Source organism: Astyanax mexicanus, chromosome 9 (genome assembly GCF_023375975.1).
Source record: "Astyanax mexicanus isolate ESR-SI-001 chromosome 9, AstMex3_surface, whole genome shotgun sequence".
Lineage (NCBI taxonomy): Eukaryota > Metazoa > Chordata > Actinopteri > Characiformes > Acestrorhamphidae > Astyanax > Astyanax mexicanus.
Window position 1 is genome coordinate 23,405,295 of NC_064416.1, and position 56,549 is coordinate 23,461,843.

At 39.3% G+C, this 56,549-nt stretch overlaps 3 protein-coding genes across 7 annotated transcripts; 1 reads left to right on the forward strand and 2 right to left on the reverse strand.

Annotated features, from left to right (window-relative positions):
- Positions 1 to 2,796: 2,796 nt before the first annotated feature.
- st3gal2 (ST3 beta-galactoside alpha-2,3-sialyltransferase 2) lies at positions 2,797 to 29,310 on the forward strand. Its single transcript, XM_007249175.4, has 6 exons — positions 2,797 to 3,485; positions 8,663 to 8,856; positions 21,258 to 21,437; positions 21,764 to 21,809; positions 22,381 to 22,500; positions 23,617 to 29,310. Exons 1-6 carry the CDS (start codon positions 3,141 to 3,143, stop codon positions 23,788 to 23,790), a joined length of 1,059 nt encoding a protein of 352 aa, XP_007249237.1. The 5' UTR covers positions 2,797 to 3,140; the 3' UTR covers positions 23,791 to 29,310.
- Positions 29,311 to 29,424: 114 nt separating this feature from the next.
- Positions 29,425 to 39,988, reverse strand: aars1 (alanyl-tRNA synthetase 1). 5 transcript variants are annotated; one of them, XM_007249172.4, is made up of 22 exons: positions 39,884 to 39,960; positions 39,140 to 39,203; positions 37,669 to 37,836; positions 37,254 to 37,442; positions 36,858 to 37,003; positions 35,422 to 35,613; positions 35,187 to 35,331; positions 34,956 to 35,101; positions 34,746 to 34,854; positions 34,373 to 34,523; positions 34,086 to 34,210; positions 33,493 to 33,637; positions 33,224 to 33,402; positions 33,001 to 33,114; positions 32,556 to 32,762; positions 32,283 to 32,467; positions 31,857 to 31,965; positions 31,505 to 31,618; positions 31,274 to 31,393; positions 31,066 to 31,152; positions 30,639 to 30,752; positions 29,425 to 30,357 (listed from the first exon to the last, which is right to left on the reverse strand). In XM_007249172.4, exons 2-22 carry the CDS (start codon positions 39,191 to 39,193, stop codon positions 30,178 to 30,180), a joined length of 2,979 nt encoding a protein of 992 aa, XP_007249234.2. In that variant the 5' UTR covers positions 39,194 to 39,203; positions 39,884 to 39,960; the 3' UTR covers positions 29,425 to 30,177. The 5 variants fall into 5 exon arrangements, with proteins under 5 accessions (XP_007249234.2, XP_007249235.2, XP_007249236.2 ...); XM_007249173.4 differs by having other exon boundaries at positions 39,901 to 39,920; XM_007249174.4 differs by lacking the exon at positions 39,140 to 39,203 and having other exon boundaries at positions 39,884 to 39,988.
- A 2,255-nt stretch (positions 39,989 to 42,243) lies between these two features.
- tgm2l (transglutaminase 2, like) lies at positions 42,244 to 55,237 on the reverse strand. The gene is made up of 13 exons (XM_007249171.4): positions 55,079 to 55,237; positions 52,993 to 53,169; positions 51,986 to 52,216; positions 50,097 to 50,215; positions 49,329 to 49,457; positions 48,158 to 48,335; positions 47,902 to 48,040; positions 47,701 to 47,804; positions 46,880 to 47,122; positions 46,527 to 46,793; positions 45,979 to 46,139; positions 43,423 to 43,559; positions 42,244 to 42,782 (listed from the first exon to the last, which is right to left on the reverse strand). The coding sequence occupies exons 1-13, from the start codon at positions 55,092 to 55,094 to the stop codon at positions 42,629 to 42,631; spliced, it is 2,055 nt and encodes a 684-aa protein (XP_007249233.3). The 5' UTR covers positions 55,095 to 55,237; the 3' UTR covers positions 42,244 to 42,628.
- Between the last annotated feature and the right edge of the window lie 1,312 nt (positions 55,238 to 56,549).

Genomic DNA, 56,549 nt, shown 5'->3' on the forward strand with positions numbered 1-56,549 from the left:
TCTACACTCTCTCACACACACACACACACAGACACATCCACTCTCTCTCACATTCTCTCACTCACACACACTTACACACATGCTCGGAGAGAGTGTGCACAGAGCGTGTGGATGACAGGCTTTGCTCGGCCGGCACTGAAATGTCAAAAGCGCTGAGGGGTATTTCCTACAGCCGCTGCTGCAGGGAGAATCAGACAGGCAGCACAAAGCACACTGACTGACTGGGTTTTGTAACCAGCCGGACAGGTGTGTGTGTGTGTGTGTTTGAGCAGAGCCGGATGCAGAGCGGAGGATGAGAGGAAGGTGCTTCTGAGGTGAGTGTGAGAAAATACTTCCACTTTTTCTTTGTGTAGCACTTTTCGTCTTTTGTACTGTCAGAAAGTAGCAACAATAACTTAGCTGCAGTTCTAAACTGATGGTGAAACTACTGGACATACATTTAGGAAATTTTGTGTTTTACGATGAAAAAAAAATCTGTGTCTCTAATTTTCATGCCTCTGCATTTTGTGAGAATGTGTCATTCCTGCTAATAGATTTACCCTATAGTTTCGTTCAAGCTCATTTAAGAACGACACACTGTAGTGCATTTTTGGATTTTTAAGAGATACAGAACCATCTCTGAAAATAAAAGAATCATGCAGTCCATAGCAATTGAGTAATATTACTTAAACTCATAATATTAAAGTTATATTTAGACAAATATAACCGGAGTTATGCAGCTTTACGCAGTTCCCAGGAATGCTATGATGTCCAGTTTACCATAGTGCTGAGCCAGATGTAGCCACAATTTTTAAAAGTGTGCTATATGTTATTGCATGAAATAATATATAATTAACATATCTTTCACAATTAGTTTAATTAAAAAATGTTTTGTGGGTTACATGCACTTCATGTGCTGTACTTTAGTTTTATTGTAGATGACTTTATTTTAATTTCTTAATTTTTTTATATTATTATTTAATAATAAAAAAAATCCATGTCTTGGTATGTTAATGTTTATAGATTTTTTATTCTACTGAATTTATGAATATATATTTGTACAAAATAAAACTTTAATGTTTGTTGCAGTAATATATGTCTAAAATAAATTTTAAAAATGTCAGTGTTTTGTCATATCGCCAAGAATATCATTATCGTAAAAATACCCTAAAATATTGTAATATTATTTTAGGGGCAATATCGCCCAAACCTTGCCACAATATAGACACTATTTTCCCAGTACAGAGATTCTGAAGCTGTTATTTGTAACGCTGGGATGAGACGGGAGGCGGATTTAAATGCGGGTAAGAACAAGACTTTAATGAATAATAAGTAAACAAGTAAACAAACAGGGGAATAACGAATATATATATATACATAAACAAACAGGGAAAACAAACAAAGAGCTAAACTAAACAGATAAGTACAAAACAGGGCTAGGGATATATACAGAGTTAAATAAGTGAATAATATACAAAACAAATAAATAACGTGACTAAGAAAGTGACCTGACAAATAACAGACTAGAAATAAACAATAACGTGTAAATACAAGAACATAGAAAGAGCAATAACGTGACGTAGTAAACAATAGCAAGCGTGGCGAGACAAACGACAGAGGAAGGTGCAAAGACCGACGGAGGACAAGGTGGCAGAGGAGAGCTATTTATAGTAACATGAAACACTGAACACCTGGGGAAACAGGTAACGAGGGGCGGAGCTACAAATTACACACACGTGATGGAAAAGTACTAGAGAAACACACTAGGAAACGGGGAAAACACAGGAAAACATAGCGAGGGCGTAACATGATAAGCGTAAGATGTTGATTAATAGAAATGACCATTTTGGTCTAAACCAAGCAAAATAAAACATTTGAACATGTTTTACATTACATCTTCAACATTTTTACATTATTTTTATTCTCTTTGTCTGTTAAGATGAAGCAGATTGATATTTATTACAGCCAGTCAACGATTATAAAGCTAAGGGTCATAGTGATCTGTATGAGTGAATACACTAGGGTCTATCTGACCTATCTGTGTTTAAAAGTTGCTGAGTTTGTCTCCGTAAGTTTCCAATGTGAACCTTGTGACAAGACCAAGATCAACATGTGCTTTTTCTATGGCTTTATGCAAATCATGTGACCTAAGGGTATAAAACCTCATGCAACAGAATAAATGAGGCGTTGGCTTAAACTCCGAAATAAGTTTCGCCTGATATGTTTGTTAGATTTGAAGCTAAATACAAAATTGTTAAAAAATCACAATGCAGTGAGAAAAGTACAATTTACATTTAAATACTTAAATATGTATTGAAAACTGAATATTTTAGCATTCCAGCAGACAGACCAACAAAGCACAGTTTTTGGCCAAAAATTCTGGTTGCCAAATATATGGTACATTATTTTCAGGCTAGCTGTGGTCTTTACAGTGAGTTCTGAAGGCACTCAGACCAATAACACACTAAAACAGCTGTACAAACATCAAATAAAGCATAGCATTACACTGACACAGTGTAGTGGGAGCTTGTGAAACCAGAGCTGCTCTGGGTATCTAAACAAATTGCCTGTGAAACTATTGTAAAGTGTCTGTAATAACAATACTGTGTGTGTTTTGGATATTGTTTTCTATATGCGTAGTTATAGAATGTTGGCTATATGTATCTGTTCAGTAATAAATGAATGCACATTTTTGTCTTGCTGTAGATTTCTGGACCAGAGCTGGAGCTGGATCCCTGCTGGAGAGAAAAAGAGAAAGTGTTAGAGAGAGAGAGAGAGACAGTCAGAGGGCAGAAGAGAATAAGAGAGGGAGGTAGAGGGTGGGCAATCAGCAGTGGAAGTTTGACACTGTTAGTGTGAACAACAGACCACAGAAAGAGAGAGCACTGCTACCTGCCCCCAAGCTGTTTGTGTGCGTGTGTGTGACTGCTGGCTCCAAGGGCACGGTGGCAGGGGCCGGTGCATGGCAGTGGGGGGGCCGAGCGGCGTCCGCTCCTCAGCAGAGGACAGGCTGGGGGTCGGCCTGGGGACTGGGGCTGGGCCTGGGCTTGGGCTGGACCGCCTGGGCCAGGACGCAGAGAGTAGGAGAACCGAGACCCTGGGGGCCAGTTGGCATTGGAATCGGGGTAGGAGATCGGGGGTCCCGGACAGGCCCGGGGGGCATGCGTTGCTCTCTGCGCGTGTGGGTGCTGCTGGGGTCACTGGCTCTCCTCTTCCTCACCTCGCTGCTCTTCTCGCTCTCTTTGAGAGGGGGTCCCGGCCTGCCCTACCTGGACCCAGGGAACGGCTGGGAAGAGTCACGCAGGGTGAAGCTGGTTCCCAACTATGCCGGATCCCACAAGCCGGTTCCAGCTGAGGGCAGCCAGCCGAAAACATGTGCCTGCGTTCGGTGTGTGGGCGACCCGGGCGTGTCCGACTGGTTTGATGAGAATTATGACCCGGACATCTCGCCTGTCTGGACAAGGGACAACATCCAGCTGCCTTCAGACGTCTACTACTGGTGGGTGGTAAGTAAGCCAGCTGTATGAGTTTTTTCAGTGAGTTCAGAAGAAGCGTGGTCTAACTATGCTGTGGGCTTGCTTGTTTAATTTTATTCCATTCCATTCCGAATAATGAGTAATACATGTAGAATTCCATTTGTTCCAGTCTTGTGAATGTATTGTTTGATACTCCTGCAGATTGAATTGACACAGTGGTGTATTGGTAGGTGTTATATCAACTTTGGGGGTGGGGTGGAATGCCAGTATAGCCAGAACAGAGTTTCCCAAAAGCATCTTAGCACATGGTAGAGCGAGCAGCACACTGAACACTTTCTATACCAGTACACTACAAAGTTTAAAACTGGACTCATCTTCAACCTGGCAACCCCAGTCGGACACGTGTAGGTGTTACAAAGGCACAGAAATATAAACTACAGGCTACAGTGGAGAGCTACAGCTTGCAGCAGGCGACAAACTGACACATTGAGTCTCACATTATCACAGTAGCTGCTCAGCTTATGCAACTTTTACAAATCTTTGTCATACGGTTTGTGCTACTTTTCCCATGAGCCTGTATGTTTGGAATGATTTACAGTAGGTACATTGAGGCCATATTTAATAACTAAAGCAATAAAAACACTCTGTTAAAAAGAAATGTCTGGGTGTTACTGGGAGGACAGTTACTGTAAAGGACAGGTAACCACAACCAACCCCCCTACAAGGGAACTATAACTGTAATTTGAGAGGCTTGTATTGAAAATTACAATATAATCTGATGTTTTATTGCACAGCCTTCCCCAAAAAATCTGAAAAAAAAAAACAGAGATCCAAAAGATGAATTCAACTTCATCAACATGCTGGGTCTCACTTGTACTAGATGTAATAGATGTCATATATAACTTAGGGGTGTGCTAATCTGATACTTATTATTGGTATCATCCAATACAGACCAAAATCAATGGATCATATATGAGAAAAAAAAAATATATATAATCTGATTTGTTTTATTCATTATCCCACATTATCAAATAAACGCTTAACACTTTTCTTAACAAGCAAAATAACCTTTTGAACCTTAGATTCAAGAATCTATGATTTTAATCTACTTATTAATCATAATACACAGGGCGCCAAGTGGTCCAGCAGTCTAAAGCACTACCACTATTATTGGGAGATCACTGGTTTGAATCCCGGTCATGTTGCTTGCCATCAGCTGCCGGAGCCCTGAGAAAGCAAAACTTGCCTTGCTCTTTCTGGGTGGGTAGATGGCGCTCTTTTCCCTCACCACTCTTAGGGTGATGTCAGTCAGCACGAAGCATCTGTAAGCTGATGTATTATGTGGAGTGCCACAGGGTTCTATTCATTTTGAGAGAATTGCAATAATGATGGTGGAGAACTGAAGTGTGGGCCTTTGTGCAAAAGTCATAGCAAAAATGTGCTTTTGCATGGTGCTTATTTTATTCTTCCCACTCCATAACTGTTCAAAAGAACATAATGCACAAATCTTGCTTAAAATATAGAACAGAAAGTTTTAGTTTTAACTTTATATCCTTCGTAAATCAGTTCATCTTCTACTCTCGGAACTATATAAAGTAGCAGAACTTTTTGAGCAGAACTTTTTGGGCAGAACTTTTTGGGCAGAACTTTTTGAGCAGAGGTGCTCTAACATTTGCATTCTGCAGTTTGACTACCTTCTCTATACATAAAACATTTTCTTAATTAAGGAAAGTGCCCGTGTACATTTTATGATGCATTATGATCAAACGTGGGAAACTCTAGGAAGCTCAGCTTGGAGATGAACTTTTGCACCACAGAATATCAGTAGTTGCTACCCGTGATTTTAAAGTCTTTGAATTAGTTTGAGGTGTTTCTGCTCTTAAAGCTGGGAAGAGCTGTACTCTGGAATTGTGCTTATGCAGCGTGACTAGGAGACAGAGAGCCAAAGGGGCAGTTTTATTAAAGAGAACATGAGTAATGTCTGAAAATGAAAAGGAGCACGCCAGCCGAACAGCAGGGAAGTCTGTAATGAGGCCCTGGAACGAATTGGCGCCGGGAGAGACGCCTGGCTGATTTAAGCTGGAGGCTGTAACAGATGAGAGAGGAGAAGGTGGTTTTACTTACAAAGCAAGCGGAGGGGAAACGCACTTTCTTCTCCTTTGCCTCTGAGTGTTTGGTGAGGATGCAGGGTGACTCAAGGCTGCAGTGAGTCGTGGATCTGTTTGGGCCCCTGGCTGATGTTCTTCATTGTGCCACTGCATCCTTGGGGTCATTTTTTCCCATGGTGTCTGTGTGCATAGGTCGGTTGTGTGGAATACAGTATGTGAACCAGATGATGGTAAATAATGTACAACATGTGCTGAAATGTGTGAGAGAGGGTTATAAACTCTTTAGTTTTGCAAAACTCCTAATTTTTCTTTTTCTTTTTCATACTTCACAATTCAAAACAACATACTGCAAAAATCTTGCTTAAAATACTGAAGAGACAGTTTTAGCTTTAAAGTTATTAGTTCGTCTTATACTCACTGAACTGTTTAAAGTAGCAGAACATTTTGGGCAGAGGTGCCTTAACATTTGCATTTTGCAGTATATCCACCTTGTCTATGCATAAAACCTGTTCATATTTATGGAAAGTGGCCATGTATACTTTATGATGCACTATGATCAAACAACTAATGAACAGTCTGAACTAGCAACACTATCCAATAATTTTTGTTAGTTCTTAGCACTACAATCATTTTTAACCAGCCAATCAGAGCAGAGACTGTCAAACTATTCTTGAGCAGAAAAAAAGGATGAACAACTTGTTTTATTCTAGGGTCAAATTACAATGCGTATGGATGCACAGGGGCTTTGTTCCACCCTGAGACATACACTAGTCACATACACTATATCACCAAATGTTTGTGGACACCCCTTTTAGATAAACACATTGATCTACTTGAAGTTGCACCCACATATGACACAGAAGGGCTGGAGGGTATAAAGCTCTCCCGAACTGACCTAAGGTGCAGTAGAACAGTTTTCTCAGGGATTTTGGTGCTCCATCCAATACTTTTGTGTTGAGTTGGGGAGTTGGAAATGAGGTGGGGTGGCAATCATCCAACATTCTGGCTTCCTGACTCATGCTCTTGTTGCCAAAAAATACCAGATCCTTACAATGCTTCAGAAACTAATGGAAAGCCTTTATTGGACAGTTACTTCAACAAACGCAATAAATTAGCTGGTAGGCTAGTACAAAGTATATGTTACAGGGGGTGTGAAAATATCACTATATCAAAGTATTACCATTCTTTGTTTTGCAATACTGTATCGGTTATCAAGAAGACAGCATTGATTTTTAATTAACCATACACAAAATATTTGTGGTGGTTTTGTATTATGTTTAATACAAAACTAAACTTTTCTGATCTTACTGTTCTGATTGGATACTCTGATTTTTTATGTGTTTTTTATATACTCATAAAAGAACACACCCCAGCATTGCTGCAAAACTCGACATGCAGTCATGCCTCAGGCAGATATGTTAATAAGAACAGGTGTGGTGTGATTAGACACTGGGTCTTGCCACAAAAGGGTATTAAAAGGCTTCCCCCGCTGCCCCTCAGAGGCTTCTTTTGGGTAGTGTACCTCTTGGTGAAATATTGTTGACTGCTAGACATGCCTCTACAATATACTCAGTCATTTTGTGCAGCTGACGGGCTCTGAGAAAAGGTGAATCATTGCATCATCTTGCCTCCAGCATCTTACACTTATACAGAATCATAGACCTGTATTGTGGTATGGTTCTAGTTCTAGGTAGCAGTTCTTGCCTACACAAAGCCCTAATAGATTATAGGTGTTGGTTCCAGAGAGGATTGGGAATTGACAGAGTAAACACTACAAAAGTGGTGAGTGATGGAGTGGAGGAAGCTGTGGGGAGATTGTGGGAAGTGACGAGTGACGAGCTGTAGGTGAAGGTCATCCCCTTGGAGGGACTGCACAGGATTTTCGCAACTTTCCTGTTGTGCTTGTTTGTTGTGTCACTGGAGTGTCGCGTATAGAGTAACGCTCTGGAGACGTGCATGTACACTCTTTCACTAGCCTCTCTCTGCTGGCCTTAGCAGGGCTCAGAATAAAATCACAGGCTGGCATCGGTGTCCAGAGAACATCTGCCAAGAATTATTGGGCCGACTGGAGAGCCGATGGGCTCGGCCAGCCATTGGCACAGGAGAGAGATAGAGAGATATGGAGAGATTCAGAGAGAGTGAAAAAGAGGCTGACAGGAGAAAGCAGAGCAGTTCAGAAACAAAAAAATGTGGAATAGTTAATGCTGGAACATTTGTTCGAGTTTGAATATGAACATTTCTGAAGTCCATGGCAGTAGACAGCTTTAGCGCTGTGTGTTTGTGTGTGTGCGCGTGCACGCACACATGGATAGGTACGCAGATGGCCTGAACGCGGACAAGACAAAGCAAGCCTAAAGCAAAGCTGGCCTAGCTGGACCACAGTCCCTGCTAGCTCCATTCAATCCTGCTAATCCCAGCTAGCTGCAAATTCTGATCTCCAGAGCTGGCTCAGTAATGCTGGAGGAGATCAGCATTCTTGGATTTTGATCCATCTGTAACTAGCTCTGCATGACTGTGGCACTAATGAGGGAATTGTTGGTAGCTCTTCATGCCTACTGATTTGTCCAGCACAAAAACTACCCCTCTACACGAATCGTAGAATGCATATATTCAGTATTGTAAGTTTTCATGTGTCTACATAGAAGATACATTTATTGTTCTTTCTGAAAGCAAGGGTGTTAAAAGAGTTTATTCTGCTTTTGTTTAAGTAACTGACTCTATTGTCCACAGCCCAAGACTTTCTACTTGATTATTTAACTTGGATATTAGGATTTTATTGCATTCAGAAAAAATAACGTTACTGAGGTCAAGATGATGGATGATCATCTCCTCATCTCATCTCCATCTGCCAAGCTCATGCCAACACAGTTCCTACACTACTTCAATACACTACTAAATCACTAAATGTGGATTTTGTTAGTTAGCTGCTGTAATGCTATTACAGAAAGTAGAACAAAGTGTAACAACATAAACTTTCATTAATCAACTATGTTAAAGAAAATACAGTTTAAAATTATACAGCAGCATCGTTAACATGTCTCTCTTTCTCTATCTCTCTCCCTCTCTCTCTCTCCATCTATCTCCCTGATCCCTGTGCAGATGCTGCAGCCTCAGTTTAAGCCCCACAGCATCCAGCAGGTGCTCCTGAGGCTGTTCCAGGTTATCCCAGGCCGCTCGCCGTATGGCTCGTGGGACCCCGCCCGCTGCCTGCGCTGTGCTGTTGTTGGCAACTCAGGCAACCTCCGGGGGACTGGCTATGGGCCAGTGATTGACGGCCACAACTACATCATGAGGTGAGATGACATGGAGTGAAACAATGAATGAAACAATCTTTAAACCCATCATATAGACATAACAAAACCACAGCATTACTTATTGTCTGTGACAACAAGGAAGCATCTTTGTTCCAGTGAGACTGTAAAACTGTAGTAGTTTGTGAGGAGTACAGGTAGTATAAGTAGCATATAGCTTATATCCAGCGTCTTCCAAAGTAGAGAAGCTATGTCTGTGGTTGAAGGCACTAAATTTAAAACATCCATGTAAACATTCATACACTTTTACCATTTACTTAGGCTAAGTTTAACCTGGCAGACTGTCAAAGAACCAACTGTCAAAGGTTCCTAACCAAGTTAACCCTTCACTGTATGGTAAGAGCACACGTATGGACATTTAGCTGATGAGGTATTGGAGTTATTATCTTGTGAGTTAGCTTGTGAGTTGAACAATGGCTAAAGCATGCTCTTGGCAAGGTGATGTGAATTATTGGAGTTGGGGAGTGTGGTCTGATAGGGAATCCAATGTTCCTTAATTCACAGTGTTACATGGTGTACAGTGTACTGGAAATATGCCATGGAAGGCATTTCCATCCACAGTGGGCAGTGGATAGTGCAGTGGGTGGTAATGATCATTGACTAAATTGCCAATGCAAACAGACAAATAACAGTGCTTCTTGGCAATAAATCATATACAGCTGGAAAGGCTGTTCATTTCTCTTTTTAAATGGTGCCAAATTTTCTAAGAAACATATTTGTGGGATGAGCAGTAGAGCTGAATATGTGGGTTTGCCATTGCCAAACTGCTTAATTTTAACTCCCATTTTGAGACAAGCCGCAAGGTGGGTGTCCCAAGAAGATGACACCCCAATGTCAATGGCAGAATAAGCTGTTAGACATTGTCACAGAGGATTTGGCAAACCCAAGAAGCATTGTTCCAACAAAGAAATAATCTACCAAACACGAAATTACAGTCTTTTGTGCTATGTTAATATGGCGTCTCACAGAGCTAACTTATTTAGCTAGGCTCTAAATAACACAAGGGTGAAAGAAGCAAACTCGTAAAAGTGGGCGTGGCAAAATAAGACAAATAATGCCCTGTTTATACTTGATATGAAGCAAAAGCCTCAACTTCCAGCTCAACAACAACCTCTGAGCAAAAGCTCAGTGCGTAGGTCAATAAAAGTGGAAGAAACTTGAAAATTGGGTGTGGCAATAAGATAAATGAAGCAAGGTTTATACCAAATGTGATGTGAAAGCTACAAACATTTTAGCTGACACCTAAAATTATGTTACACATAGAGAAATGTCCCTGCTTAAAAGCTCTGCATGTAGATCAGTTTTTTTACTATGCAGCAGTGCCTACACAGACTTTAAAGCGAGGTTGGTGGCAGAAATTGAGAAAAACCTTTGATAAGTGTCGCAAGTAGGCATAAACACATCTTCATTGCAATGATTGCATGCCCCTTCCATCTTCATTCAGCACAGCAGAAGGTATAATCTAGCCTAACATCCTGACTAATTCTACATAGAAAAGCAGCTCTTTAGTCAGTTGTGTATACCTGAGCCAGATGCAGTGGATTGGCATTTCAAGAGATCTCGGCCTTCAGAAGAGAGAAGATTGAGGTTGTACACAATGTGTTTATTTGAAGAGATAATGGAGGAGGGGTGTGAAATGTTGCCCTTGGGGAGGTGTGGAGGAGTGGTAGATGTTCCAGAGTGAACAGAGACAGAGGAGAGAGATGGCAGGAGGCCGAGGAGAGAAGGCGAGCAAGATGAATGCATAAATTGAGGCACTATTTTGGTAAAGTCCTTATTGATTCCGCTTTGAGCTCTCAAATGAGTCCTGCATTGCTCCCCATATTCATCTCTTTCCTCCCTGCAGCGCTCCTGCCTCTCTCCATTCATTTGGAACTGCTGTCACCGCTTGCTCAGCCACCTTATAAGCGACAGGCAGTGCAGGCTGTTTGTGCCTTTCAGTTGGGAGTGAAATTGGTTTGATGTTGCTGTTTTTTGATGCCAACCTGGTTTATTCCAGTAATGTTGCATTTTAGAGAACAGTGTAATGTTGATAGTTATCATTTATTGAAAACATGACAATTGACAACTGTTGATATATGTTTTTATTATCTGTTTTATCTACATTGGTTACAGAGGGCATCTCTGTGTATTTTTACATGAAATTGTTTTAGACTTTACCAGAATCACAAGTATCTATAGACATCAGATCTGTAGAAGGATCATGCACGAATATGTTTATCAATTTATTCTGATGTAATAAAGCTTACATATTGTGAGTGATGTTAAAGGGATTAAAAACATGAAAAGCCCAAATGACATTACTAATAATTGGAAAAGCATTATGCTCTAGTTGCAGTTTAGAATGAAAAAGCTTAATGTCATGTTGGTTTAATATGGTCTCATATATTTAATAATTGTACATAATAAATAATAAAGTAGATAAGCTATAACCCTGGAAAAACAGGCAAATAAAGTGGTGCTTGAAAGTTATGTTTTCTGTATATGTTTCTGCATTTCAGTATAAATTTGACCTTAGATTTCACCAGATTTTCACACAAGCGCCAAAAGTAAATAATGAGAACAAAGTCAAACAAATGTAAATATATATTATGAGACCCCTGCTATTTTATTTATTTAGGTAAATGTTCCAAATTCTATATTCCTATGACAATTTGTTTAAACCTTTAGTATAAGAAGATAATTCAAAGGTGAAATTAGAGACAGGTGTTTTCAGTCAATGGAATGACAATCAGGTGTGAGTATGAAGAGTCTTGTTTTATTTAAATATGCAGTGGATCTATGAAAAACAGATAATTTCAGTACATGTAACTTGTAACATGTAACTTTAACAGTAGCATAATTTAGGATAAATTATATAGGATAATTTCCCTCAATAAATAAATGACCGAGTCTAATATTTTTGTCTAGTTGGTTCAGTTTGCTTCTCCTTAACTACCTTTAGGACTAGGACAAATCTGATGAAGTTTTAAGTCAAATGCGTGCAGAAAAGGGTTCACAAACTTAAAAAAAACACCACTGTATGAATAATATCACCTGTAAAGTATAAAAAGGAAAGATCAAAGTGCGTAATGCAAAAGAGAGAGAATGTTAGAGAGGTTTTCTCCACTCCGGGATTCTCTTTGTGATGCTCTTTTGTAATGAGAGAATATTATCTTTTAAACAAGCATTTGAGTGACCACCCACTCTTGGGGCATGCTAGACACCTAGAGGAGGCTAAAGGAGGAGGCTGGATAAAGCAGAAGGTCAGAATTCATATATTTAAAATAAAATATAAAAACATATGTCCCAAATAATATATCTTTACAATAAATTTAAACAAAGTTAAAAATATGTTGACTTTCTGCTGTAACATGAACATTTTAAAGATACCTGTTCCTTTGGACTGCGGCAATACCAGCCAGCCGGAGTCTCATAAATCTATCAGTACTGGCAAGAATCCCACTAAAACTGCACCCTTATCTAGTGACTTAATTTATAAATGAACATAAACAGAATCTTCTTAGACAAAAACAAAACATTCATTGTATACAGACTGTAAAGCTGCCAGCCACCACCTGCTCAGATCTACAGTATTACAACAGTACAGGATACATTTCAACATAATACCGCATAAATCATATTTAAAATGAAACTAATAGATCATATGAAATGTGAGAGCTAACAGAAAACAGATAAGCTGTGAATTATTCTCCTAAGCTTTGCACTTTTAAATTAGGCATGCAATGATATAAATCTAGTTAAGAGCTGATACTCAGCGATAACTGCTAATGCTAGTGATAGTAGTATTATTGATGATTTTGTAAATTGTAGAAATTGATACCATAAAAACCTGGATATAGCATAAAACACAACTATATTTTATTCATTTGATGAGTTACAGTGTGATGCATTAAAATTGAGTTACTGATTCTGTACTGTAGAGTGTCAACATTTTTTGTAGCATTTTTACATTAAATTAACAGCTTTAAAATCATGTTGATTCTCCATTGAGAACAGCATTGCTACTCCGAGCTCAGCGTGCGATGCTAATGCACTGTTTAACTTTGGTGAAGTAGGGCGACGTTCATGAGAAATGTGTAACCACTGTCGTAATTGTGTAAAATCCTGAAATATTACTGTACTGTCTCAGGCCACAAGCTTCTTTCATTTTCAGTGAACTGTAGTCGGAGTCCAGTAAAAGTCTAATGAAGTTTTAGGCCAAATTTGTTACGGTTTAAGGGTTCACAAACTTTCATGCACCATTGTATGAATACTAAATATAAACAGCTAAGATTAGCAGTGCAACAGTTACAGTTTATAGATAAATGTATTGGGACACCTGCTCATCCATTTCAGTTGACAGTTCAATAATCAAGGATATAATAAGAGTATTAGTGATGTCAGGATGTTGGATGATCACCATCCTATCTAATTCCCAACAGCTCATTCTGAAAGTATTGGTGGATGGAGCACTACTGTTCTAGAGAACACTGTTCTATTGCTCCACAGCTCAATGCCTAATGCCAAGCGTGGTGCCAATTGGTTCATTGTTTATCTGCTCCAAAGTTTCCCATTGTTCTGTTGGGATTGGTATTGGTCTGTACTGCACATCCTCGTCAGTTATGGGTGCAGCTTAACCCTTTCAGACCTGAAAATAGTCTTTTGTGCAACAAAACATTTAAAAATGAAGAAAATACATGATGTTCATTGTAATGAATGCAGGGTCTGAAAGGGTTAAACTAGCACTCTTCTAGAATATAGTAGTACCAGTAAAACAGGCATAGATAACACTATATATCACAAGTTACACACTTTTCATATCAGTCAGGATCGGATAAATGTATCTATCTTAACGGTAGTGAAGAGGACAGTCTAGTGAAGTCTTCCCTGCTTCTGTAAGTGCTGCAAAGATCACTTGTTTCTGTAGTAGAAAGTAAGCATTGGAAGGCAGGCTGGGGGCATTGGACAGCTCAGTGTTTGAACAAAGACTGTTGGCAGATGAGCTCTCGACAAACTAGTACTTTCACTCCAGCTGGCACTTTGGACCCTAGTCAGTTGTACCTGTCTCAAATGGCTGGTATTGGCCCTATAAATAAGTGAATCTGTTGGTGCGCCACCCTCTGTTCCAAGCTGGAACAACATCAAAGAGCTGCTGCTCCCGCTCCCACACCGCAGCACAGCCAGGTCTTTCAGAAATCTGTGAAATAAATCTTTCATAGAGTAGACACAAAAAAACCTGTGTTCAGGCAAGCTCTGTCAGTGGGCGTGAGGGTTTGGAAGCATCCAGGGGAATCAAACAGGCGGAACCGAGAACAGGGAAGCGTGTTTTTTTTTGTTGTTTTTTTGTGTTGTGTTTTTTCTTTTGTGCAGCTGAGTTCACTCTTCATGCCATGATGCTTGGTTTTATCTGTTTTTTTTTACTTTCATTATTTATAATATTATATAATAAATGTATATAGTTTTCTAAATGTATTCTTTTTTTTATTTTTCATTTATTCTTATTCTTCTGCCAGACTTTAGCTGCGTAACTCATTCCACAGTTTTCATTATATTGAAACAGTTCCAGTTGTCTTGTTCAGGCTCTGTTCAGGCTTGTGTACAGAGAAAAGGTAATTATGTCATGCAATAATGTTAGTACCCCTTGTATCACTACTAGAAGTGACCTACTGTGGAATGCTATCACACAAGCAGTTGGAACAGTATGTCGCTCCACAGCCAAGGCAGGATTGAAGCGCTCACCACAGTGTCACGCATTCTGAATTTAGCGCTTAAAGATGAGACAATTTCAGTCCATAGCAGTCCAGTATTTGTGGAGGGCGGCTGGTGGATGGTCTAAATGGCAAGCAATTTAAAATTACCATCTTGGTTCTAATCAGTCTAGTGATTTACCCATTCTGAAAGTGTGATCTCTCACCAGGGGGTACACTTTTAATAGGGCAGTGATGGAAGCACTTTAATGCGCTTCAGTGGACAAAGACTTTGTCTAATCAGACAACTAATCAAACAACTCATTTTTGACGTACACTACTGGTCTAAAATTTTAGAACGCCCCTATTGTTTAGTAGTGCAGTAGCAAAGCTGTATTGCCCAGACAAGCTGTTTTTTTTTCATGTTATCAATGGCCTTTATAACTGCACTTCACCTGTCAGACCTCTGATTCTTCTCTTCACTGCTGAAACTAAGACTTAGTCCAGTGTTAAGCTGAGTTAAATATGCTGTTGCTATGTGGGTCAGCCAGACATTACTCCTCCTGTACCAGTTTTCTCCAGTTTCCAGAATATTTTGAATGTGTAGGAAACAGTACTCACCGCTTTCTGACTTAATCTGTAATTTCTTTAAAGAGAAGGCGTGTACTGGTAATAGTTAAGAGTTATGTGTGTTCTGTGGGGTTCTTTTTCATTATTATGATTATTAAGTGTGAATGTGCTGTGTGTTGTGTAAATGCTGCTTTACTACCGATAAAGGCTTTGTACATTATTTTTTTATCCATTTTTTTACAATAATAAAATTTCCTTTTTTTGTTCACTGTATTGACTGGACCCAAAGAGATTAAATGGCCAAAACAAAGGGGAAAAAATGGAGGTGTATAATTTGAGTTAATGAGTGTAACTAATATCTAATCCATTAAAAAATATTTCTGGATTGATCCTGATCCACTGGATCAGATGGACACATCACATTAGTGGGAAAGCCTACATCTGGGCCTTTTACAATAAACATTAAAGAAGGAAACGTGTCTCATGGAAAGATTCTATACAGGCTTAAAAAGGTGCCCCAGTTCATGAATAAAAAGCAATTCTCCTGAGGTTTACTGTTAAAAGGATCAAGATGGAGGAATATATAGATTATTGCCAAAGATCAGGTTGTCAGAAGCTGTTGCAGCGCATAAAAACCTCAGCTAATTTCTAAAGCTCTTCACATCGGGGGGGGGGGGGAGCCCTTCTTTTAGAGTCATGCAGTCAGTCACAGGAAAATGGAGAGCGTAGGCAAGGTGGCTTACGTTCAGCAAAAACATGGAATAAAGAGAGCATACCGGAGAACACATCGATCTGCAGCTTGTTGTTGAGGGGTGAAAAGCAAGCTGAAGGAAGAGAGAGACAAAAGACGAGGACGTGGATGAATTGAATCTCTCCACAGAGACGTAGCTGTCAGTCGTAGCTCTTTGTCTGTCTGTCTGTCACTCTCTCTCTATCTCTCTGCTTCTTTATCTGTCCTTCTCTCTTATAAATCAAGGGGCCACTTTAATAGAAACACCTTACGTATACATTCATTTGCCGTTCTATTCTAAAAACCTCTAGTATGATATCCAGCAAAGCAACCATCTGGGATACCATATAAATCTACTTAACCATAGCAACCATCTAGCAAGACCATCACAACCACCTACAAACAACTTAGCAGCTATATAGCAACCACCCAGGATACCGTAGCAACTACCTGCCAACACCACCTGTTCCTATCTCTTATATACATAAAGTGGCCACTTTATTAGAAACACCTTACTTGTACACTTATTGCCAATTTGATCATAAACACCCCTGGGGCTGCCATAGCAACCACCTATAAACAACGTAGCAAACACATAGCAACTACTTACAAACAGCATAGCAGCTATCACAACCACTTACAAACTACATAGCTGCCACTTAGCAACCACCTATGATACTACAGCAACCATCTGCCAACACCACCTGTTCCTATCTCTTATATACATAAAGTGGCCACTTTATTAGAAACACCTTACTTGTACACTTATTGACCATTTTATCATAAACATATAGCGACCACTGGGTATGCCATAGCGACCGCATACAAACATCATAGCAAAATACAAAACATATAGCAACCACTTGCCTACATTATAACAACCACCTCACAACAACTTGGCAACAGCGTAGCAACCACTTGGCAACCGCCAATCGTTTGGCAACAGCAAAGCAACCAGTTCTTCTCTTACACGGCAAGTGGCCACTTTTTATTAGAAACACCTTGCTTACACACGGATTTGATATTTTATTGTAATGAAAGCCCTCTTGTCTGCACTGTGTAGGTGTGCAGTTTCTGTTTGTGTCTGGATTGTTGCAGCACTGTTTGACAGCACCCCTCTGTCCTGTCCATTATCACCTCAGGGCCACTGCTGACCGATTATTATATGAGTGGTGGAGCTCTCTCAGCACAGCAGTGTCACAGGCATGGAAGTGGCATCAGATGCAGTAGCAGTGCTGTGTTTTTATACACCTCAGTGGAATCTCTGGGTTGAGAATAGTATAGTATCCAGCATAGTGGTCAGAAAGCAGGACTAACACAATATAACCTGCTCTCACGATTAAAAGTTTAGAAGTACAGTTTGTTTTACAGTTGGTTTAATCTCTTGCTGGCTGTAATATGATACCATTTGAAAGAATATAAACAGCTTGCTGGCAGGGCTGCAATAATTACTCAACATAATTGACAAAATCAGTCTTAAAAATTGTATTACGATTCATCTTATAGTTGCAGTTGAAATGCACTACATTGGGTTGTGCTGGGTATAGAAACTCAGTAGGGTCTAAACACAGAAGATTATTACATTACATTACATTACATTACATTTGGCAGACGCTTTTGTCCAAAGCGACTTACAATAGTCAAGTACAATGTAAAATAAGTTTAAAGGTAAAACATCTTTGGATAGGGATAAAAGGAGGTCAAAGGGGAATAATAGGATAGAGGAGTGAAGGAGGGGAAGAAGGAAATGAGGTTAGAAGTAGTTAGTTTGTTAGAGGTGTTAGGAGAGTAAGTGCTCTTTGAAGAGCTCTGTCTTCAGGAGTTTCTTAAAGATAGCGAGAGATTCTCCTGATCTGGTAGTGGAAGGTAGTTTGTTCCACCATTGGGGAACTCTGTATGAGAACAGTCTGGATTGCTTTGTGTGAATGTTTGGCAAAGCGAGGCGACGTTCATTGGAGGAGCGCAGCGGCCGGGAGGTGGCGTAAGCCTTCAGGAGTGAGTGCAGGTAGGAAGGAGCTGTTCTGTCATCACCTTGTAGGCGATAGTAAGAGCTTTGAATTTGATGCGAGCATCAACTGGTAGCCAATGGAGCTCAATGAGCAGCGGGGTGACATGTGCCCGTTTTGGCTGGTTGAAGACCAGACGTGCTGCTGCGTTCTGGATCATCTGGAGTGGTTTTACTACACAGGCCGGGAGGCCAGTTAGCAGGGCATTGCAGTAGTCGAGGCGTGAGATGATGACTGCTTGCACCAGGAGTTGGGTGGCCTGTTGTGTCAAGAACGGTCTAATTTTTCGGATGTTATAGAGCGCAAAGCGGCAGGACCGAGCAACTGAGGCCACATGGTGCGTGAAGGAGAGTTGGTCATCAACCAGAACACCCAGGTTCCTAGCAACCTTTGTCGGTGAGAGAGAGAGAGAGTCGATACTTATAGAGAAGTTGTGTTGAAAAGATGGTTTTGCTGGTATAACCAGAAGTTAAGTCTTTGAGAGATTTAATTGAAGGTGATGCTCCTTCATCCATGAGGATATGTCAGAGAGACACTGCGATATCCGTGCAGAGATTGAGTGATCTTCAGGTGAGAACGACAGGTATAGCTGGGTGTCATCCGCAAAGCAATGGTAGGAAAATTCGTGTGAGCGGACAACCTGACCAAGAGAGGTAGTGTATATGGAGAAGAGAAGGGGTCCCAGTACCGAACCTTGGGGAACCCCAGTGGATAAGGAGCGGGCTGAGGACAGCTGTCCTTGCCACGACACCTTGAACGAGCGCCCAGTGAGGTACGATCTGAACCATGACAGCACATTGTCTGCGATCCCCATGTTTGAGAGTATAGTTAGGAGAAAGTCATGGTTGACTGTGTCAAATGCGGCCGAGAGGTCCAGCAGAATGAGCACTGAGGACTGATCTGCAGCTCTGGCAGTTTTCAACGCTTCAGTCACAGACAACAGAGCCGTCTCGGTAGAGTGTCCTTTTTTGAACCCAGATTGATTCTGGTCCAGAAGGTCATTCTGGGAGAGGAAGCCAGAGACCTGATTTAGAACTGCTCTTTCTAGTGTTTTAGAGAGAAAGGGTAGCAGTGAGACCGGTCTGTAGTTGTCAACCTGGGCGGGGTTGAGAGAAGGCTTTTTAAGCAGTGGTGTCACATGTGCTTGTTTGAAAGCAGTCGGGAATACACCAGAAGTTAAAGAGGCATTGATCGTGTGAGTGATAGCCGGAATGATTGCAGGTGCGATAGTTTGCAGTAGGTTTGAAGGAATTGGGTCAAGCGGACACGTAGTAGGACGGCTACGTGTTAGGAGAGCCAGTGTCTCGTTCTCAGTGAGAGGAGTGAACGAGGAGAAAGCAATGCCTTCGGTGGAGGGACACCGGGCAGTAGAAGATGTAGTAGGACTGCTACATTGTGCATCAGTAAACTGGTTGCTGATGGCCGCCACTTTGCCAGTAAAGAATGAGGCAAGTGTTTCAGCCGTAAGGCATGTAGCCGGAGGAGGAGGAGGCGGAGGGTTGAGTAGTGATTTAAATGTAGCAAATAGTTTCCGGGAGTCTGTGAGAGAGCAGAATTTATTGTGATAAAATTCAGCTTTAGCAGTAGTGAGGTTGGCTGAAAAAGAAGCCAGGAGCAGTTGGTTATTATATAGCTACTCACTAAATGTATTTTTTTATATTAACTTTTAGATGTCTTCTTGGCTTTTTTTTAATCAAACGTGTTGCTGCTTATGCTGTTTTAAAGTAATTGAGAAAGCAGAGAGCTTTGAGGTTATGTTTAAAGTTATGTTAAGGCGGAGACTGACAACAGGGTACAAATGCATTGTAACTGAAGATGGAGGGCATAACAATTGTTGTCTAATTGTTGTTGTCAAGAATTGTTGACTAATCGATTTATTATGTGCTGCGTTGTCACTTGTTACAATTATAAGAATGTTAAAAATCACTGGATTTGATGAAAATGCTTATCACTGAGTGAATCAAATGATCAAGGTGTCACCTGTGTATACAGTAATAGTATACAGTAAATTGCCCTGTTTGAATAATGTTTTAATCCATATTATGGCAAGATCTACTCAACTATGTAAAGAAAAAATGCTTTAAGAAGTGAAGGTCAGTCAACCCAAAACATTTTGTGAACTTTGAAAGTATCCTGAAGTGCAGTTGCAAAGACCATCAAAAGCATTATGATGAAACTGGCTCTCATCCGGATCGCCCTAGGAAAGGAAGATGTAGAGTTACCTCTGTTGCACAGAATAGGTTCATCAGTTACCAGAGTTACCCGCCTTAGAAACCCCAAATTATCAGCACCTCAGGTAAGAGCGTCTAAATGCTTAACAGAGTATTTTTGGCTTGTTTAACACTTAAGTTACGACATGATTCCCTATGTGTTCCTTCATAGTCTGAATAACCTCAGTATTAATTTACAATGTAAATAAACATTGAATGAGAAGGTGTCTCCGAAATGACTGGTACTGTATAATTTCTTATGGAAACAAAACTGATTTTCTATGGCTCCACCTTTATGTTTAAGAGTGTAGATATCAAGAAACTTTCATGGATCAAGCAACAACAACAAAAAAAAAAAACGTAAAAGATAAAATGTTCAGTTCTTAAATCTAACAGTAGTTATTTATAATGTGTCAAAAATGAATAAAGAATAAATCCATAAAAATGCTACAGAATTGGTTGGAATAGTTTTTATACAGTGACTTAATAATAGGGCAGTTTTTTTCTAATAAAGTGTCCCTCTTTAAATGGCATATTAAATCTCAGAATAAAGTTGGTGGATGTAATAAACGGGTAATTCAGGGCACTGTCTTTTTTTTTCTCTTTTTTTCCTCATTGTCTCTTCATCTCTGTTGAGTCACTACATCTCTGTCTTTTCCTCTGTTCATCCGGCTATCCCTCATGTGAGTGTGGACTGAAAGTGGAGGCTGTTGGTCTCTGCGTCTCACTCGGCATAATTTAGGTTGATTTATGGAGCTCGTGCCAGTGATTTCCTGGCTTTTCCTTGAACACTGAAGGCGTCCTCTTTAGGCTCTGCTATATTTATAGCGCTGTTGAAGTGCAGAGGCTCGACCCACGGACTGCAGCACTATTCTGGTCATGATCCAATCACACTTTGTCAAGCTTCTGTGGAGAGTGAACCTTTTTTATACCTGTTCGCTGTCATGCACACCAGCCAGCTGCTCTAAATGAGCCTTCTACATTGTGGGCATTTGAGTCATTTTGGTCACGCAATCCTTCAGACTGATGTCAGTATGAGAATGGTAATTCAGGCCAGTTCTTTCTGTTCATTTACTCCCGGCTTACTTGAAGGAAACCCAGCAGGGCAGGCTAATAGAATTTCGGCCAATAAAAATGTATGAGCTGCGCTTTAGAAGTGTCTGCGCTGAGTGAATAACTGTTGGCTTTGGCTTTTCAGGATAAACCTGGCTCCCACAGTGGGGTACGAGGAGGACGTGGGCAGCCACACCACCCACCACTTCATGTACCCGGAAAGTGCCAAGAACCTGGCTACCAATGTCAGCTTTGTTCTAGTGCCCTTCAAGACTCTGGACCTGCTCTGGATCACCAGCGCCCTCTCCACCGGCCAGATTCGCTTGTAAGAGAACTCGCACACTCAGCATACACTTCAGCATCTTACTGGTCTAGATAAAGATACATACACACACACAGGACACTCAAGTACCAGACAAGTATGCAGTCTCTCAGCTGAGCAACTGTGAAACACCCACACATTCTACTCATGAGTTCATAGTGGTCTCCAGTCTCACACCTTCCCTTTCTTTCCATCTCTCTCTTACTCACACACACAAGCTTACACTCTTACACATGCTAGGTCAGAACAGACAATTAGCAGAGAGCCTTTATTCTGTCTTTTCCCTCCTTTTCTAATTTTCACTCTCTGTCTCTCTCTCTCTTTCTCAGTACCTATGCCCCAGTGAAGCAGTTTTTGCGTGTGGACAAGGATAAGGTAATCTAATTTACACTCGTTGGCAAAAAAAACAAACAAACAAACATTATTTTTGGAATGAAATTGAAACTGTGTGAGTATAGTGTGAATGTAATGATGATATACAGCTCTGAAAAAAATAAGAGACCACTATTGCTATTTATAAGTTATATGTTTGAGTAAAATTTACATTGTTGTTTTATTCTATAAACTACGGACATTTCTCACAAATTCCAAATAAAAATGTTATTTAGAGCATTTCTGTATGAGTCTGTAATATCCTCAGTGTGTAAATTGTAAATGACAATCTGTAGCTCTGTAACTTTCATTTGCAGAATTCCAGTTCAGGTTGTCCTGACAGTAATGTAATAACACAGTCTTGTAGCAGACACAGCCATGCTCTTATTAAACGTCACCCATGACACTAATCCAGCTCCAACAGCACTTAACACTAAACGTCCTCCTCTTGCTGTGGACCTCTGGGGAAGTGGACAGGCCGTGTAATTTGGTTTTCCTCAGCAGCCACCTTTCATTCTAAACCTGCTCCCATTCTGACTGCCAGGTTGTGAATTTCTCTTCTGCTGTCTGCCAGGTTCAGATCTTCAATCCTGCGTTCTTCAAGTACATCCACGACCGCTGGACAAGGCACCATGGACGCTACCCTTCCACAGGCATGCTGGTCCTCTTCTTTGCCCTACATGTGTGTGACGAGGTAAAGAATGCATGTAAACCTACTCACACACACACCTTGCATACACACACCTTGCATACAGACAAATGATTTATTTGTTTGGAAATTAAGTAGAGAGTCTTGGATGTGAAGATCTTGATTACAGCCAAAATTGCTGAATCAGATATACAAGAAAAAACATAGCCTAAAATATTGCCTGTATGACAAACAATAGAAATCGGTGACATGGGGAAATGATAAATAGGGAATATAGATATTTTCATTAAAACATAGGCATTCACACTCCGATTTGACATAAGTTACTGCTCCATTACTTCACGTGGTGGCACTAATCAGAATTATAGTGTAAACCAGCGGTAAAGAATTTTGGTTGTCAAATTCTTTGAATCTGACTGATAGATATTAACCAATTATAACATGGAAATTGTGGATACACCAGAATGTTAATTGTGAGCCCATGCTGATATCTGATTCCATATAGATATCTACCATGCGCTCATACATTCACGAAAAAGCAATTAAATGCAGATATTTTATTGCAGAATACAACAATTATCTACATACTGATAGGATATCAAAGTGAAAAAGTGTTGTTTGACCCAGAACCCTTTTTGGTGCTATATAAAACAATATTAAAGTGGATTTAAAACATATATATATATATATATATATATATATATATATATAATATTTAAACTTTTTATTTACCTTTGAAACTGCAGCCATGTCCTGCTGTGGCCACATTTATCCACTTCTTCAGAAATTTCTTCTTTCAAATATGGAGCTGTTACAACATGAGCTTACTAATTTTAATTGAACAGGGACCCCAAAATATTTATGAGGCGTGTTACCTTATTATCCTGCCTCTGAAAATCTTCCTAATGTCTGTTGACCATTTTTCCTTCTACGAATATAGCGCATATTAAGTGGGATTAACATGACAATGACTCTGATATGGTTGTTTACCACACATTTGCCAGTTTCACATTTTGGATTTGGGGCACTTTACCTGCTTTATATAGTCTTAGAGTAAAAGCAAATAGCTTTTTTGGATACTTGTCACATTCATTTCAAAGTTCTTACTGCTATAACAAAACATGAAGGCTATGAATAAAGAGTATTTGTCTCTTGGTCTAGGTGAATGTATTTGGCTTTGGAGCAGACAGCCGAGGCAACTGGCACCACTACTGGGAGCAGAACCGCTACTCAGGAGAGTTTCGTAAAACAGGCGTCCACGATGCAGATTACGAGGCCCAGATCATAGACCGGCTTGCCAAGGCTGGCAAAATCACCGTCTTTCCTGGAAAATGAAATCCTAGAGAAGGTGTGAAGGGGGGGTTGAACTCAACAACCTTTCAGTCCCAGCTCCAGCTGACTTTGTTTTACGTTTGTGTACTATCTACTAGTGCTTTCTGATTGGAAACAGTCCTGACGAATGATTCGGGACTACTCCTCACGGATGGCCAATCCTGATTGGTCAGGATATAAGCCCTCCTCCTTTTTACTGGCGGTGTCGTGAGAAGGCAGTTATAACCGTTCCTTTCAGGCCTACCTCAACCAGGACAATGAATCGCTGATGGAGGAACACTGATGGCGTCCTCCCTTCTTAAACCAGCGGGTTGGGTTTCAGCGTTAGGGGCTGGTAAAGCCAGCTCACGTTCACCAGAAGGACTGCACAGAGAAAGCTAGCACAGAAAACACCACAGTATGTAATCAAACTTAATGCTTGTCAATCATCCAAGCCATGCCTGCCTCTCGTGTGCTGAGCCAGTGAAGCAGGAAGATGAAGTGGAGGGTGTGATCAACCAATAGTGACCGCTGTGCTAGTGCTACAGTCTTCAGTGGTTCAGGCGGGAATGGGCAGTCACAACCCGCTCGCCATCCACACTGTGCTGCATTGCAGCAGGTAGAGACCTTGTGTCAACAGGGGGTGCACTTAAGCAAGTGGAAGTTTACAAGAAGTGTTTTAAGTTTGTAGTTTTAAACATTTTACCAGTATGTTTTATCGTGTTAAAGGGTCAGTGTGACCCCACATCACTGTGCTCTGAAACCCGTTGGACAGATGTTAGCCATTACTATGTTTGTTGAATTATTATAACGGGTCTTGCCACACAGTATTAAGTCATTTGATCGATCATTTTGAGGGGAACTGAAGTTCACACTTACACTCACTAGTGCAGGCTTAACAGAAACCACTTAAGTAGTCCAGTGTGCTCACATACACAGTCTGTGTTTAGACGTACAATGAAGTCAAGCAGTATTACTCACTCAGAATTTGTTTACTGTCTTCTGAGGTAGAGCTGAAATATCACTGAGCCAGTGTGTTTTACTGACAAAGATAATGGAGTACCATCTGCTGCCACCTCGTGTCCACTGAGGGACACTACCTTGCTAAGGAGCATGAACAAAAACATTTTTCAGTGGTAAATCCAGGGTTGGAATTCCAAAGATGTTTGGAAAAATCCATGTATTTAGTGCTTTGCTGTGAAATGCTTCATCACAGAGAAATCTAATGACTCCTGATTTCTTTACAGTGGGGTGGGATAGGAACCAAAGGTCAACAAACTAAATCAAATGCCATGCATCTGCACAAGTATAACTATTATACTTGCTGTCAAAAAAACACCAGTCAATAAAACAACACATGTCCTGAGTTCTTTTTCTGTATACACATTTGATCATGGTAAAATTTTTTATATATGGGCATTGTTTTGCCTAGCAAGTCCCCTGCATGTTCTTTTCCACACTACAAAAATGCATCAAAACAGTGTTTCAAGCATCAGACACTGTATTGTAGCCCTTATATGTATCAATTTTATAAAAAGGAACTTTTAGAGGCATTACATATCTGGCTTTGGACATCTAGTTCCAATCACCCCGCTGTGAACAATTCTGACTGGTAGAATTCTCTAAGAACTAAGCATTTCACATCAACCCACTCAGAATCACTTTGGCTGTGTCCCAATTGTGTACTATACACTAATACTATATGGTAAATACTATATACTAATCTTAATAGTGTGAGATCGGCATCTTAATACATGCTACCCTGTTTTGTACCAACAAAATAAAAAAAGCTATTGCTGCTAAACTTGTTACACGTTGTTATCCGCGTCCAAAAGCCTAGGCTGCATTTCTCAGCTACTGTGTATTATTTAAAGGCTGTCCTACAGTAAAGGATCCTTGGTATACAGCTGAGAAATGCAGCTGATTTTCAGAGCCTTTTCGTTGAACAATTCTCTGTGCACATAAACACAAAGAAAAGGAAAAAGGTACCACAAAAACTGAATAAAAAAGAAGCAGTTTGTTTTAAAATGTTTTTTTTATTAGAATAATTAATGAAAAATTGAAAATGTATGCAAGTTTTGCACCCAAAAGGCCTTGTTACTGAGTGTTTATTGGACAGTCCTACCAAGGGTCCGCCCTACCTCAACTGCATCCTAGGCTTTGTAACGCAGCTATTGTTCCAGATGTAAGTATTGCCAATGTTTCAGTGTAGTATTGCTTGTCAGATCTTTAATATTGTGGATATTTGAGTACTGAGTATTTAACTTTGACACTCTAATCCATACTACACACTTCATATTCAAAACTTGTTAGTATTAGCAATTTGTATGCCACTGGGACACACCCATTTTGTATATCCTAACTGTTAATTTATGTAATTGGATTAATATGTTAAAATCTATGGAATTTCCCCTTTAATTGTACTTTGAAAAGCTCACACTGCTCCACATTGAGGAGATTTGGAGACTGGCAGCATCACTATGTGGTCTCCTGTCACATTTCTTACATTTCTCGTAACATTACTGTGACAGATAGCTTAGACTCAGACTTTGTGCAGCATGTCAGAGTGTAGCATTAAACTGTGTGTCAGTGCCATTTGGTATTTAGGAAAGATTCATAGCTGCATTTGGAATCAATGCGATGATTCAATTTGTGACGGTTATTTGTTTTATTTTTGACAATGGGGTTCATCTCCCTGAATCTGCCACAGCTTTTGCTTCTTTAGAGACTCTGAGACAACAAAAAATTCTGGACTGATTTAGGCAGTAGTTAAGCAGTCTTATGGAAAAGTTTAGAGTGTATAGAATTTGTTCGCTTAGTTTCATTTAGAAAATCAGCAAAGTGTGCCATTGGACTAGTGGTGCCCATACTTTTGCTTAAGAAAACATGTCCAGTGAAGCCTGACGTCGTGGGCAGCCCTGGTCAGATTTTATGTTTCTGTGAACAAAGCAAGTAAAATATAATTTGAATTGAGTTAAGAAAGAAATGTGTTTTACACTTTAAGCAAGAACACTTTTTTTTTTTCCTTTGACAAATTCAAAATAAAAGGATAAGGTTTAGGCATCCTTGCGTATTTGAGCTGGTGGTGCTAATCTAAAGGTAAAACAAAGAGTTTAGCTAAGTGAGGAAACTAATATTTGCATCCAATTTTATCCTAACTGGACAATTCAGCCAAGTGGTCACACAGAGGCAACAAAGATATATATTGTTATAATTCTGCCAATCAACAAAAAATTATTTATATTATTACTTTTAGAGGTAACAGGAAATTTGAGAATTTTAATTGTATTTTTTTTCAGTCTAAAAATTTTCAAAACAAGATTAATAGATCAATCTATTTGACAGCAGTTGATTTTTTGTGCACGCACCTATTCACAGTAACAGGAATTTTGACAAGGAGTACCCAAACTACTATTTCATGCCACTGTGGATATATCTATATTATTTTAACCATCACTTATGTTTTATTTGTTTTCTATTTAAGTACGTAGAGCAGTGTTGTGTGGAAGGGAAGAGGGTGGCAGGGAGGTACATGCTTTCTGCTTTGGCATAGTCCATGTTTTCAGGTGCAGTAGAACCTGTTTTGTAACGTAGACATATCAGCTGTTTCCAGTAGTGTGGAAAACATGCGCAGATACACACGCACACACTTTCTCACATATGCTTGCGTGCCTTGTCCTGGCTATGGCCACATCCTCCCTGCAGTGCAACAGAAACCTCATGTTCAGTGTAGGCACATAGTTCTTTAAGCCATGTTCTCGTTCTCACACACGATTGGTGGTCAGATGTTCTCCAAGGTTCCATCCCAGTTCTCAAGCAGGGCAAAATTTGCGCAAAAGATCAAACACACACACACACACTCCTCTGTGAGGATTTCGTTAATATTGCGCTTCACATTAGGCGTGTCCTCCCCTCCTTAAAGCTTGTGCAACTCTCATCCATCACTGCTGAGCACTGTGCCTTCAGGACCAGGGTGAAATCCCTCCCACCCTGTCCTCTCACCTCTTCCCTTTTCATTCACTTGCAAGAAACCCATCATGGCCGCACAAATCTAACCTCTGTTGATTCTTCATTCACAATCCATATCTGAGGAGAAAGAAGTATAGTTGGGATGTATGGTGAGATCAAAGAACCTGTGAGATGTTGGGAAGACTAAACTGCAGTCCATCACCAAAGAATCCCATTATCTATACCTTTTAATTTGATACCTTCTTATTAATCTGGTTTTATAAAGATAAACAACTTTACTAGTATGAAAAAAAGACAAGGGAAAAAAAATCTTGTTTTTGAGAGTGCAAAGAAGATCCAAATACACAGATTGTCAAAAAAATAGTTGCACCTCGATAGAATAGACCAATAGGAAGCAAACTGGTGAGTAGTTGTGCCAGTTATGACAGCATAAAGTGACTCCGAATGTGGAGGTACTGTGATCAGTTCTATGATCAATGGTTTGCTGTCACTCATCCAGATAGCCTGGGGTCTTGATGTTGGATGCAATTTCGTACAATACCAGTTCTGCTTTGGTCACAATTAGGCACCTTGACAGTCCAATTTAACATTAAAAAGGTCCTGCAACAAATGGCTCTACTTTTCTCATTGCACACTCCGGTATGCATTTTCAACAGGACAATGCTCATCCACATACAGCTGCTGTCTCAAGAGCTTGCCTTGGCCAGCATCATTACATGCGAGGACGTCTGGCACGTCACACTACACATGCATTACACCCTACTTCTGTATGTGTAGATTAAAAAATATGACCCAGGATGCTCATATCCATCTACATTTATAAATCACTTATTGTTCCTGGTAATCTTTATCTTAAATCCAAATAGCATTGCAATCAAGCACGTCCTTTCTGGGTGCAACTATTTCTTTGACAATTAGTGTAAAAAGCGAGGAGAACCAAATTGATGTTTTTCCTCTAAAAAAAAATGTAATAAAGCAGGGCTGCTGTGATTGGGTGACAAGGCTGGAACACAGTCCATTTCACCAATGGCACATCAAAATCACTTTGACCCGTCTTTAAGTACTGACGTCCACCTGCACTGTTGGTGATATTCCTATCTCACGCTTTAATATTCTTCACATCAGGGGCCTACAGATCTGTGCCTGACTCCTTCCAAGAGGGGAAAAGCACTTTTCTCTCTTTCCTTTTTATCGACAGGGTTGCAGTAGGCCAGTAGTTTGGAAGGTTAATGGAAGCATGACTGATGTTTTCACTTATGGATCGTTGTGTTTTTTTTTTGTTGAGGGAAAAGCTCTGACCGATTCCACCACCCACATCTTTGACACAGAGGGCCTCTCTTTCAGCTCTAGAGGTCCACAAGCAAACCAGTTATCCACCGACAACACAGACTGTACATATTCTCCTGGTATTTTACTGCGCTTCTAAACAAAACTCCTCCTCATTAGTGGTGTAGTGACCATCGATGGGTCAGTGCTCTTTTTCCTTCATTTTCCAATTTCAATCTCTGTGTGTAATTATGGACTGTTTTTATCTTATGCTATTGTAAGAAATAAATGCAAATTTAAAAAAAGGCATTCAATCTTTGGGTGTGATGCTTGCCGGGTGTAGACATTTCCTCTTGAATGCTGTTTCACTAAGAGCAGCCTTTAAAAATACGTTAATAAACTCTTCTTGTAAAGCAAAGTGGATAAGTGATCTCATATCCCTTTTATTCCAGTATGCAAAGTTTCTTCTCTTTCTACAGTTTATGCAAAACCTTTTGCAACCAAAACAAGTCATTCAATTCCACAGAACAACAAACATAAATTAGTTGCTTGTCTATTTTAATTCACTATTGTGTATTATGTATTCAGTTTAATGAATGAGTGGTTTAACAGAATTCATTAAAGATGATGATGGCTCAATTCCTTGCACAGAATTGTTAGTTCAGTTTCTGTAGCTGCATACGGCTATGAAGCTCTTCTCATCACCAGCTGAACCATTACAGTAACTCTGCATTATCAGATCAGACAGAACCTCACAGGGATGACACAGACATAATGGCAAAAAGACACAGATCATGATTGCTATCAATTTACATGAGAAATGGACTGCAGCTGAACTAAAGGGTCACAGAAGTGGGGTTAACGCTGACCGACACAGTCAATCAGTACATAATTGTTAATCAGACCCTTTTTGTGCATTTGAAGCTATGCTAGAGACTGGACGGTGTGATGGATCAAGCTGTGGACTTGCAGCTTGCCCTCAGTCGTACTTCTTCCCTTACGCACAGAGAGAGAAAAAGAGGGTGCCAACAGCTTCCCTTTCTAATCACAATGACAAATGAGACTCTCTACATTTTTCTGTCTGGAATGTCCAGTTTGGGTTTCAGCAGGCAGCGCCGGATCACTCCAGTTAGATGAGAGGCAATTCAATGCCCCCTCACTAAAAGTCTTGTTCTCCTAGTTCTCACCCAATTTGAGACGAGCAAACTCATTGGCCAGCTGTAGTGCCTCCTGTATGCAGTGCGTGTTTCTGCCGGTGGCCTGAGCAGACATATCCTTGCCTCCTCCTTTTCCATCCAGCAGAGGACACACTTCCTGTACCCACTCGTTGGCCTTAAGGCCCCGATTTGCAACCTCCTGTACAGACAAATAAAACGCAGTGAATTAATAATACTGCCAATTTAAACATGTAAAAGAACCATGCTCCAAGTTTTTAGTACATAATAAGGAAGAGTATAATAATTAAATTATATATATAGAATATTATCTGAAGCTGAAAGGGTTCTGGAAAAGTGGGCCTGATTCTACAACAGTGCTTTTATTGTACAGTGTAAGCTTTACTGTCACCAAAGATGTCATTACAAAGATCATCTGTGAATAAATCCTGTGACTCAGTGAAGCAGTGTAGTTTGTTTTACCTGTGGTACTTGGCAGAGGCAGATGATCTTGCCAGCATCATTGTCCACAGTGAAGAGCATAGCAGCAGTCTGAGGGGAGTTTGTCTTCAACAGTTTCAGAGACTCATTCAGAGCCTGGGACGTAGAGGAACAGAGTTAACACTCCAATAGCCTTTTCATGAGTTGGTATTTACATGGAAATTACATTAATGTCATTCAAGCTATTGGATAAGACTGTAATGCTCATGTGTGGAAATTATATTAAGATCACAACAATACTGATCATTACAACAAATCTGAAGACATTAATCTAAATGTATATTATCATGCAATCTTTTACTCCATTCTATTAAACCACTGAAACAGATCTATCCCAAATAGTGTACAGCTTGACTGCACAAATAATCAAGCTATGCTGTTCAAGTTGAATCACAGGAAAGACTGGTACCTTAGCAGAAGCTCCACTCTCCATCTCCATAACGATAAGTGGTTGGTTGGGGTTGCCATCAATTATCTCCTTTGTCTTATCGAGAACCTAGAATGAGGCATTAAGATTATTTTATTATGCTCCATATTCTGAAACTAAACTGGGTTTTATTCTTTATTATTATTATTATTATTATTATTATTATTATATTCATGAATTTGTCCCTCACTCTCTTCTGCACATCAGCTTTGCTAGCACGGTCCAAGTCATCCATGACCTTCTTCAGACCCTTCAGAGACTCCCTCATCTCATCCTTCTGCCACTGAGAGATAACAGCAGTGCCCAAGCTCTGGAATAGAACACAAACAAACATGTTAACATTTACAAAGGAAAACGCTGTGCATAATGTCTAATCTTGTGGGAAAGCCCCGTAAATATTTGAGCTAACTGTGAGGAGTACCTCAGTCAGATCAGCAATCTCCTTCTGGATGTCTTTATTGGGGGCGGTCTGAGCCTTCACCTTCTCATCCATGGCAGACAGGGCCTGCCGCAAAGCATCAGCTTTCCTCTGAGCCTGTTAACACACACGCATTAGTCACCATCACCCACTCAAAACAACTGATACGATACTAGCCTTTTTCTGGCCGTTTTTTTTTTTTAAAGATAACTGCTGAATGTTTAACTCCTTTAATGTTTAATATTTATACACTAATATTTAAACTGTGGTCACTGTGGTGGGTAATCTTGATGGACCTTCACTTATCCAGTTAAAAATGAAAATGAATGTGTGAACAAATGTGTGAGCTAATCACCTTCTGAGCTTCTGCTCCAGTTACAGCCACAATTCTCCTAATTCCCTTAGCAATGGCTTCTTCTGACACAATCACAAATGGGGCAGCGTGACTTGAATTCTGCAGGTGTCTGAAATAACAAGCATGGGTCAAAGTTTTGCACACTCTGCTTCACAGTACGCCTACACAACTCCAGCAAATACGGTCATAAGCTGGTCAGAATGACCTTGTCCCTGGCCTGGGTTAGTCATGCAGCTTTGTGATAGCATTCATTTTTTTTTTAGATATGGCCTCTACTTTACCTGTTACAAAACTTGCTACACATATTTGTTGACTCACTTGTCGGGGTTATATAAAGTACTAGACTCACAGAGCTGCACTTTTCTCAGGTCTCCATGAAACCTTTTTAAATCTTCCATAACTGATAAAACACTGCGTAAAACTTACGTTCCACCACAGAACTCGATGGAGGTAAGGGAGCCTGAAGGGCTATTGGGGTCAGACAGCAGCTCCTCCACAGGGACACCAATGGAGACCACTCTCACAGGGTCTGGGTATGTCTCATCAAAGACGGCACGCAGCCCTTGAATGGCCTTGGCAGCAGCAAGGGGGGCTTCCATAGCATAGACTTGCTGGAGAGGGAACAAAAAAAGTTTAAATTAAACAGAACAGATTTAGATTTGTGTGCAAAGTAAATAAAGTTACAATCAGTTGTGTTACCTTGGAATCTGCAATCATGGCACAGGCCATCTCCTCAGTGCGGTGCACCTCCTTCGTACTCATGGCTCCTTTAGCAGTGAAGTCAAAGCGCAGGCGGTCTGGAGCAACCAGAGAGCCGCGCTGATCTGCCTCCCCAAGGACTCCTCTCAGGGCAAAATTCAATATGTGTGTGGCGGTGTGGTTACTCATGATGGGTCTTCGGCGTGCCTAACAGAGCCCAAGAGGGGAAAAATAGTTTAGTTTATAGAACTAACACATTAACACATAATTTCCTATAATTTTTTTCTTCAAATGGAAGCTAAATAATTTGGATGTGATTTCTTCCAGAGTTTCTTGTCGGTCTAGCCAAATGCAGGTTTTATACATCATGAGAAGTTTACATCGTGATATCCCTTGACTTTTGGCATATATAAGTGCATTACAAAAAATAAACATAACTGTCTACCTCATCAATATGCAGAGTCACACGGTCTCCCACTTTCAGGGTGCCATATACAGTTCCAACATGCAGCACATAGCCTCCACGCACTTGGGTGTTCTTGACCGTAAACTCCATCCTCTGTTAACAATTAAGACATAACATTTAGTTTAATGCAGTGTTACAGGGTTTATTGCTTTTTCTCTTCTACTTTTTAAAATCTGCCCCACATCTCTCCCATTCTACTTACATCCTCTGTGGAGTCATTCTCCCTGAGCATGTATCCCTCGTCAAAAGTCTGGCCTCCCTGTTCAGCATAGAATGAAGTCTGATCCAGAAGCACACCACACTCCTGCCCTGTGGTTACTTCATCAACAAATGTTCGCTCCCGCCTCAGGGCCAGCACCGTGCCGACTACCTCCTCAAATCCTTTAGGAGACAAAAACATACTTTGTCAAAACATAAATGCCCACGAAAACAATACTGCTCTACAAATTCTATTTGGTTAGTGCGAATTACCGTAGCTGCCGTTGTCGTCGGAGGTGTAGCGATACTTGGGGCTGTCGTCGGTGGCAGGGATGCCTTTGTTCCTCAGCTCCTCAATGGCATAGATGTCCAGCATGATGTGATCCTCATCTCCAGATCCTTTGCCCTGAGACTTCAGCTGAAAGAACACACATGGGAAAGGTTCAGAGGCTCTGTATACTTTCATTTCGAAAACCTTAGCTGTGTACAATTTAGCTTTTTTTTTTTACTTTGCATTGTATGTACTGCATTGTAGAAGCATGGCTAAGTCAAGAGATTTCTCCAAAAAGTGCAAAGAAGAGATCCCGGCCTTCATAAACACGGGAAAGGATACAAGATAAGGTTACTAAAGAGTTGTGATGCACTGAAAATTCAGCAAATGTCTGACAAAAACCTGCACACACTGCAGTTTTTGAAGTTGTAGACACAACTTTTTATTAGTTGTGTTGAGGTATTTATTTTGCTTGGCTTATTGCAAACAAAGGTTTGTACATTTTGATAATAAACTTAATTTGCTAAACATTTTCTTTTTTGATATCCTTTCCCCATTATTCATGCATTATAATTATATACTTTAGCTCTCCAACCTGAGCAGCTTTCTTCTCCTCCTCAAATGCAGCCATGTCCACTCCCATGCCCCTTTCCTCTGCGATGAGGGCAGTCAGGTCCAGAGGGAAACCATAGGTGTCGTACAGCAGCCAGGCAGTGTCTCCTACAGAGAAGTAAACACACAAGAAATGTCACAAAGGTAAACAATTGCATTGTTTGTATTAGAATCTCAAACTCAAATTTCTCTGAACTTTCTCTCTCAATAACTTTATTTTCTTTTACTGATTAATGAATGTGCAATTCTGAAAAGAAAAAAGAAACTAACCTGGAATGGTTTTGCTGTCTCCCAGGCTTTGGATTTTACGGTCCAAGATTCGTCGCCCTCTGCTGAGGGTTTTAAGGAACTGAGCCTCCTCTTCATTAATGATATCTTTTACCATGTCAGGGTCCTTCCTCAGTTCTGGGAAAGCATCACCCTGTATGCAGTAATTTAGACTATATTAACTTCTCAAACTAATAAACAACAACAAAAAAGCTTTAATTTAAGGACAACAAAAATTAGATAATTGTCTTTATACATTACAAGGTTATGAGGATCAAAAAACTATAACCATTCATGAAAGAAATAATACATTTAACAATATTTATATTAAGGACTGCACTCATTTTAAATACGGGTGCAAAAGATGCATTCTCACCAGTGACTCCACCACAACATCTACTAGAGTAGCAAAGAAGCCCTTCTGAGCACCCAGTTTCTCATGTGAGTAACGTACAGCACGTCGCAGGATCCTCCTCAACACGTAACTACACAACACACGTAAAAATGCACACATTAGGAGAGTTAAAACATACAACCAAAACCTATGCAATACATCCTATACTTAACATGAGCACAATAATCTCACCCTCTCCCAGTGTTGTCAGGTCTACCCCCATCTGACAGAGCAATAGTGATAGTACGGGCGTGGTCAGCCAGGACACGATAAGCCATATCAATGCCGTCTGTATCTTCTGCACCAACCTTACCAGTGTAGGGCCTGGCTCCTGTACCCTGGAGACACAAAACATTAATTTAGGGACAGAGCAAATACAATAAGTGATGTATAAGACAGAGGTGCATGGGGAAGTGTACATACCTTCTGAATGGCTTCAAAGTAAGGGATGAAAAGGTCTGTATCATAGTTTGACATCTTGTTCTGCAGAACTGAGACCAGCCGCTCCAAACCCATGCCTGTGTCAATGCTCTTCTTAGGTAGGGGCTTCAGCTCTGTCTCAGACTCTCTAAAAAGTTATGAAAATGTTTAATGTGTCTTGCCTTCTTGTTTGAGTGTATGATACCAAAACTAGAGTGACACAGTGCATTTATTACACCTGTTGAACTGGATAAACACCAGGTTCCAGATCTCCAGCACGTTGGGGTCATCCATGTTAACAAGGTGGGAAGCATCTCTCCCTCCAATGCGGTCAAAGTGGATCTCGCTGCAGGGCCCACAGGGACCTGTGTCACCCATCTCCCAGAAATTATCCTTCATACTGCCAGGCAGGATACGGCTCTCGTCCATCCTGATACATAGAGGACGCAGGTCAGACAAATTAAAAAGAAAGATCATAAACCCTGTAATGTAATTTACAATTAGTTATTTCAGACAATAAAAGTAAGTTGTGATCTATGCATATCTCTGTCATTTAGCTAAGGTTTTGAGGCACTTAGGCAGAATAGCTCAATATGCTTAGCCTAAGTAAAGTACTTAATCTAAATTAATTTACAGTTTTTCCTCAGGTCACATTGGTGCATTTCTCAAATTATAATTAATCTTTGCGTCAGTCAAAATTATCAGCCTTGTGATCGTTTATCTGTATATCCTCTATGAATTTCTAAATGCTAACGTAGTTTTGATACATGGAAAATGCTGCACATTTTCATATATCACTTTCAGCTAAATTACACATTACCCTTTATGGGAGCCTGACTGCAAGAAACTGAACAGAATTTATCTTTATGATTTTACAGTTTATAGTAATTTATTAACAGACCATGTTGTTTATTATGTGCTACATACTAAAAGATACAAAATAACTTATAAATTATAATATATTTTTATTTAGGACAAGATACATATGTGTGTGCATATTACATGTGTTTATCTAGAGCCACAGCAATTATGTACAGATCACTTACTGTAATGCACATCATTATACCGGTACACTGATCAAACATAACATTATGATCAGTTGCTTGTTTCTACATCCATTGAGAATATGGAAATAAATTTTGTTCTATAATAATTTATAAGTCTATAATATAGCTTTTAAGCACACATTGTTTAGCTTTTTAGGGAAACCCTAAGTGATATAAAGTGTTACAGTAAGTATACAGTATTGTAGTATAGTATGGAGTGCGTTGGTAAATTACACACCTGTCATACAAAATGATTTGGTGGATTTTGCCAAAAAAATTTACTGTTTGTATAAAATAAATGAGAAATAGCTTTTGTGGTGTTCAAAGAGTTTTAAGAAATTTAATTCTGATGTGAAAAATGCTGAGAAAAAAGGAAATGCGTCAATGAAAATATAAAAATGACCAATGTTTATAACATAAAATAAGTAAATCTGCAATTTGATACTGTTTATCAAAACTCCAGTTCCATCACACCTCTCCCCTCCGCTGTTTTTCACAGACCTTATACAACTGTATGTACCAGAAATTGCATCAGCACAGCTACAAATTGGTCCATAGAGCATGCACCATTCCTAACAAATGTTCTGTGCATTCTTTAACCTGTGCCTGCTCCACCCTAAGCACTCACCCCAGGTCCAACCAGATTTGCTTGCACTCCAGATCTGGCTCAAGGCCTGCTTCTTCATGACCTCCGAAGTAAGTGACATACAGACGCTCAATAGGGATACCAAACTCCTTAGTCAACAGCTCCAAAGCCATCTCACAAGCCAAGTGCTGCAGAGAGAAAATCAGAAAAAGATTAATCACACTTCTGTAGATCGTTAGGAAAAATAAATTAATATAAATGCACTGGCTATAGACAATGCACTTATTAACTGTTTAGATCATTTATTATGCAATTTATCATAATTATTATTTATCATTATTATTATTTTATTTATTTATTACTTAACACAATGAAAAAATATATAAATAAGCTGAAAAATTCCTTGAAGAATTTCACATCCAGGTTTCTCTTCCTTACTTTAAAGTAATCTCCAAAGGACCAGGAACCTAACATCTCAAAGAAAGTGTGATGGTACACATCTTTCCCCACATCATCCAGGTCGTTGTGTTTTCCACCAGCACGGATGCACTTCTGTGTGTTGGCAGCACGCTTCAGTCTTGCCATGGGGTGGGATGGGTCGATGGTGTTCAGGAAGATGGGTTTGAACTACAAAAAGAAGATTAAGTGAGTTTGCTATATTTAAAACTGAGGTTTAAAAGAAAAAAAAAAGTTCACCTACTGGTTTGTGAAAGGAATTAAAGCAGTAATTATACTTCATTATCCTTAATTCAAAGTATGCAGGCATATGACAAGTTACAAATGCTGTAATTATAGTATAGACAAATATTTCTAACCGGTAATAAGGCGTGTGCCAGTCACAGGATCATCTTACCTGGTTCATGCCAGCATTGGCAAACAGGAGGGTGGGGTCATCCAGAGGAATGGTGGAAGACGAGTGTACATACTGGTGTTCATGACGCCGAAAGAAGTCAATGAACTTCTCACGGATCTGAGCTGCAGTCAGAGAAGAGTCCATGCTGGTTGGGCTGTTCACAGAGGACTAGGGGATCAGAACATGAATGCACAAGAGAAAAACAGATATTTTACTATTATAAATTTCATCTCTAAGTAAAAATCACAGCCTCTTTTTCATTAGGCAATGCATGAATGTGAGGGATTAAGCCTGTTAGGGAATTAGTAAGTCATATGAATTGTCAATTAAACAAAATCCATTCAAAACGAACACAAATGCCAACTAGTAATTTTGAAAGAAACACCAAACAGTAATACAGTAATAAAACTCATTTATTCATTTTAATGGGGATAATCTGTTTTTGCAAATGAAAATCAGTAACCAGGGGACTGGAAAAAGAGCAGTTTCCCTTTGAACACATTTGTTTGTTAAAAGCAGCAAACTTCCTGAGACTTCCAAGTCACCCCACTGTTACACCAAAATAAATAGGATAAGGACGAATTAATCACCTATAAAAACAGCCTTTCCTTGCCCTATGGGAGGAGAATCATCTATCACTATACCTTAAGGGATAACTGTGATAGGAAAACACCCCTAGCAGCACTGACAACAACTGCATCACTGTCCCAGGCACTGCTGAATAGAAGCAGCGCTCTATGAATAAGGCAGTGAAGGGGTGCAATACTGTGGCATTTCTGTATGACAAAGCAGGACCTATACTCACACTCAAAAGATGCAGCACAAGCATCTGCAATAATGTATACGTAAAATTGTAAAGTTCAACCTGGCTTTCAAAATGAAAGCAAAAGCAAAACCTTCTTTTTAGCCATTCACCTTTAGTAGCATTAATTGTGATATTTCCCAAACTTTTAAATCACAATTCCTTTGCTTCATGGTAATATGCACAGCAGACACAGCAAGTCTGCACTGACCTTCCTTCACATCAGTAAGGGTAAGTTTAACAAGCAATGTTCACATGTAAATGCACCATAACAATGGAGCTTAAAAGCTGACAGGGTATTTGAATGAGCATTCTATGATTTTTTTTTTTGTTTGTTTTAGTTATGGTGTAATTCATACATTAAATTTTACCAGTGCATTTTTGCGAGGAGGTGTTTTTCTGAGGTGATAAAACTTGCTATACACTTCAAAATACACTTAAAATGCATATAGGGCTGGGAGGTTAATCAAACCAAATAATCTGATTAATCGAATTACTGATTTATTTGCAATCTATTTAAAATGGGATGAACAAGATTGTATAAAGATATAATCAAGAAAGAATATGTCAGCTTTTAATCTCCATAAAGATCATCTAGCTACCTTTGCTTTAATGCAGTTCAGTAAAGACCAACACTGCAGACCAAGCCCTGCACAAACCGGGGTTCACCTGACAGAAGCAAGAAAAGGCTTTGGCACAGACCAGAGCGAGATGGAGAGCCATTGACAGTCACCTAATAAAAGGGGCATGTAGAGAGGGATTTTTAAAAGACACTTTTGTTTAATTTAAACAATTAATTAAGGTTTAATTCGGGCCAATCACAACAAGCCTCTGCATTTGGAGATGCTAAATAATATTTTGTAGCTAAGTTATTATTATAATTATGATGGCCAAAGCTAACCTACAGTAGCTGCAGTGTAAATGCGTGTACATTATCAGTATCAGGGCTTTAATATGAACGTTATCTTCTCAAAAACACACAGAAAGAGGAGAGAAACACAGCTGCCACTATTATTACTGCAGGAGCTGGACTGGAGCCGCACTGTGAGCTAACTAACGCTCACTATGGCACTAAACACAAGGCCAGCTCCACCACCCGCTCAGACCAAGCTATTAATCCCCACACATTTCATTTAGATCGTTAAATGCTTTATATCATAAAGAAATACCGTTATGCTTAATAAAGTCAACCTGGGCAGCTGAATTACACTAATATTACTTGTTAGATAAACATGCTAACCAAGCTAACTATGCTAGTTAACCCAACCGCCACGACAGACGGCTGGGCTAGCGGAGCTGTCATTCATTCAGGGCCGCCTCAGCTCTAGAGGTGTAAAATAAACCCCATATAAAGTAAAACAGCAGCCATGTAATGAAAACAGACCATTTTATCTTTAAAAAAGTAATTCTCACCCAAATAAACCACACACCTCTTCTTCTGTCAGCTCACGCACGCGCTACTCTCCTCGAGCCGGCGCAGGGAACAGATTCGCGCTGGTTTTGGTCGTACTGAACGCTGATTGGTCAGATGACAGCGACCCGCGGGGCATACGCTGATCTTATTGGTTCGCGACGCTGTCAATCAAAAAGGGCAGCTCGCCTTCTTTCATGCAGAACGTGGAAGTGGCTGATGCAATTTAAAAGTAACAGGAATCAGACAGTGGTTCAAACAAACAATCACAGCCCTGAGACAAGAGATGAGACGTGTCACCAGTTAAAGACACTTGCCTTCATATTAAAGCCGTTTTTTCACATAAAGCCTGGATTTAACTAAGCAAATGATCTGGGGTTGCTGCTGTTGGTCAGGTATAGGTTCAGCAACATTATGTGCTGGAAGAATGAGGTCAGCTGACTACCTGAATATACTGAATGATCAGGTCCATCAATTATTTTTTTTCTTCCCTGATGGCATATTCAGGGAGCATGAGATCATAATTTTCACACATGGCCTTAAACCCTTTGAGAATATTTGGGATGTGCCGGAGAACTGAGTTACTAACTTCATTTGGTAAACTCATAAGTTTATCTATTAAAGGCCGGGGAAGAAAAAACACCATATTAGTGGGTTCAACTGGTCATTAGTAACACAATAAACAGGTGCATAAAAACAGAACTACATACAATACCAGTCAACAGTTTGAGATGCCTTTTCTAATTCAACTTTTTGTTTCTTTTTTTAAATTATGTTTCACATGGTAAATGTAACATTGAGCACATTAAAGCTATACAGGGACACATGTGGAATTATTTTGTAAACAAAGAGTAAACAAACCAGAATATGTTTTATTATTTAGATTCACACTATTTTAGTATCACATTTAGTATCACATTTAGATTTGAGGATAGATCTGCACACTCCTGGTACAGTATTTTCTCAGTGTGTTCATTAGATTAGTCTTGAATGAGTTCCTGGAGGTGCTGAACAATAGTAGCTGCTTTTCCTTTATGTGTATACATTCCTTTCCAATGTGAAGCTCCAGCTCATCCCAAATCTGGGTTGGGTTTAGGTCAGGGTTTTTGTGTTTTTATTATTAATCTACAAAGTAGAAAATTAAATAATTTACATTTAAACTTAAATTAAATCAAGAAAAACATTGAATGAGAAGGTGTGTCCACACTTTTGACTGGTACTGCAGATGCAGTGTACACAGACAAACATTGGTATCTGAATGGCTCACTCTGTTCTCTGCAGTGCTTAAAAAAAATATATATATATATATATATATATATATATATATATATATATATATATATATATATATATATATTATTTACTGTACTGCACAGCAGTTGTAAAAAATTATTTGTATTTTCATTTGTATATGTATTTGAAAAAATACTTACTTGTATAATATTGTTATATTAACCTGCACCTGCATGATGTAATAAAGCTTCTGAGCTAGGGTAAAGGGTCTATTTTTGTTTGAGCTTGAGTTTTTAACTGGTTTACAAGTATGATTAACCAAGCTAGTGTTTAACTAGTCTACAAGCTAGACAACCATGATGGTTTACCAGTATGACCAGCATCACCTAGATAATCGACAAGCAAGATTATAACCAAGAATCATAATCAAAAATTGAATGCAACATTTTACCAAAACGAGAAAACAAGTTGCTTCAACTAACTGTTTCTTGAGGTGCAAACAAAATAAAAATAAGTCTTTGTTAGGACTTTGTTGAATTAAAAACAAAAGCTGGTCAACCAGCTAAGCTTAACCCAGCATAGGGTATGCTTTACCTGGAAGACCAGCTTAGAACATCTGAAAGTTTAGCTTCCACGTGATAGGGTAACTTTTAACAATGTTACAGAAATGCATATACATTCAAAAAGTTGTTTGGTATTTTTATTGCCACATTTATCAATAATGTACTTCAGCAGTCATGTATATAAAATAGGTTTAATTTTTATTGTTCTAAGCATTTTCACACAGGCTTTTTCCTCTAATCATATGTTTTGGCCTGAAAGATTGTCTATTTTAAAAGCAGCTTGTAACTGTCACTGTACCTAAATAATTGTAGTAAAGTATTTGTGTTTGTTGGATGACTACTCCATACTGTTACAATTAACCTTAACAAATGTTGAAGTGTCTTGCCTTTACTTTAAAAAATATATATAAAGCCTGGAGCTCTATTAGACTCCAATAATGCAGTGTAATTCACCTTCACGGCGGCAGGTGGAGCACTAGTACAGTACACCTGTTACTGAAATGGTTTATTATTGTCTTTAGCATTATGCTACATAGAGTCTTAGTATTTGCTTAGAAAAACAATAATTCAAGTGTATTTTTTATTTGGTGTGTTGAGGTGTATTCAACATACAGGATAATTCAATACCACCAGTTACTGGGTGAAAACATCAACACTAAACAGTAAAAACATTTCAATTAAAAAATGAATGTAAATGCATCTATTTAGGCTTCATAAAAACTGCACACATGGTCTGCATAAACAAAGAGACATAACATAATGTTGTAAAGTTATATATACTTCACATACATAGTAGTAAGACATGATTTAGTACAATAGCACGGTTTACCTTTATTCTACAAAGAGCTATACAAAGGTTTTGGTCAGCAAGCAACCAGCATATCTTTCATGGTGTCATTATCAATAGGATTATTTCAAATATAAACTGCTGAATTAGACCTTTAAGCTTTCTTAGACCTTTTTCTCCTGAACAATTATAGTGGCTTCACCCTTCACATCTCTTAGTCTATCTGAGTCAAAGTCGACCAGGAGTTTCCTCAGGCCAGCTCGACTGGGTTTGAAGGAGAACTTGACTGCAGTGTACTGCCCGGGTCCAATATCATTACTGTAAGAAAAAGTGAAAAACCATGATCAGTTCAGACATGTATTATTTGTTAATTCATATATTAACAGTTTTAACTTTAATATAGCAGCAAATTATTCACTTCTGTAATGTTATAATGGGGTAAAGATATCCCGAGCAGAGAATGAAGTCACATAGGCTCTGTATGTGTTGCTCTCTGCTTTTGGTTCATCTCATCTCAGCTCAGGAGCAAAATAATTCTTTAAAAAAATGCCAAAAGGCATGGCCCTGAAGGCATACTTTATGTTCTTCCAATTATCGTCAAACCACACCTAACCCAACACTCTATAAATTGCCCAGTGTTGTGGTTACACTATGTGTTTGTGCTGGCATCTATGAAAGGCCACCATGTGTAGGAACGTCTGGTCCTACAAATGATTTGTACATCCTTGGCCCATGGGATTTGACCCATGTGGACATATTTTGTTTAAAGGACCAAAGGAAAGGACCAAAGAGATGGACCAAAGAGATGGAAAAGCTTTCTGCATGATGTGGTCAGACCTGGTAAGGAACCAGGCCCAGTGGCCAAGATTAGTAAAAATTGGTAAAAGACAAAATGAGAACAGTGTTATTAAAAATCCTGCTAAAGATACAGGCCAAAAGTGGAAAGGCTGATACATACGGGGACTGGATCTCCTGCTCTTCTGTAAGTCCAGCACCCTCCACTGTAAACACACCTCTTTGGAGAGTGACAGGCAATGGGTTGGTGAAGGATATGAGCGCTGTCAGTTTGCGTGAGACCACTGGTTCTCCAATCACCTGAAAAATAAATATGTATAAAAAAAATTGTAGTAGAACACAGTAGCTGGTATTTCCCTATTGGTTGGAATTATAGATTTATTTATATTTCTTATACCGTATTTTTCGGACTATAAGGCGCACCGTATTATAAGACGCACTATCAAAGAACGCCTATTTTCTGCTATTTTTCCATACATAGGGCGCATCGCATTATAAGGCGCGTTAAGTGACACTAGAAAGGGTGCCTATATCAAAGTGAACAGGGGTGGCGCCATGTTTCCCTTCCCCCACCGGGGGTGGTCGCTTGCCGGTGGAGCGTCTCAGTATACAAATCTAGCTCTTTCAAAGTCAAACGAGTGCTGGATATTAATCTACACAGATTCCTCTCCTGAAAACTGTTTATTTGGGTGAGTAACGTGCTTCAGTTTATTTACAGTAAGCTTAGATTTCCAGATGTCCACTAAGGCTTGCTGCACCAGCGTTAGCATAGCTATCCGCTAGCACGCTAGCTAGTCACCTAAACTAGTAAAGTTAACCCAAACTTAAACGACAGCGTTACACTGAGTAATCCTGCGTGTTCTGGTAAGACAGTGAGATATTAGCTAGCGATTCGTCCCCCGTAGCTTGTTTTAACACGGTAAACAAGCAGATTACAGGCTGATAAAACTCACCTCTGAGAGAGTTAGCGCTTAGCATCTAGCTAATGCTAGCCAGGCAAAGCAGCACAGACTTACAGGCCGATAACTCACCTCTGAACGGTGAACGCTTAGCGATTAGCATCTAACTCTAATAATACTGCTCCAGCAGTATTAAAAGTGCTAAATTTAGAAAATACTGATCTCTGAACAGTGAAAAAGCTAGCTAGCTAAGCGGTTAGCATCTAGCTAATGCTGTTGCTGCTCCAGCCTCGGAGCGGCACGGCTCTGCACGGAGTGTGTGTTTACTGCTCCTTACACCTGACGGGTAAAATTTAGATAATACTGATCTCTGAACAGTGAATAAGCTAGCTAATGCTATTTGCTGCTCCAGCCTCGGAGCTGCACGGCTCTGGACTCTGTATAGCACTGAAACTCTGTATAACGCTGCACGGAGTGTGTGTTTACTGCTCCTTACAACCTGACGAGTAAAATTTAGATAATACTGATCTCAGTGAATAAGCTAGCTAGCTTAGCGGTTAGCATCTAGCTAATGCTATTGCTGCTCAGCCTCGGAGCTGCACGGCTCTGGACTCTGTATAGCACTGAAACTCTCTATAACGCTGCACGGAGTGTGTGTTTACTGCTCCTTACAACCTGACGAGTAAAATCCATACAAAAGGCGCACCGTATTATAAGACGCACTGTCAATTTTTGTGAAAATTAAACGTTTTTAAGTGCGCCTTATAGTCCGAAAAATGCGGTAACTGTATTCCAATGTTTAAAACTGACTTCTCCTCTTTTACATCAATTTCTTGCATGCACATCCTATTCCAGATCCCCGACAGTATCTTAATTGAATTAGGAATCCTGCTCTGAATTGGTCATTACAGATCTCTCTATATCTTTCTTGTGAGACATTCCTTGGTGGATTTATATATTTACTTTCTGCAGTAATTTATCTCACCACGGATAATACAGAAATCACTGTTCCAAACAGTGCAGTGAGTAACACTGTCATTATTACACCCTATCCAGCAGGCACAAACTTTACTGTAGATTAGGGTCAAATGTGTTTTATATTTCTTTTTAATGGAAAGGCCAATTAAGATGCTCTATTTGTCACTTTCTCACTAAGTGTGTTTCTTCCTGCACCTTGCATGCAGTCTCTCTTGCTATAAAAAATGATTTCCAGTATATTGTATATAATAAGGCACTAGGGAACCTCTATAAAAATGTGGGAGACTCCCTGAGCTTTTCCAAATCAAAATATTTATAAAGTTGCCAGAATCTTAAGTCTAATCATAAAGAAAGACAATAAAGGGAGCTAGATACATAACATTCAGCAATAAAAACAGAAAAAAGTATAAATGTATAAAAAATATATTTTTTGAAAACATTCATACATTCCAGAAAATCTGAAGGCAGTGGTTGTATGAATGGATAAAAAAATTGAATATAGAATATAGCTGCTACACACATACTATAGAATAGTATGTGTGTAGCAGCTATGAGTATTTGCAGATACAGGATATAATACAGTAATAGTAACATTTCATTTTACATGCATACCACAAGCAATAATTGGGTGGGGTCTTTAGGTAAGTCAGGACTCACCAACCCCTCATTGCAAACTTTAAACATTGTCAATGCTTCAGTTTGTCACTAGATTGTGACCCTGTTATCTGTATGATGACTGACACTCAAAAATGTATGATTGGTGAGAATGACTCACCAGTTCTTACATGCAGTAGATCACTGTTTAGTGAACTGCTTCAGTACCAAGGTTTTTTTTATAGTACCTTAATATGAAGCTTGGGCATTTTTAAAGGGATGTTGACCTCTTGCAGGATGATGTTGTTTGGTCCACTGGTCTGAAGGAGTGCAGTGACTCTGATAAGGTGATGCTCTGATACACACGATCCATAATGGTCATATAATAGCCTTATCACTTCCTTGTGAGCTGAAAATCAGAAGAAGAGTAAGGAAATTTATGAAAATACATAAAATGTCAGAAAAGTCTGATAATAGGTGCTATTTGGATGGCATATTACTCAGTGTACAGCACAAAGGGTAGAAATTATCGTGAACAGCAGTGTCTGGCTAGAGTTGTCCAAGCAAATAGAAAAGCGACTCCAGCAGTAATCACATCCACATTCAGTATGTTCTTGAGCTTTCGTGGAACATAGCAAAAGACAAACCATATTAGTTCCTGTCACATAACTTTGACATGCAAGTGTAATTCTATCTGTGTTTTAACTCATTTCCTCTGCTCATGATCTCTCATGATTGTATCTTGCCTGAGTTAGATATGTCAGTGTAATATCATATTGTGCAACAACTGAAGTACCTTTCTGTGCTGGTACGGTGAGCTCAGCTGTCTTCCTTTGGCATTCCCCTCGGTGAAGACTATTGTAAGTAACAGCATTAGACGTGATCGTAAGCTGTACCTGTGTGTCTTCACCACCGTCATTATGCACCTCTATGATCACATCAAAGTCTGTGCCATGAACAGCCTGGGCATGCTTTATAGAGAGCTGCAACTGACGGGGCCTTCCATTTCGGTTGCCCACATGTTTCCCAGCCTTCTCATAAACCTCTCGCTCTTTCATGGACCCTGTGGAAAGATGTGTAGATCATTCTACTTGCAGAAACCTACCACACAGCAGTAGCTGATCAGAGAAGGCTGTAATGTGCTGATACCTTCAGGGTATTTGTAGTTAGCAGTAATGTCCTCTCTGTAATCGCCATTCACACTCTTAGTACTGATGTTTTTGCCCACAGTGCCGCTATTCAGTGATGCTTGTGTCCGCTCCCCATCTGGATGAACGATCCAGCAGACTAGGTCAGCGTTCACTTCAGAAAACACAAAAGGAGCATCGTACTTCATCCCCACCTCTCCTTCTCTCACTGCCTGGACTGGACAGGGTCCACAACAGAACACACCTATGCAGATAACAGAAGATGAATGTGAAACAAGTTGTGGTTCCAGTTAACAAGAGCTGCCAACTATGAGTCATGTTATGTGTTAAAGTAAAGAGCCAGATTAATAAAACATTCCAGTTCCATTTCATGTTGTTTGGGCCTTTTATACTCCTTGAGCTACAGTGTCATGTAAGTGCCAGGAATATGTCAAGAAGGCATTACCATCCACAGTGGACAGCACAGTGTATGGCAGGTAATGGTAATCGTGATCTATGACATATGGCTATAACAGTTTCTGGCGAGGCATTTATTCCCAAGGACACAATGTACCACCTGTTAAGCATGATGGTGGTAGCATTAGTGGAACTGGTACAATACTCAAAATAAATAAATTAATGAAAGAATGACACTACCTCAGAATTCTGTAGCATTATCTTAAACCATTATTCAACCCAGATGGTTAAAACTTGGGAGTTGCGTAAAACTGTCAGTGACTGAAAAATCTGACCTGAAATCATGTTGTTTAAACCCAGCCTTTAAACCCAGGTGTCCTGTATTCTTATATGTAACATAGAGTAAACAATTTCTTTAAATCCTACCATCACTTCTTTCCTGTGGAGTTGGGTCAAGTACTTGCCACCCATCATAACCTTTTGGGAGGTCCTCTCTGCTCATCCATGACTCCACCCAGCAGTGGAAGTTCCTTAAAAACAGTAGACAGCCAGCTCATTACATGAACATTATTTTCAAAAAGTATAAAAGTATCACAGAAATCATTCTAATTACTAAAAGTGTCTCACCAAATCATGTCTTTCCTGCCCTCTGACACACTCTCCAGCTCTTCATTAAACAGGTAGTCCACACTGATGTTGCCATCAGTGTCGTGGGCTGAGGCATAGTTTGTGACACATCGGGTAGGAATGCCCAAACAGCGAAGAACTGCAGAAAGGTAATGTGTTTAATAGTGAAACCAAGATCATTCTAGAACCTTTTAAAAGTCATGTTATTAGGAGATTAGCTTTGTCAAGTGTCAGTGAAAATGTGTCTGATTCTTACTTGTGCAGGCCACAGCTGAGAACACCCAGCACTGCCCATACCGCACTCTCTGAGCACCCCCCTCACTCCAACGTCTCAGGATGGGAACGCTGCCAGTCCACCGTGTGGGAGGCACCCCGTCACTGTATTCCCCATCCCAGCGTCCAGACACCACCCCACGGTCATCATTTGCATTAACCTTACAGAGTACAAACACAGCTGTTTATTACATAGATTATTTCATTTAACCGTGTCCTTAGTTTACAATGGCTTTCTATAATGGTGCAGATTCAACTTCAAGGGCTGGTTTTCTGTTTGGTCATTCTGATGATTTAATGATGATGGTCATCACAGGAGTGTGTAGGAGGATACATGTGCTAGTCTTCACGCTCCTAGTGCTAGAGCCAATACTAATGATAGGAGGAGTTCATATGAATGGGAATTGGGTTATGGGTCTTAAAATGAGGTACAAAATGGGGTAAAATTAGAAATAATTCAAAAGTAAAATAAGAAATGACTACTTAACTACTTCAGACCAGAAATGTCAAAACCATAAAAAAACACACCTTTAAAATATTGCTAATTGCTGCTAGCCACCTATGCACTGGACTATTTGCTGTATACCAACATTTAGCACTTGCAAATTATTTAGTGAAGAGATATGATACATGACTCCACAGTTTCCTATTTCAAATAACTGACTGAATCCTTGTTAGGCTACCACTCATATTCAAAATGACAAACAGTATTTATAACTACCAGCAGGCATAGAGAGATGCTTTTTGTTAATTTTTTTGTTAGAGAGTAATCTGGCCTAATAGGACTTCATTAGGGAAGTCCTAATCAGTACCTGCTAGGTCATATCTACCTAAATAAAATAAGAAAACAAAATCGTAACTTTTCACTTAAAACTAGAATCAAAACTAGTACTGAAATTCTTGCTAAGTTTAAACTTAAACATTTTTTTTAGTATTAAATCTAACAAATGGACCATGTGTGTAAGAACAGAAACAATTATACAATTTTGTGGGATACCAGCCTTTCATGAAAGGAGCTGGATTAACTGGTTCTTATGTTGCTGGCTGGTGGATTAAAAGTGTATGAATCTGTATGCTGCTTCATGAGTTTCTGATATCAATAAGTGATTAAATGGGGAGTAATTAATGTACAGGACAGCGAACATTTGCCTTACCATTGCAGTAATGGTCCTGCTGACGTAGACTGGGTCTGCTCTGTTAGCAATATCCATCTCAGAGTGTTTTAAGGCAGCAGGGGAATTATCCAGTATCTCAAAGCAGATGTCCACTACAGCCTTTTCAAACTGTTAAAAGAAAATATTACAGTAAAACAAATTTGCATGTGTTAGAATGATGATTTCCATATTTTCTCTGCTCTTAAACCAACAATTTAAACCAAAATTCTTCTGACCAGCTACAAAGACTTGGGGGACTCTTTCTGTTCTGTTTACTTCCCATCCTCTCTAGGCCGTGCAAACTCTTGCTCTCTTTTTTACCCTCTTGGCCTCTGTTGATCTCTCTCTCCTCATGTAACTGATCGGGCTGGACAGGCCTCTGTTTGTGTGGCAGGCATTCTCGCACATCTCCAGCAGAAATGTTTGACATCCAGGGACAGAGATCACCCAGGCCGGTCGGTCCTCTGTGTGTCCTCTGGCACACAACTGCCACAATTCACACACTCTGCCATCAAACTCCTGACTCCCACCACAGATTCCACCAGAATGCAAAAGCACTCATATATTCTGTTCTTCTGTCAGCTCTCCCAGACCATGACAGCAACTCTGTGAAGGTTTTGACCTCAAGTTCATTTAGGTTGCCAGCCTTGCCCAGGGGAGAACTGCCACAACGATAAATCTACCTTCTTCCCGAAGATAAACTTTGTTTGTTTGTGTCTGTGCTTGTGTGTGTGTGTGTGTGTCTGTGTATGATTTTTTTTTTTTTACCTGTCCAAAATTCCATGGCATTGAGGTGATCTGGTCCCATGAGCCCTGGTACAGGATGCCATTCTCATTCAGAACGTACTCCTGCAGAAGCTCCTCATCAGGCATGTACACAGAGTCAGCTGCAGAGTGATAAATAGAAATAAAGAAAACAGGGTGATGTTAATGCCAGCAATATAAAATATAAGTATATTAAATGAATTTGTCTGAAAAGACTAAAGTTTGGAAAATTTGTTTTACAGTGCTATGTGAAAATATTGAGGTAGAATCTGGTTGTTGATTTATTCAAAAACACAGTAATATTAATAATAGTAAATTATTTAAATATTTGTTAACCACTTTCAGACCCTTTCTTAAGTAAAACCCAAAATGTATTGTTGCAAATTGCAAGAACTTAACAGCACCAACTAACAATGACCAAGAACTATCTTAGCATCTTAGCTCTCCTCTAACAACACCTTAGCAACTGCCTAATATACCTTAGCAACTTTCACAGCAACCACCTGAGATACCATGGTAACACTGTAGCACCCACTTAGCAATAATTCAGCATCCATTTGAATTAGTGTCTCACCTTTCCAGCAACTAACGTAATTCTTTTGCATATTTATAACTTCACCCTGGCACCCGCAAATCAAATACAATATCTCAGAAAATGCGTGCTCAATTTATGAGAACATAAAAGCAAGAAGGAGGGATTGTGATGTCCGTCACCTATCACACTGCAAAAAATCCATTGGCAAAAAACTAGACAAAATATATGCAAATTAAGACAAATTTATGTATATTAAGCAAAAAAATCTGCCAATGGATAAGCAAAATGTTCTTAGTAAGATTTCTTACAAAAAGCAATGGCAATGTCTCAAAATGAGTGAAGTAACACCTAAATCAAGCAAAAAAGTCACTGTTTTTGGACACAAGAATCAGAATAACGTGATTGCTGCTTGATTGTGCTTATTTTGAGTTCAAATTACTTAAAATAAGGTAAAAATTCTAAGTTAAAATGATTAAGATAATTATCCCTAAAATAAGCAAAATAATATAACACTTAGTAAGACAAAAAGTCTTATCAGAGAAGAAAATAAGATTTATTGCCTTAAATTTCGAAAATTTCACTTGCTAAGATTGAGTTTTTTGCAGTGCAGTCACCTATAAGTTCTCTGTGCCAAATTACCTTTGGCAGACGCTTTTGTTCAAAGCGACTTACAATAGTGAAGTGCAAAAGTAATAGAAGTTAAAGGTAAAAAAACATCTTCAGATAGGGACTAAAGGAGGTCAAAGGGAAATAATGGGATACAGGAGTAAATGAGGGGAAGAAGGAAATGAGGTTAGAAATAGTTAGTGTGTTAGAGGTGTTAGGAGAGTAAGTGGTCTTTGAAGAGCTCTGTCTTCGGGAGTTTCTTAAATAGCGAGAGATTCTCCTGATCTGGTAGTGGAAGGAAGTTTGTTCCACCATTGGGGAACTCTGTATGAGAACAGTCTGGATTGCTTTGTGAATGTTTGGCAAAGCAAGGCGACGTTCATTGGAGGAGCGCAGCGGCCGGGAGGTAACGCAAGCCTTCAGGAGTGAGTGCAGGTAGGAGGAAGCTGTTCCGTCATCACCTTGTAGTCGATTGTAAGAGCTTTGAATTTGATCCGAGCAGCAACTGGTAGCCGGTTCAATGAGCAGTGGGGTGACATGTGCCCGTTTTGGGCACATGTCCATGACAGACTGTTTAAAAAACAGGGAATATAATATAAACCACCCCTGCCTGTATTTCCCATGGTGGGCAAATGACTGTATGCTAATGATTGGTATAGCTAATGTAATAAAATGTAGCTGCTAGCTGTGCTGCTCCACTGATGTCCTTTAGGATGTGTGATTGTAAATAATAGTAAATATTCCTGCATACCTGCAGACCAGGGGTTGAAGAGCAGGTAGAAGGAGTAAGGGCTTGTCTGCTCCACAATGTGGCCCTCAGCAGAGAGCAGGAGTACAGTCACACTGTAAAGCCCCACTGGAGCGTCTGCAGGGCTGTGGATCCTCAGTAACACCTCAGTCTGAGCCGTCTGCTCACTGAACCACCATTTACCATGAGCCGCTCTCGAACTAGAGGCCCGGACAACCACCTCACCTTTTTTACCTGTAAATAAAAAAACAAACACTGTTAGACAAAAATAATTTGACATGATTAAATATCTTTTTTAATTTAGTAACATTTTGTGCAGAAAATGTTCCTCTGCATGAGTTGTCTTTTAATAGTTATTCATAGTAATATAATGCATGTGTACCGAAAGAGTTCATAACATACAAAACATCCTGTATCAGACATCATGACATCAGACATCCTGACCTCCATAATGGTTTAGTAGCTGTAAACAAATAAATCCTCCTCGCAATGCTCTAAAATGTTTCCTGGGCAGTAGAGATAGTTACTTTAACAAAAGCAAGATAAACCTTTGTTTAATACACTTGATTGTGAAAGAAACCAATTCCAATATTTTTGTCTCTGTAGTTCGTGCATATCTGTATATTCAGCCTATAGCTCTAGCTTCATCCATTTACAGTAGACTTATTACCAGTGTTTCAACGCCGCCTTTTGGCACAACACAAGCCACAACACAGGTCTGCCAATCAGAAAAGAGCTTAACAAAACTTCTGTTATCTGTTAATCATAAAAGCACAGTGTTTTGGTGTATAATCCTATGAAAACGTAAGTTAAGTAAATATAAATTGGTATACAAATATTAACAACAAGGAAAAAGCAGGATACTTTAAAGGCAGTCTCATCTCTTTTAAAGATGTCTAAATATTGTTATACCATCTACATATTCATTCTCTTAGCCTTTAGACTCCCTGCTCTATTCTTCCCTTAGTTCTTTAAGCATCAGGTATCTAATATTAGCCAGTATTACTAACCCATTTGAAGAACAAGGGCGAGCTGATAGTCTGGAGGCTGTGGTGGAGTGTCTGTGCACAGCAGCAGCAAAGAGAAGGACTGTCCTCGGCGCACTACCAACTGATCTGAGTCCATCTCCTCTGTGTGATGGGCACGGTTATTGACCCTGCATTGTAGGTCCACATCCTGAAATATAGCTGGAGGAGAAACAAAGATGAACAGTATGAGAGGAAGAGTAGAAGAAGTGTGAGAACATAACCATGGACATTTATTTACTCTCTCTCTGTTAAAGTTCTATATTTGTTTGAACAACGAAGACCACTGCTTGGGCCGATTACTGAGCTAAACAAACATTAGCACTGTCAGTATTAGGATTATATTACACTCTATAAAATTACAAACAACCACTGTGACTATAAAGCTATAAAGTGTGTAAAGCACAATAGCTCTGGAATTGGTAAAGGGTAAAAGGGCCTCAGAGGATTAGGTCATTGAGCTGTGTAATTAATTTCGCAGATGTTACTATTACATTCAAACATAACTGTGGTTGAGCTTCCTGCCAGCCCCATTTGGCACAACAGTAGCCAGCTTTACCCACACAGTTGATTTATGACATTACTGTTCATTGTGTTTTCACTAATTACACTATACTAACTGACACTGTGTTTAGTCTTTTTAACTGGTACAGTTAGTCGATTAGAGTTATGTTCAACAAGCCAAGACAACAGTGAATGAATAAATGAATTAATGAATGAATGAGGGGGTGGGGGTGGGATGGGGTCCACCTTTTCAGACTGGGCCCTCTCTAGATTTTACCTCAACACATTCCTTCGATATGCTCAAAGTTTTGAATGTGTCACATTGTTCACACCTTGGAAATTGTTTGGTGGGCTAAGTGGACTTGTGCTACAAAAGCACAGACTTAAACAACAAGCTATCTGAGTGATATCAGTATTTTGTCCAGTCATCTCTTCTCATTCACATTTCAAAGATTTAAAAAAGAAAGCTCTTTGACATTTGGAGACCAATTGTTCCACAAGGAACAAAAAATGCTGTAACATTTATTAAGATCCTGTTTGTACTCATTTTTTAAGTTGTTAGAAATGCCAGCGTGATCTGAGGTGCTCAACAGTCTAAGCTGCCACTATGGTCCAATAATTGCCAGTTTGAATCCCTAGGCATACTGTATTGCCATCAGCAGCCAGAGCCTAAGATACAATGCTATGGTCAGATGGCACTCTTTCCCCTCATCACTCCCGTTGTGATGCTGGGCAGCACTGGTGTCAATGCAACAAAAAGTTCTATTTTGGTCTAATGTGACCACAAACATGTTCTCACTAAACAGTTCATACCATATGGCCTAAAACTGCACTTGAGTTCATTGTTTTTGAGAGGCTGCAACATCTGCAACCTTCTCAAACTGAAATTTGGTCTGTGTGTCACCTCATATTTATAAGTGTTTTTAATTCCTCACACACATTTTAAAACAGAGAAAGAAAAAAAAAAAAAAAATATATATATATATATATATATATATATATATATATATATATATATATATATATATATATATATATGTGACAGGAATTGTTCCACAAATATATATTTAAATTTAATGGTAAGAGTTTCTCTTATACATTGTACAACAAATCAAAGTTAGATCATTGCTCATAATTTAAAATAAAATATCACTAGGAAAAGCTGCAGAAAAGAAAAAGCCTTATTCATCAATTTCTTTTAAAGAGTTTTTCACAAATATTTTGCCATTTACTAGTTTTTTCTTATTTTGGATTTTCAATGGACAATGAAATCCATCTTTGTAAAACCATGGCTGTTAGTGAAACATTCCTGTGCAATAACTGATTAAAAGAAAATAACAAGTGCCAATCTAAAGCAGAGTATTTATTTAAAAAAAATCCATGTCATAATCATTATTTCTTTCATAAAGATCCATGATTGTAGAGATGTGTGAGTGTAAAGAAATGTCTAAAGAATATTTAATTGACACATATCATTATAACGAACATTATTACCAAATCATCACATGAATAATCATTGAACAAATCTTTATTTTATTTAGCGTGCTTATAAAAAAGAGTTCCTTACCATTTTGCTTGGACATGGTCTAACTGTGATGCTCCAGTAAATAATAAATCCAAATTCTTCTTCTTGCAGTGATGTTTCCAAAAGTTCCTTTGGCTCTCTGTAACACTGCCCAGAAAAGTTTCGTCCCTTTGCCACCTTTCCTTTCATTAGGACTCTGCACTTATATAACACAGAAGAGTCCATCCCCCTAAATCTCTCTCTCTCTCTCTCGTTTTCCCTCTCTCGTTTTCTCTCTCTCTGTCTCTCTATTTGATCATATATGTACACACATACCCACACACACAGACACACATACAACCACAGACATACATCTCTGCATTTTGTAAGGCCCTTGACTTCACACAGACATGCAAAAAATGTTTCTGTAGAGTGTGTCTGTACGTGTGCCAGCTTTGAGTGAAAAGGAAAAAAATGGAAGATTCAAAAGAACTAAGAGCAGGAGAATTTACTCAGAATTTACTCAGAGAATTGTCAATTTACTCAGTGTTTGCCTGACCTGCTGCTCCTCTTCCTAAAAACACACAGATGTGTTTTTTTCCTCAGTGTGAGATCTTCATGACTAATGGTCACTCCAACTACCTCAGCTCTCTTCCAGTAAATGTTCTGAACCTTGGTTAGAGTACAGAGTGATACTCCAGATATTCCAGTGCTATGCTTTTCATTTTGCTTGTTTCTGGAAGTTCTGGTTGGATCAGAACAGAAACATGTGGCCAGTAGGAAACTAGAGTATGTGCCTAGCAAATTACACATTTTTCCCAAATATATGGTCACGGACAAGTTTAAATGCATATTTGGCTGCTGGTGTGATGAAAGCTGTATCTGTACTTGAAAAAGTAAAAGTAATTATTTTATTGTGTTTTGACAACACAAACACACTATCAGGACTTACCAAGGTAAAACATATGATTGATTAAAAAGAAATCAAACTAAGTTTAATAGGTTGAATAAATTAATTTAATATTTGGATTGAATTCACCAGCCCATTTGGAAACGATGGAATTCACCAGCACACACCAGTGAGTTCAGAAAGCACAAATTACTTTTCTTAAGCAAGAGGTTTTAAGGTAGCTAATTGTTACAGACATTTCATATGATCCATATCGAGTTTATGGGTATTTTACTTTTTACAGTCATTGCTGAAAAAATGCTGCTTAATTAATTAACTAATGTTAGCTAACCAACAGGTGTTAGCTAATGCTAACTAGCTATACATCTATCGTAACTGAAAGTGGGTAGCTATTTTACATTATATTACATAACATTACATTGCATTTACTTACACTTTTTTCAAACAAATAATTATGTACATTAGCAACAGAGGACATAGAAATTCAAGGGCACAAATATTTTTGACAGGGCCTGAAGGAGGCCAAGAGGAAAAGTGGGATAGAGAAGGAAAGGAGGGGAAGAAAGAAATGAGGTTAGAAGTAGTTAGTTTGTTAGGGGTTTTAGGATAGTAAGTGCTTTTTAA

Excerpts from the sequence above, each read along its gene's own strand:
- tgm2l (XM_007249171.4), bottom strand. Across the intron at positions 47,123-47,700 it reads TCCACAGGAAAGAAGTGATG|GTGTGTTCTGTTGTGGACCC; the intron begins GTAGGATTTAAA and ends TTATCTGCATAG. Across the intron at positions 42,783-43,422 it reads GAGCAGGAGATCCAGTCCCC|TAATGATATTGGACCCGGGC; the intron begins GTATGTATCAGC and ends TTTTTCTTACAG.
- st3gal2 (XM_007249175.4), top strand. The coding sequence starts at position 3,141 with ATGCGTTGCTCTCTGCGCGTGTGGGTGCTGCTGGGGTCACTGGCTCTC. Across the intron at positions 3,486-8,662 it reads ACGTCTACTACTGGTGGGTG|ATGCTGCAGCCTCAGTTTAA; the intron begins GTAAGTAAGCCA and ends ATCCCTGTGCAG. Across the intron at positions 21,438-21,763 it reads TCCACCGGCCAGATTCGCTT|TACCTATGCCCCAGTGAAGC; the intron begins GTAAGAGAACTC and ends TCTCTTTCTCAG.
- aars1 (XM_007249172.4), bottom strand. The coding sequence starts at position 39,193 with ATGGCTCTCCATCTCGCTCTGGTCTGTGCCAAAGCCTTTTCTTGCTTC. Across the intron at positions 33,403-33,492 it reads CGACGACAACGGCAGCTACG|GATTTGAGGAGGTAGTCGGC; the intron begins GTAATTCGCACT and ends TGTCTCCTAAAG. Across the intron at positions 32,468-32,555 it reads CCATGATTGCAGATTCCAAG|CAAGTCTATGCTATGGAAGC; the intron begins GTAACACAACTG and ends TTCCCTCTCCAG.